Source organism: Amborella trichopoda, chromosome 5 (genome assembly GCF_054954075.1).
Source record: "Amborella trichopoda isolate Santa Cruz 75 chromosome 5, AtrichopodaSantaCruz75HAP2 v2.0, whole genome shotgun sequence".
NCBI lineage: Eukaryota > Viridiplantae > Streptophyta > Magnoliopsida > Amborellales > Amborellaceae > Amborella > Amborella trichopoda.
This window is the reverse complement of record NC_142340.1, coordinates 42,870,268-42,942,356: the sequence shown is the minus strand read 5'-3', so window position 1 is coordinate 42,942,356 and position 72,089 is coordinate 42,870,268. Positions and strand designations below refer to the sequence as shown.

The following is a 72,089-nucleotide window of genomic DNA, read 5'->3' as shown; positions in this document are numbered from 1 at the left end:
TTATTGCCAAGCCCACATTTCTACAATAAGCGGACTGGCAGCAGGCTAACCATGTCCCTATGTTAATGAGTTGGGAGTAATTTTGTGATATGTTACTATTTCTAGGGAAAAAGAAGTGGGTTGTGTGTAAATTCTTCCTTCTTGTGGTTTCAATAGAGTGCCTATGATCTACTTAAAAAAGAGTAAAGTGGCACCTCCAAACCTTAATGGAAAATGTAGTTTAGGCCGTGGGAAATATGTAACGCGTTTGAAAATTTGTTTTCATGAAATTTAAAGCTCGAAATATGGTGCAGATTTTGGCAAAATTAGGAATATTTGAAAATTAGACAGTTTAGATAATGGGTTACACAATGCATTATTTCTAATTGTAAAAAGATTTTTTTTTAAAATCCATAATTATTGATGTAGAGAGGATCATTTTGAAAACTATATTTTATAAAAAAATTTGGAAGTGTTGTCCTACCTTTGTTCGTTTTCCCAAGGCCTAGAACTCTTATAACGTTGTCTCTCTTGAAAGAAATTTTTCTCACATTTAGGTTGAGAAATTTAATGTGGATTAATTGTAAGTTTTTGTCTCTCTTCACTACTTTGGACGTGCATGAGAATAAGCAATGGCAAAAATACAGGCAAATTATTTGAAGGGAAAGCGTTACATGTGACCCCTCCTATATATAAAATATAGGTGAAACATGCTATTAACTGTTAGATCTGAATAAATGACTGTAGCTCAGAGTTTTTTTATTTTTAATCTTTACTCTATAAATCATTTTGCAGTGAAATTTAAGAAATGCATACATTTTGACAGGGGTGAACATGATAAAAAAGATAAAAAAATATTTCTTATTGTAAAAAATTACCAGAATACCCTTGAAAATTTTGGGGGCGTTTTTCTCATTTATTTTCTAGAGAAATGTTCTGTTTTTTCTTAATTTGCCAAAAGTTCCCTAATAAGAAGATGGTTCACCCCAAAATTCACCCAAAAAAAAAAAAAAAACTAAACACCAAAGAGTGTTTTGGCATGACGTTACGATATGAGCAATCCTAGCCATCCATTAAGATTGAATGACTGAGAAGTGGGGAGACATAATTTATATGTGGATGGTGACACATAGAAAGCTTTCCAGTTAATAAAAGAGATGCCAAATCTCATGAATTATGAAAACACATAGCATTGTGCGGTTATTATTGCCCGGTTAACGGATGGACGGTGCTTGAGAGATAACGGACCCACAATGGTATCCATGTCATGTTCTAGTGATGTGCTCTCTCTCCATCACGGTCCATCCACACATTGGACCGTGACCGTCGTGTGGACTATAATTAATCCATGATATGTGAATTCACATTACACCATTCCCCAAAGGGTGAGGTTTATATAAGGTGTCCACCTTATACTATATAAGCAACTGGACCTCTAATTTGCCGGAAGATCTAGTTCCAGTGATAGAAATATCAGAATGGCTTGAAAATCCATTGCAAGAAATGATATACATTGAACAGATCTATAATCACTAAAAAATCTTGAAAATACACAGTCTATGTAACTTGTTATAATTTGCACTATTTTTAGTACTTGAAATTTTTTTTTTTGATATATCTATATACTTCGAAGTCAGGATGATCAATTGGAAGTTTTTTAAACTTCAAAGCACTCCTCTTTATTAAATTTTTAAGGTCCAACTTAATTCTATAGTATAAGGTTACAACCTTATATAGACTTTTTCTAACTCCAAATGCATGTATTTATGCCAAAATATATGTTGCTGCTGCAGTAGCATGCTATCCATTTACTCTATTAAACTTAAACTTATCCTTTGGACCAAAATTTGGGGATGTGACCTTCAAACCTATGGACTAACCACAAAAAGAGAGAAATTCTAATCTCACTCTATATGCTTGAAAATTATGTCGTCCCAAAATTGAACTAGAGCCATCCAATATTTAGAGTGCATAATCTAAGTCTTGAAGAACTCAAAATTCATTTTTCTTTTTTGTGAAAATAATCATCCAGTGATTCTTAGGTGATCCTATAATTGTATGTTAGAAAATGGATTGCATATTATGAGACCATTTACCTATAGTACAAGGAGGTCAGAATCAATTTGTTATGTCGGATATGAAATTAGAAAGCTTCGGATAGGTCATAGATATTAAAAAAAATTCTTTTGGACTTTGAGACCAGTCAATGATACTCCCAAATGTCCAATTTGACATCCAACGGCCAATAGTTATTACGACCTCCTTGTACTAAAAATAAACAATTTTATTATATACTTTCCCTTAGTAAAATCCTCTCAGTTTTAGTTCAATATGCTCCGAATGGAACAATATCGTAAGTTCCTTCTCTTTATAACCAAAGCAATAATCTTAAGAGTATATATTATATAATCACGGTCCAATGAGATCATGCCTTTCTTCTTTGCTTCCTCTTTTCTTGTTTTGGTAAATTAGATGGGGTTATCACTATTGTTGAAAATAAGGACGACCTTTCATTTATGGGGGAGGTTTGTATAAGGTGTCAACCTTATACTATTGAAGTGAGGTGCACCTCAAAACTATGTTGAAAATGCAGTTTTGGTGCTGCAAAGCCTTGCAATGATATGAAAATCTATTGTTGTTCTTAATTATGAATTTAAAGTTTCAAAAATGATGGCAATCAAGCAGATCTATAAAAGCTTGAAAATCTAAAAAATAAAAGGCTTAGATAATGTGTTAAAAGATATCCTATTTTTAGAACTACAAATCTCATTTTTTCATGTCTATGAATCTCGAGATCGAGATGATCGATTAGAGTGTTTCCCAACGTAAAAACAACATTTTCTAATAGAGTTTTTAGGTGCACCTCACTCGTAAAGTATAAGGTTGACACCTTAGATAAACTTTTTCCTTTCCATTAATTGCATGTCAGTGGGATTTTTGGTATAATATCTTTTTTCTGTTGTTCTAGTTTATCTTTAATGTTTGTACTTAATATAAGAGGGCCAAGTTTAAAGCCCTCCGAGCCAAAGGATACCACACATTAATGGATGTAAAGAAGCATGAGTAAGAGGGACATTAGATTGAGTAAGAGGACATTAGATTGTACTGATGCACATTTTCTAAGAGTTTTTCTTTTCCTTTTTAACTATTGCAGCGGCGTGTTGTGATTTGAACCATGGATGTCATGGCTCAAGTTTCAATGTCATAACTGCTATGAGTCTATTTGGATGTTAAATGTATATGAAGTACAATATCATACATCTAAAATTAATATACTTTTGTGTTATTTTATTTTGTCATTTGTTTAGAATGTGCATTGTATACAATATTATTTAGGGTAAGTTTGGATGTAAAAAAAAAAAAAGATATTTACAGCGGAAAAAATTACGAGTTTTTCTACTTTAATTAGAAAATATTTTCGTCTTATTTTATTATATTGATAAACTGTTTAGACGTTTAATTTAATTGATTTGTCAAAAAAAAAAAAACCTCAAAAACGCAAAAGTCTTTCTCACTCTAGACGACCTCCAAATCCAAGTCTCTCTCTTCACCATCTTCGGTCTCGCTTTTCCCACTGTTACACGGATGCCCAATCCCACTCGCATGTGACTTTCGGGAACCAAATCCGCCCTCTCTCTCTCTATCTCTAGACTCTAGGTCCATATCTTCTCTAGAATCTAAACCCAGTTCTTCCTCTGTGAGCCATTCACATCTCCTCGAGACGATTTCATTCTAATCCCCATCTTTCTCTCTGTCTCTTTCTCTTTCTCTTTCTCTCTATCAATTGGTCAACTCACCCATCTCTCTCTCTCATCGAAAGGCCCACAGGAAAAGAGACGACCTTCAGATATCCAGCCCCATCTGTTCCATCCTCTCCATTCTGAATTCTTCAATTGCACACACCTCTCTCTCTTCCCCCCCCCCCCCCCCCCCCCCTCTTGGAATTCACGTCTATCTGGTAATTCACTTCCCTCTCTCTCTCTAACCAAAATGGGGTGTGAAGAACACAGTGAATTACAGGTAACCCATCACCCGCCATGGCTGGAAAAGAAACTGGGGCATCAAAAGAACCCCCACCTTGCCCCACTATAACCCTGCCAGGTCGCTCCAGTGGAGAGTTTTTTCAAAGGTGTCTCAGACCCATGACCTAGGTCACCTCATTTTCCTCCGAGAATGATGCTGAAACCGAGTGCCGCTTTTTCTCTCAGTTACTTGCAGGTGCCATGGCCTCTCCCAATGCCTTCCATGGCCGGAATCCCGCCTTTTCCAGTGGGAATTCTGGTTTTTCTGGCGAGAATTCTGGCCAGGATTCAGCGAATATGAAACAGGGCAGGCCTTTTGAGTCTCGTGGTTTCGCCTTCTTATTTTCCTTTTATCTCATAAAATTTGACTTTGAATTATTTTTGGAAGATAATCTTTGCCGTGGGACGAGATTTTTTTTTCTCTCAATCTAAAACTTTGGTAAATGTCCAAATGGTCAAAGTCATTTTTATAAGATTTTTGGATTCCACTCCAAAAATATTTCAATTTTGAATACATCTAAACTGATTCTTAACTATTAAATTTTTTTTGGTGATTTCGTATTATTTTTAATATCGTTTTTGCCCGCTTTTCAGCAAATCACTTTGTACAAAGTAAAAACAACTTTTCAAAAAGATAAGCCCGTAATTTCATTGCAAATAATCTTTTGTTTGACACGGCAACAACTAATTCATTATGCTAACTTTATCAAAAGAGTAAATTATCATTAATAACGAAGACATTAAAAAATACCATATGAGAATATTTTTAACCGGTCTACTATCCCCTATCATTTATCATGTTTTTAATATAACTGTGTCACGTTACTCCAGGAATTCCAGGCATATATATATATATATATATATATATATATATATTTCTTTCCATACATACCTCGAGTTGTACCAATAATTTAAAATAAGGGAACGGTTTGTATAAAGCCAAAGCTCTAAACAATCAAAGTTTAGCACACCCTCAAATAGTGCTGACAAAGGTAATTTCAATACTGAAGATCTTTGTGATAACCTTAAAATATATTTTTATTCTTAATTATAAAATTTAAAGCTTCAAAAATAGATCTTTAAAAACTTAAAAATCTTAAAAATTGACAATCCAAAAAAATCGTTGCAAGACGTACTAACAACCTTTTTAACGAAATTTTTGAGGTGAACTCTAATTTGATTGTCTAGAGCCTAGGATCTATATAAACTTTTTCCTTAAAATACTGATGCATCATTTTCAAAATAAAAAAGGTAGACCTATTCATCTCTAAAGGTTCATCTTATAGTGCAAATTAATTGATCATGGCTCTTAAATGAAGAGTTTGTCATCTCACTGTTAATAATGGCTTCCTTTCTTATGAATAATCATATTTTTTGGAATTTAAAAGTTTGAAATGAATAGACGCTTACTTTCACATGCTTGGATGCTTGTACCCTTTCTTTGGGTGAAAATGATAATGCAGTCTAAAATCATTGAAATGCAAACCACAATTGAAACGCCCTCTCCTAGTATTTTTTTTGTACGAACAAACAATCGCTTATTTACTATTTAAAAAACATCAGTTAATTCAAAATAAGTTTATTTCTAAAATTACAATTTCGTGGAACTATTTTCTCTGTTTATAGGGAGAGAAATTAGGTTTTTAGTCCCACATTGAAAAATAAGAATAAATGAGTCATCAAGTGCACGTGAAAAGACTCTCTCTACCTATTTTTTCATGGGATTGTATCCAATAAAACCATTTAACTTTGCTACAATGTGGTCACAATTACTTACAACCATCCGACGTAAAATTTGATAGCTTAGATGTGTCATAAAGTTCGAAAAAACTTCTTTTGAAGTTTGAGCTTGGTCAATGGAATAATTGCAGCCACTCAATATCACATCCAATGGTCAAGATTAATATTACCATCTTGTACAAAAGGTAAATATTACCATCTTGTACAAAAGGTAAATGGTCTCCATACCTTTTCTTTTGCATGTTACGTATACCATGCAATTATACTTTTTGTACACACTCATTCTCAAATTGCACGTTACATGCACCATGCAATCATACTTTTTGTACACACCCATTCTCAAATTGCATTCTAAAGTGGCACCCAACGGAACCACTTAATGCTGCCCCAATGGTTCAAAAACATGCTTTTCGGGAACATCCAAACGAACCCTTAAACTCGACTAGTCGCAATTGTGTTCAACGTTAAAACAAAGATATCTCTGAGAACAAAATCACAATTGATCCGTCGGCGGGTAGAACACATGAACACTCTCTCTCTCTTCGATGCTTTCATTTCAAAGGAGATCTCTAAATTCACATGTGAGTCATCCACTTGTTTTTTAACAATGCTATGCAAAAACAATGATTCGTAAGGAAACTCGGGGCTTCACCTCTTCTGGGTTTTTTAAAACTTAATTTTGATGGTAGTTTAATGGATAATCTAGGTATGATGTTTATTTGATGGTAGTTCAATGGATAATCTAGGTATGATGTTTAATTGGAAAGAGAGGGCGAGCGTTTGTATGCTTCCTCTACTAAATGAAACTGGTATGTTTCCCCTATCCAACCATCCATTCTGATTGGACGGTTGATATGGCCTAAATCATAGTGTGATGCCTCTATATTTTTTTATTTTTTGTTTTTTTTTATAAACTATTTTGACACCAAATTTTGGACATTCACTTCTCTCTTAAATTTGTACCTGTAAAAAATATAAAATCAATATTTTAAGTAAAATAAAATAACTAAATTACCCCTAAAATTTTCAAGACGTATTTTGATCATTATATTTTATCGTAAAAAACTTTTAATATTTTTTTTAGGTGTGTTCCATTGAGATGATAACATGTACCAAATTCCATATTGATATAATTTGTAGCAAAAAAACAAAAAATAAAATACTATGAGGCATCGAATCTAGATCAAACTGTTAGTGGCTCACTTGGTCTAAATTGGACGGCTGGAAGGGGAGAAGCATATATCTTCTATGCAGTATGAGAAGTATAGAAACCTATCCCAGATATGATAAGGGTTTTATGATCCCATCAAACGTGGGCGTCTTCACGGCAATATTATTGCAAGGGCGTGTTTGATAACAGGAAGTGTCTTCCTAGAAGTTTAGAACTTCTTAATACGGTTCAAGTTTTGTGTTTGATAAAAACAATTGAACCTCAAACAAAACTTCAAGGAACTGTTCAAATTCCAATCTTGCTTTAAAAAAAAAAGTTCCAACCCAAAAGGTTGGAACTTAAACTTGGAACTTTTTTTTTATGAACCCCCCGGACATATATAAAATGTATATATTTTATTGTATAATATGCAATATAATTTATTGTATTATGTATAATATATTTGATTACATATATAATTTATTTATATAACAGATTTTTATAATATTATATAATAAAGATATATACAATGTATATGATATTATATTATTATTATTCTTATTATTATATTTATTAATATTATATAACAAGTATATATATTAATAGAATAAATATAAAATACAATGTATAATATATTATATTATTTTATATAAATATATATTATATTATTATGTTATATATATAAATATATATATATATATGTGTCTATTAAAAATAAATATAAAAATACAGCATATTATATATTATAGTATGTTATAAATATTATAAAATATAATAGATATTTATAATATTATATAATAAATATATATATTAATAGAATAAATGTAAAATACAATGTACAATATACTATATTATTTTATATAAATATATAATAATAAAATAAATAAAAATTACATAATTATGTTATATATATTATAAATTTATGTAATATAGTATCTTTTATTATATAATATATATTACAAATATAATAAAATAAATATAAAATACACTATATTATATATTATACTATGTTATATATATTATATAAAATATATATTTATATATTATATATTTAAAGTACAATATACTATATTATTTTATATAAATATATAATAATAAAATAAATAAAAAGTACATTATTATGTTATATATATTATAAATTTATGTAATATAATATATTTTATTATATAATATATATTACATATTATATATTATATAATAAAATAAATATAAAATACACTATATTATATATTATACTATGTTATATATATTATATAAAATATATATTTATATATTTATGTAATATAAGATATTTTCATATATATATATATTTAAATTATTATCAATGTAAAATATAAATATAAGATATTTACCATATATCCCAGGAGTTATCAAACACAGAAATTATAAACTTCTTAACTTCTCAAGGAGGTTATCAAACACATAAACCATGAACTTCTTAAGTAACTTTTAATTTACAGTTCTTCTCAAGGAGGTTATCAAACACATAAACCATGAACTTCTTAAGTAACTTTTAATTTACAGTTCTTCAGGAACTTCCAACTTACAGTTCATGAACTTGTTTTCGGTTATTAAACAGGCCCCAAATGAGGTGGAGTTGAGTGCCTTGTTACAAAGCAAGAGGCTTTTTGTTGGTTTTAGGTTGGACGGTAATTTAATGGTGGAGGGTTACATGCAAAATGCTATTAGCTGGTGTCCCAAAATGCTATCGGATGACATGCAAAAGTTAAAATAATCAATTGGAAGGTTTTATATATATAGATAGGATAATTCAGTGGGGAAGACAAACCCTACCTGTATTTTTTTCAGATAGATTAAAGAGTTAGTGTTTTTTAAAGATGTCAATGGGTAATGTCAACAAGGCTGAAAACCACAACATAGTAATGGGGTGCTACAACTACGACCCAACCCCTTTCCTACTCAATTGGAAGGTTTTCCAACATTGAAAAACTATTTTCTACTAAATTTTTTAGGTGTACCATACACAACTTTATTTGAACTTTTTGCTCATCAAAATAGGGTGCATATGGGGTACCCTTTTCTTTTTTCCTATAGCACCTCTTTTGGTAGTATATTGTAACTTATCGTAGAGAGATGCAAATATTATTGTATTATAAGCATAGGCCTGCAACACCTGCAAATAAAAGTAGAGTTGCACTTTGGGCTTATTATCGTGGGGGTGGTAAGAACACTACTTGTGTCTGAGCCCACCTTCCATATGTGTCTGAGAGAGAGAGAGTGTGTGTCAACAGGGAGGAGGATAAGGATGGTCTTTTGGTATCCACTTGTGTGTCTGTTTCAGGCCTCCGCGGAGTCGGTGGGTCGGGAGCGAGGAATAAAACTCGGCATTCACATCTGTCTTCGATTTGGAAGAAGAGGACGACGATGATGACGACACCGACCACTGAGACCCACTACTGCATTGTACCCAGCAGCGACTCGTACAAAGCATCTGAGATAATTTTGAATCTTTTTTCACCAAGTTTTCGCAGCAATGGTAACATCGCCAGTAACATAAATCATAAAGACTAAGAGCATCACTCGATGAAACAAGGACGCTTAACAAGGTCACAGACACTAAAACCTTAGCACCAGCACCACCTCCCATCCCTCTCTCTCTCTTTCTCTCTCTCTCTCTCCTCACTTGCACTTGATGTTCTTATGGGGTTTGAAAGGGCTATTTATAGGCTAAGCCTAAGGTGAAACGGCCATGGCGGTGGCTATCTTTGTTAATCGGTTGGGAGTTACTTTGTGATGTGTTATCTCATATTTAGTGGGAAAAAGAGGTAGGCTTTTTGTAAATTTTTCATCTTTTTTTTTAAAAAAGAAAAGAAAAAAGAAACAAGCTGGGTCTTGGTGGTAGCACCCCCATACCTAGTTAGCACATGTTGGTTTACCTAATCTACATGAAAAAAACGGGTAGGGCCTATCTTCCCCATTGAATTACTCACCAAAAAAAAATTTCTTTTTAACCGAGTGAGGACTAATATAAGGCCTAAGCTTTACTTTAAAAATAGTAAGGCAGCACCTCCAAATTTATTGGAAAATACACTTTAGGCTATGGGAAATCTATAACGTGCTTGAAAGTTTTTTTCATCTATCACTATGTAATTTAAAGCTCAAAAACTGGTGCAAATCTAGTGGATTTATGAAATAGTCTAGATAATAAGTTACAAAATGCAACGTTAGAGATCGTTTTTTTTTTTTTAGATTTGTAATTGTCAACGTCGAAATGATCATTTTGACTTCTGACACCAAAATTATATCTTAGGATAATTATTTAAAGTGTGGCCCTACCTTTTTTTTTTTTTTTTTTCCCTAAGGCCTAAGTATAAAAGTTTTCTTTTTTTTTTCTTAGTATTTGTTTTGTTTTATTTCCCAGTTGTGTTTACAAATTTTAAGGTAGATTAATTGAAGATTTTCTCTCTCCTCATTACTATGGACATGCATGAGAATGAGCAATGACAAAAACACATGCAAATTATTGCCCAGTTAATGCATACATGCCTGCGACGGTTTTTTTTTTTTTTTTACAACGTTTAGTAAAAAAAAATGTTCTCAATCTTAGAAATAAACTCAAGACGCCATGGACGGAGTGAGGGGTTAAAGTCTTGGGGGTCATTTGTACCTGTTGAAAACAACACCCCTCTACTTGATCTTTTTACACTAGTGTGAACATAATGAATCGGTTATTGAAATTTGGACCCTATAGATTTATACCTAAGCGTATTGTCATGTGGGATTTTGTACTAATTCTTTCTTCTTTTTGACCTGGCCTTGTATTTTTTTAAAAAAAAAATATGAAGAAGTTGTAATCCATATGAAAACCTAAGAGCCAAAGATTTAATATTTCATATTCTAAACCTTATTCTGAAACAAAAATTTCAGTACCTAATGTATGAGAGCTCTGAGTTCAAAGCTACGATTGAATATCAGCTATGAATGGATATAAAGAAGCAAAAGCAACATAATGTTTGCTTGTATTGATGAACATAAGCTTTCTTTTGTGTTTAATGTTGCATATAGGCCTGTTTTGATTTGAATCATGGATGTCATAATGGAGATCTCAATCTCATAACCACTATGATTACCTATCATTTATCATCTATCTAAGGTTATTGTATCATATTCTATAAGTAAAGGAATTTTAGGAATATGTATTTGTATGTATCCTCTCAATCTCCAAGTTGCTTAGCGATTACTGACTCATATGTAGATATGCGCCCACTCTATATGAACCACTTGTTAGATGGGTTGTGAACTGAATCTTTTAGGAATGTATAATCTCTAGCATGGGGAATATTATTATGTAAAGAAATAAATATTAAAAATTAAAAACGACATTCTTTGAACAACTTTTTTTTACCATCGGTTTTGTTTCATTAATAAACCATTTTTTTTATCTCTATAAACCATCTTTCAACCCTAAACATTAGCAATTTGGGCAGGGATGTACTTAAGTGAAATGAATATTAAAAAGTGAACTATCTAATGTTAATTAAGGTAATTTTGATCCCCTTGATGATTTTGTAACGGGGTCATGACCCCTTAAATTATATTTTTCCTAATCATTAGCGACCTTGATATTTACTCAATGGTCATTGTTACCTTTCTTGAAATACAAAAGTTTGAAAAGAAGTAGAATGATTTACGTATAGATCCTAAACTATTTTCTAAAATACAAAATATTTCGTTTATAGGTAGAAATTACAAAGAAGGTTAGTCAACCCGTTTTTTTTTTCCAAAATTACCCCTTGGTAGAATGACAGAATCCTCGGTCCAAATTTATTTATTTATTTTTAGTTTTTTTGTTAGCGGGGCAGTGTGCTGTTAACAAAAAAAAACTAAAAAAATGAAAATTAAAATTCGGTCTGAGGTTGTCCTCTGACCAAGAGGCAATTTTGGAAAATAAATAAATGGGCTAACTGATCTTTTTTGTAATTTCCACCTATAAATGAAGCATTTTAGAAAAACTTTTATTGTCCATACGTAAATTACTCAAATATTAACATGTTCGGGTGCTTGAACCCTTTTGTTGGGTAAAAAATGACACCAGGGTCAATAATAATCGAACTGAAAATTGCTCCAGAGGTCCTTCGTTAGTGTTTTTTAGTGGACAGATATTTTTGGTTACTTCAAACTATTATAAATTTTAAAAGCGTAAAAAGTGTGGTTTTATAAAAGGGAAAAGTTTATATACAGCCGAGGCTCTGAACAATCAAATTAGAGCCTACCTCAAAATTCACTAGAAGAGATTGTTTTGATGCCCAAATATCCTCAAATTGATCATCTTGACATCAAGATATATGAACATGAGAAAAAATGGATTTCAAATTTTGGAAATAGTATATTGCGTAATGCATTTTTGGACAGTCAATTTTCAAGTTTTCATAGATCTGTCGATCTACACTGTTTTTTGAAACGTTAAAATTTATAAATAATGATAAAAATATATTTTAAAGCTATCGCAAAGATCTCCAATGTTGAAACTACACTTCTCGACACTATTTGTAGGTAGGCTCTAATTTGATTGTTTAGAGTCTAGGCTGTATACAAACCGCACCCTTTATAAAAAGTGTTTTATGTTACTCTAAAGAGAAAATGGAAAGTTTTTTATAGGGCTAGCAAAGGGCTAGGCACCCAAGCCAGCCCTTGCCCTAGCCTGGCTCTGGTTCCTATAGAGCCAGCCTGAGCCCGTCCTGGGAAAGAAAATAAAGAAAAAAAATATGGATAAAAAAGGGCTAAACTTCGCCTGCCCCTATTGTGGCGTAGTGCCCAGGCCTAGCCCAAGGGACCATGGTGGCCTGTCATTGACCCGGTCCTATGCCTATAGCATAGGCCCTAGTTTTGACAGAATGGCACTTTGTCTCTGTCTCTGTCCCGCTCTATCTCTCTCACACACATTTTTTTCTCAATAAACTACACTCAGAACATGGCTGACATATCCAACCAAGCCAAAACCCTCGGATAAACAATGCTTTCTTTCGAAGGGAGATATCTACATTCACATATGATTATTGACGTGCATTTATCAATCACTCTTTTTTGGCGTAGTTCAGCAGTAGGAATCGAACTTAAGATGTCGTCCAGCTAATCGTCAGCTACTAAACCGCCCAAGCCCAATTCTTACATCCATCACTCACTCATTCACTTCTTTTCCAACAATTTTATGCAAAAACTTTGGCTTAATTAACTTTCCACATGACCAAGCACATATACCATAACTCACTTGACCTAATTTAGTGACCGGGGACTTTCCCATAGTTGTGCATTCCTAATCCTCGAAACGCTTTGTAAAACCTCAAGTGGGGTTATGTCCCCAACAACTGTCACCTTCTTAGTCTCCAAATCTATGGCAAAGGAGGTCACACCTAGACAAATAAAAATATACAGTGCAACTTAGCATCATCAACATCGTCAAAGCCTTTTCTCAACTTAACATATAAATGAGATAATAAAAGAGAATTTAATAGAGAGGAGAGTTAGACAGAAGATAATCGATTATTGTCACAGGTGGTTAAGGTGGCGAGTACCATAACATGAAGTCTAGAGTTTTATTCTCACTAAGTCTCAAGTTAACATAAAATGTTGGTAGAGGTGATTAAGGTAACAAGTGTCAGTCTAGAGTTCCATTGGTAGAGGTGATTAAGGTAACAAGTGTCCGTCTAGAGTTCCATTCTCACCAAATCCCAAATTGACATACTTCACTAGGTCTTGACATGAAAAAAAAAAATCCATTCAATCATAGTGCTTTTAGAACTTAAAATGATCCTTTATTTTAACTTTTTTTCATTTTGAAAGTGTGTAAACATGACTTGATAACCATGCAAATGATCGAAAGTGCATATTAGACCATTGCATGTCGCTTCACGACAACGAGCCCAAAACTAAAAGACACCTTATTTCAAGGGCAGTGTGGACATTTTATATTTTGGAACTGGTAAAATTGAATTTTTTTTTGGAAAATTTGTAGAGCTCTTGAAATTCTACATGTGTGCATCCCCTGATGCAACTAACGTTCATCTTAGAGATGGATGAAAAAAGTTGGTTGTCCCACATTATCTACAAATCCTTGGTCCAAAAAAGATAATTAAATATTTTTATTTTTATTTTTATTTTTTATATCACCATAGTATGGATTGTCCAACTCTAAAATTGTTTGATCCAAAATCAAAGATAGATTTTGGAGGGAGGACTCATTTAAATGGATGAGTCGGCTGACTCATGAAAACCTTCAGCCTATGACTTTTCCGAGATTAGACTTCCCAAATGTGAAAATAAAAAAGGAAAAATTTATAATTATGTTTATAAAGATCCTATAAAACTGAAAATTAGAATACAGGCTTCTAGTTATATAGAAAATTTTGAAATAACAAAAAGGGGAAAAAGACACATATTTCTGGATTAAATCGAAGAAATCTTGAAATAAAAATAGATCACAAACACTTTCAATGAAATGAAATGCATTAAAATAAAACATTCGGAATATCATATTTAATAAAAACAACAAAAAGGGGAATATTTTCATCTGATAAAAAATTTATAGACACCAAGAGGATATAGATAAATTGGAAGAGGAGATAACATTTTTTGGCCAGAAGATCTATTTCCATTCGAATAATAATTTGAAGTCCTAAGAATTGTGCGGATCAAATGAATTTGTAAACATCTTCAGATGGACGGTGAATAATATGTAACTATCTTGAGATGGACGGTGAATAGTTTGTTACAAGATACATTATTTTTAAGGCTTGAAATACACGTTCTTTTACATATGTAATTAGCAATATCAAGATGATTGGGTTCAAGAGTTTCTCAATACTAGAACTGAATTTTCCATTAAGGTTTTAAGGTGTGGCTTCTCCTCTTATCCTACATCCTAAGCCATATATAAGTTTTTCCTTTTAATAAATTGATTTCCTAGTGAACCCCCTCCCCATGTATAACAAAATCCAATGTCAATTAATAGGCCTGCTTCACCAATACAATAAGAGTTTTGTCACAACTTTTGGGTCGAATGTTCTTGTGTGTGCGCGTGTTTGAGAGAGATTCTTGTCTACCTTATGAGGGATTTTGAGTGAGAGAGAGAGAGAGGATTTGTTTAAAAACTATGGTTTTTTTTTCTTTAGGAAAATTATTTCATGCGGGCTGGATCCCATTTCTGCATATGCGGTCTAGAAGTATAAAGCATCCATGCAAATATGTAGTCCATCTAAAAACAATTGAAACTAACAGTCCAAATTTTTTCTTAATAGAATTATTATTTTTAGTTTTTAAAATTTATTTATTTTTTCATATTCATAATTTCCATGTTAGAGATTACGTATCCTTAAAACTTAAATCGAAAAATCCATCTAAAAAATAGATTTATTAAAGGGCCCACATTTCTACATGTGCTCCCAAATCCTTTTTGTTATGGAAAAGTGTACAAAGAGAGTTTAAATCATATCATTCCTTTGTAAAAAAAAAAAAACTTTGTTTAACACACGGTCCAAAGTTTGGAATCTCGCCAAATTAATAACTATGATTTATAAGCCAATAATTGCATTTAACAACTTAAATGGACCGTTTAAAACTATGCTTGGTTGTCTCTGATAGCCTCTTTGCTGTATAATTGATTGTAAGTTTTCTTGATCATCAATAAAAAATTTAACATTGTCCAAAAGAAAAGCGACATTAAACCCCTTATATTCATTATTTTAATAAAACATTCTCAGCTGGGGTTTTCTTAGAAAGACCTTTAAATAGTACCTTAATTAAAGTAAAATTTTAATAATTCTTTTCAGAAACTTAATAAAAAAAATAAGTCTTCAAACATCAAAAAAATCAATAGAAAAAGGCAATTTTCTTCTTTTTGGTATAAATCTATGATCAAAACCATGGATTCAAGCTTGAACCCAGGGTCTCAAGCCCGAGTTACCTGATCCGATGGTTGAGACAGCCCAGCTGATATTTTCCTAAATAACCTTGATTTCTAGGTTGATCAGTGTGTTTTTTATTGTGGACTCTTTAATATAGAAGGTTATCATGTACAACTCTATAAATCTGTACAAATGAAGATTAATTCTCTCTCATACTCTGGTATCAGAGCGTAAAATTTTACCTGTATTTAATCTCTTTTAGAATTTTTTTTTTTTGGCCAGATTTTTTCGTTGACACGACCTGCTTTTCCGGCGAGTTGTAAAAGCTTGGGCTTCATATCTTCAATTTTTCCGGTCAATATTCAGGGTTTTCTTTGCCAAATCCAGAACCTTTCTTTTGGCTATCGACCAACCGAATTCCGATAATTTTTTAACGGCCAGCAACTCTCCGACCGCCGAAACCACCGAAACGAGGCTCTCTTCCCCATTACGCCTCTAAGCCAGCCGTTTCCCTGCTAAAAAGGGAGTTTTCGGGTGCTTGTAACGAGTGAAATCGACCTGTTTTTTGGGTTCCTGTGGAATCGAAGGTCGACTTTCCATCAAAGAAGCCCACTGGTTCAGGCTCTCATTGACCTTGCCTTTGCCTTCTCTTGTTTGAGCAAGCCACACATCTGCCAGGTATTGCAGCCGCTTGTGACCCTCTTCTCTCTCTACTAAAATCGCTGTCTTTTTTTTGGGAGAGCAAAGATCTGTGAAGTCCCTCACGGCGCCTTTTTCAGCTTCTTGTTCCCTTTTCCCTTATAAAACTGTCTCTCATAAGTTCGTTGTGGTCCACTGAGACCACATTATTTCAAGAAGGGAATATTCTTATTCCACTATTTTATGGGCTACTCTTGTGCACTTCGCTAGCTTCAATAATTACAGGGTGTTGAACCTCTTACTTTCTCGGGCATTCTTTTTGGGTTTCTTTTTTTTTTAGCTTGGCTCGATAAGGACTTTTTTTGTTCTTTTTTTACCATGTATTTGTTCCCATGGCTGAAAATTCTAACAATAGTGAGCCAAATCCCAACCTTAGAAAGCAAGGAGTTAATTATATTTTTTGGACAAACTCTACCAAATTATTTATTAGTGGAAAAAAAAAATTGGGATACATAAATGGAACTAAAAATGCCCCGTAAAGTACTAATCCAAAATATGAGGAGTGAGAAACTAACAATGATTTGAAAAAAGGTTGGCTTTTGAATTCTATGAATCGCAAAATTCCTTCAGTCTAAATAATGCCGCAAAAGTTAATCAAATTAAATAAGAAATTATGAATTTGAAGTTGGGTGATCAAACTTTTTAGTGAGCGTATTGGTATTGTCTCTGATATATTTGATCAATTAAATTATTATCTGCCCACCACTGCTGAATTGAAAAACACTTGAAACTAAAAAAGATCAACAAAAGACATTTGCCTTGATATCTGGTCTTGGACTTGAACATGAGGCTTTGAGAAGCCAAATCTTACTGTCTAAATAAATTCCTGAGTTTGATTTTACTTGTTTCATTATTAATGGAGAAGAATCTAAGCGTCATGCTATGATACGAAATGATAAAAATCATCCAGAGAAATCAGATAGGTCGGCTCTTAAAAGTGAAACTAATCATAGCTTTGGAAAAGCTTTTACTTTAAACTTTAAACCAAGGCATGGGCGTGGCAAAAATCGTGGTACTGAATGTAAGAAGAAAGGTCACAATAACTGATAGAACTCTCACTCCTGTTGAAGGAAATGGAAAAACCAAATTTTTTAGTAGCTCATTTTACTCTGATGTTCTTTATTTACCCTCTTTTTCATCTAATCTATTATCTGTCAGTAAAATCACCCAAAGCCACAATTGTGATGTAATATTTTCTCCTTCAGATGTGTTCTTTCAAGACCGGATCACGGGGAGGAAGATTGGTTAAGGGAAGCTACTTCATGGGCTTTACATTTTAGATTCTGCCACAAAAGCCCTTGTAACAGACAATAGAAAATGGCATTTGAGATTCGGACATCCCTCTGAGAAAAATCTTTGTTACATTTTTCCTTCATTGCATTTGGACTCTATGGACTGTGAGATTTGTCGGTACTCGAAATAAACTCGTTTGCCTTTTAGAAGTTCTACTATAACATCTCTTGCTCCATTTAATTTAATTCATACTGATATTTGGGGACTTGCTCCAATTAAATCTACTCTTGGACATCGATATTTTGTGATATTTATTGATGATTTTTTGAGCACGATTTGGCTATATTTACTCCATTCAAAAGATCAAGTTTTCCCCATTTTTCGAGATTTTTCTAAAATGATTGAAACTCAATTTGATGCCAAAATTAAAATTGTTGCAATCTGATAATGGGACAGAGTATGTAAACAACATTTTTTCCACTTATCTTAAAGGAACAAGGAATTATTCATCAAACTTATTGCGTTGGAACTCCCCAACAAAATGAAATTGCCAAACGCAAGAATCGTCATTTACTTGAGGTCACTCGAGCTCTAATGTTTCAGAGCAATATGCTAAAACATTTTTTAGGAGATGCTATTTTAACAGCATGTTACTTAATAAATAGATGGTCAAGCAAACTTTTGAAAAGTAGATCTCTTGTAGAAGTTTTAAAAGGAAAGAAGACTTCTTTGACTCATCTCAAAATATTTGGATGTGTCTGTTTTGTGCACAATCAAAATTTTGATAAATTAAGTGCTAAAGCAAAAAAAAATATGGTCATCGGTTACTGTCCCACTCAAAAGGCATATAAATGCTATGATCCGATCAATCACAAAGTTATCATTTCCTGTGATGTTGTTTTTTGGGAAAATGAACCATATTTTTATGCCCAACATCATTGTTGATAATTTTGATACCGATAAAAATGATGGAGGAGAAGCAGTTGAAGTACCTCATGAAGAAGAACATCAAGGTGAACCTCATCAAATCGACTCTCATGTGGCCCCTCCTTCCATTACTCGGTCTCAACGTATCACTCGTCTCCCAAGTAAGTTTTTCTATTTTTATATCTATAATGCTTCCACCTATCCTATTGAACAATTTGTTGATTACTCTCATATGTCTCAAAATTATTTTTCTTACCTTAGCTATATTTCTTCCAATATAGAACCGGCTAACTTCCAAGAGGCTATTTCCAACTCAGTTTGAAAAAAGGCTATGGAAGAAGAACTCTGGGCCCTTGATAAGAACCATACTTGGGAACTTATCAAGTTACCCAAAGGAAAGAAAGTGGTTGAAAATAAATAAGTTTATAAAATCAAATACAAGAGTGATGGTATGATTGAGAAGTACAAAGCTAAGTTGGTTGCAAAAGGGTTTACACAAACTTATGGTGAAAACTATAAAGAAACTTTAGCACCTATGGCCAAAATGAACTCTGTTAGAGTTCTTCTTTCAATTGCCACAAATCAAATTTAGCCCTTGTTCCAACTCAATGTTAAAAATACTTTTCTTCAAGGTGATTTAGAAAAAGAGGTGCATATGGAAATACCTCATGGACACCTTCGAAAAAATTCAGATCTTGTGTGCAAACTAAAGCAAGCAATATATGGCTTAAAACAATCTCCTATGGGCTGGTATGCCAAGTTAAGCAGTGCCCTATTAAATAATAGTTTTACTAGAAGCGTCGTTGATTCTTCTATATTTATGAAAAGGAATAATGGTTTTACTAGAAGCGATGCTGATTCTTCTATATTTATTAAAAGGAATTCCGCTGGAATTGTTGTTGTATTGGTATATATTGATGACATTATAGTCACTGGGAGCCACATACAAGGGATTGATCAACTAAAGAAATATCTCGGCTGTGTTTTTTATATTAAAGATTTAGGAAAATTAAAGTATTTCCTTAGTACATAAGTTGTTTATTCTAAGAACGGATTGTTTCTTCGGATCTTCTCACATGCAGGGCATTGATAGGATTCTAAGATATTTAAAATCTTCCCCTGATCATGGAATCTGGATGAAAAACAATGGACATGAAAACGTAATTGGTTATTGTGATACAGATTGGGCTGGTAACCCTTCAGATAGAAAATCTACCACAGGTTTTTGTACTTTTGTTAGTAAAAATATTGTTACATGGAAAAGTAAAAATGCAAAATATTGTCGTTAGATCCAGTGCTGAGGCAGAATATAGTGTCATGGCATCCACAATTTGTGAACTAATTTGGTTAAAATTCTTTCCCAATGACTTAGGTTTCAGATCAACCAAGCCATACCATTACTTTGTGATAACCAAGCTGCGATCCATATTGCAACTAATCTCGTTTTTCATAAAAGAACTAAACATATTGAAGTTGATTGTCATTTGGTCAGCGAAAATGTTCAAGCCAAGACGATTTGTACCCCTCGTGTTAACAATAAAAATCAACTTGTAGATATCTTCACTAAAGCACTTGGCAAGGAGAAATTTGTCTGTGCTCTTACCAAGTTGGGCTCATTCAATCTCTTTGCACCAACTTGAGGGGAAGTGTTGAGGTAGCCTCGTGATATCTGTATATCAGCTGCTTTCCTAAATAACCTTGATTTCCTTTAATCAAGCTGATCACTGTTTCCTATTGTGAACTCGTCAATATAGAAGGTTATCATGTACAACTCTATAAATATGTATAAGGGAGCCATAGAAGAGTCATAATAATAAAGATTAATTCTCCGTTCGTGGATATAGGTCCAATTGGTTGAATCACGTAAATTCTGGAGTATTCATTTTCTCTCTCATACTCTTAACACTACTCAAGCAGATCTTGAGTCATACCGATGATTTTTTTTTTTTTTTCCTAACAAATAAAGCAGCAAAGAGGGATATTTGGGGCTGATTCCAAGGTTTTCCTTTGGAATCACTAGGGTTCTTATTTGGGCTAACTTGGGTAACTCCCAATCAGCCCTGCAAGTATTTAGTCAATGTTATCAATGCATGTATTAAAAGGTTTTAGTCAGTGTTATACATATGGGCAATGATCTCATGCAACAGCTGTATTAAAGTATAATGTAACCATACTTCTAGAAAACCATGTTTATGGTATTTGTATGACCCATAATTTCGCACACACACTCTCTTCATCTCAATAATCAATCCCAAAAAAAAAAAAAAAAAATTCAATTTGAACTCTAGATATGGTCAAAATTAGTTCCATCCTCCAACAAATCTAGACCATTCATTTGGTGAATTTCAAGATCTTTGCTGTTCTTTTTTAACATTGTTCATCTAATGATAATAAAGCAATCTAAAAAAAATGGAAACGAAAAAATATTTCTAAGGCATTGATCTAAGCATCTTATTAAAATGGATGGCCTATGTTAATTGGACTAAAAAAATACTTTCTAAGTTCCATTTTCAATTTTTTCTTTTTGTGATTGTTCATTAAAATGAAATGAGTGTATATTTCAAACTTTGGATCAAACAAATGGCCCTAACATGGTTTTTGAAGATTGTTACGTTATACTATGATACAACTGTTGCATGAAATCACTGCCCTATAAATACATAAATAGGGCAAATGTATTAAACCATGCAATATTATTTTTGCCATCTCTCTCACCTTCAATCTTCGATATATGCTTTCCAACTTGTTTGGCGCATCCTTTGCAATGCAAAGACACCCTTAATATCACCATCTGTGTATTCAGTCACAGGACAAACAAATTAGGTTTTAGCAACAAAAAAAAAAATGAAGAAAAAGAATAATTTATGTGGAAATTATAAGAGGCCATTTAGTTTTAATACAAGAACATCATAATCATTGATGTCCATCAAATTTAAAAACAAGTGACTCAAAGTTCAAATAAAAATAAAGATCTCTAATTTTGTCACACACCCCTAGCCGTCCAATTTGACTTCTAATGGAGGGGCTCAAAAGCATATGCCGTATTGGAGAACAAAAGGTTCCTCATAAAAAAGAGGACTAACGTGCCACTAAAGTTGAAGTACCCCAAACATTATGCTCGTTCTGAGGATTATACGAAAAGTTTTAGCATTTAGAGGTTTCACTATTGGGAAAGGTTTCTATATTTCCTCTACAGTACATAAGATCTATGCTTCCCCTATCATCTAACAATCCCATTTTGATCAAGTGAGCCACTCACGGTTTGATCCTAGATCTGACGCCTCAGAGTATTTTATTTTTAATTTCTTTTATGCAAAGTGTGTGAATATGATATTTGGTACGTGTCATCTTCTCATTGGGATGCACCTACAAAAAATATTAAAAATAATTTTCTATAAAACATAACGACCAAAAAAACCCATTAAATCTTTCAGGGGTATTTTGGTTATTTTTGTTGGGATTTTTTTTTTATATTTTTTACAGGTGTGAGTTTAGTAGAGGATTGGATGCCCAAAATTTGGTGTCAAAATATTTTATATATAAAAATTAAAATAAAATAGTGTAGAGACGTGACATTGTGATTGGGAAATCTTAGCCATCCATTCAAAATGGATGGTTGGATAAGAGGAAGTATATAAGTTTTATGTTGTAGGGGAAACATAGAAAGCTTGCCCTTAACTATTTCACCATATTCTCTAGAATCTTGAGGGAAGGAAATCCCATCATTTATATCCTTAGGGTGGCAATAGGCCCGGCTCTAAAATACTAGGGCATGGGACACAAAATATGGCTAAAGGGGCAGGCCACAGTCGGGCCACTAAAGCCTAAGGGCTAAGTGGGGCCAAGGCCAAGATAGGGTCATCCCAATTCGGCACAAGCTGGGCCTTATTTCTTTATTAGGGCAAGGTGGAGCATTTTTAAATAAAAATAGAAGAGGTGCTCCACGTTAGTTTGATGGAGACTTAATGTGGTTCTCTCTATAGAGATGCACTTCACTTTAAAGTCTCATGGTGTATTTTCTAATAGAGTATGGGAGAGTTCTTATATTGTGATGTATCATCCAAACTGACGCCCTTTTGTTGATTTAATGTGGGATGAGTAGGAGATTTTGGATTTAGAGTCCACCCCTTTTGGGTGCTATGACATCCATGGAATTTTTAATATTATTAATGGCTAATAGAAAAGAGGATATCCATGCTATTGTTGGACTTGCCAATAGTAGGGAAAGGAATAAGAAATTATATGTGATAGGAAATTTCCATGGAAGATAAAGTTGATTTGAGAAAATATTATCTAAAATAAAATTAATAAGTCATTTTTGGATAGGATTATCTCATGGGGATATTCTAATAAAGATGGGTTAAGAGAGAAAAGAAGTAGAGAATCATTATGAGATTTACATGCCTCTCCAAAAAAGTCTTTTTACCCATATAGGTGAATTAATAGAACTTGAGCCTTCTATCAAAGGTTCGGGATTTGTATTGTGTATACGATACTTTCAGTAAGTCAGTTTAAGGTTGCAAGAATCGAATTCTTGAATCAGAAGAAACTCTTGCAAAAAAAATGAGAAAAATTGCACCATGAAATTGGATTAATAAAAATTTATATCACCTCGATCCAATCATTATATTTTTGTATTTCCGTTGCATTAGGATTCGCCCGATGAAACCAGCAAGACAAGGGTGTAGAACACAAACCCTTTATTCAAATTTATAAACGCCAACTAATAATTGATTTCATTTATTAATTTCTTTCAAAACATGAATATCCTCACTTGTCCATATTTGGGGGCAACTAGCATCAATTTTCCAATGCATAAACGTTGGTGGAGTTTGTCCAGCACTGGAGCAATTGAACCAATAAATAAATGCAAGGAATGGCACATTTTTATTAAGGGTGTGGTTTGTACAAGGAGGAGGCCGTAGACAAACAAAGTAGGGCCCCTTAAAAAAGTGCAGAAATATGTATTTTCAGTATTAGAAATCTTTATAATAGACTAAAAATTTATTTTTATTTCTAGTTATTACATTTAAAATTCAAAAATTCGTTAGATCAAGTAGATCTATGAATATCTAATTAGAAATTTTAAAATTCAAAATTAGTGTAGATCAAGCGGATATATGGACACTTGAAAATCTTGAAAATTGACAGTCTAGATAATGGACTACAAGATGTACTATTTTCAAGATTTGAAGTCCAATTTCCTTTTACATCCATATATATCAAGGTCGAGATGATCAGATTTGAGAGTTTTTCAGCATCAACACAACTTCTTCCACTGAATTTTTGAGTTTGATAGTTTAGGGCCTCAACCTTATATAAATTTTTTCCTTTTCATAGTTCGCTCCTCGGGAAAAACCCATATTAGATATTATTAGGACCTCAAATTTTGTCAACATCTTCAACCAACCTAAAAGAAATATTTTTTAATAATTAGAAAACCTAAAGCTTCCAATCTTTCAACCATGAATTGCTTATTTTATTTTGAAAACGTAGGGTGACAATTGCTTATTACATTTTGAGAGAGAAAAAGCCATGAATTATGCAGGAAGAGAGAGAGAGGGCAAGGCCATGGATTACACAGAATCACAGAGAGAGAGAGAGAGAGAGAGAGGGCAAGGCCATGGATTACACAGGATCAGAGAGAGAGGGGACCCAAGAACAATGATTTACTATGGGGAATCAAGATCTGAAACTGTTTAAACACTTTAAAAAAATGAACAAATCAAAGCTATTACGAGAAAGAATAGTTTACCTGGGGCATCAACTGAAAAGCCAACCTATCTCTTTCCTCGGAAATTATATCCCTAATCCTCATGACATGACCTCTGTTATTCTGTATCAGACCTCTTCTCTCTTCACCATCACCTTCAATGTTCTCTGATCCCAAACACAAGCACATCGAACTTGCCCCATTTGAGAAACATAAGCAATTCAGTACTCTGCTTATACCCATTGACCTACTGAGAGGAATGAAAGACAAGGAAATTAAGAGCCCAAAGAGAAGCTTAAAGCTTCAAATAGCACCGGTATTTATTATGAGCAATGGTCACAATCATTTCGAGTTATCAAATGTAGAATTAAATGGGTAGGATACTTCACAAAGCTCGAATATATTTTTAGACTTAGCCGTCAATCTTTCGTTCGCATCAATGGCCCGACTTCACTTACTGTCGAGAGTGATTGTGATCTTTTTGATCTGCTCCCAATTAGATAGTTTTTTTTTTATCTTATTTTTTTCTTAATTTAAATAGCTAGGAGCTTTGGATAAGTGTTTGATGTGATGTTTGATTATTTTTTTACATTAATTTAATGTTTTCTTTATTAAACATTTGAGTATTTTAATAACAAAAGTTTTATTATAATTTATACCCTAATAATCTAACGATGCGAATGCCCAAAACATGACACCCTTAAGTTACTGCATGTGATAGCGTAGTAAGTTTAAATTTTAAGAAAACTAACTACAATACCCCTGAGTTATTTTCCAAATGGAAAATTATGGGCCGTTTGGGTATCTGTAAATCTGTTACAGGAAAATAGATTATTATGAAATTCATTATTTTTAGTGTTTGGGTATGTACATGGTAGGCAGAAAATGAAATACATTACCAAAAATTTCATTCAAAACCATAAAATCAATTAGTTGCCCCAAGAGCTGAAAAATGTATTACGGAGTTGACGGATAATGTGGAGCTTGACAGACCCGCTACAAAACATACTATACACCTCATAAATTTGAGGTCAATATATAAGTGTGACTCTCTCTCTCTAAAGTCTTGCGAGGACCATAACTTTTAACTTTACCAAGGTGCTCCTCTTCCTTTTTCTCTTTCTAAAATATTCACCCCTTTTTTTTCTTTTACGTAATGCCCTTCTTTTGTAAGTCTTCAAAATATTGTTGTTATATTAATATGAGCATTATAATTGTTTTTTATTTAGTTTTAATTCATATTTTCCATGGAAAAATATTAAGAGATATAAAACAATCACATTACTATAGGAAAAATTTATGCAATATTTCCAAGCCAAAATGACGGTAATGCATTTCTTAGATTTCCTTCAGACATAGCCAAACAACAATAATAGCTTTTTAATAGAATAATTATAGGGAGAAGAGAAATTAAATTAATCTATGTGGATAGTACTTTCGTATATTAAAAAACAAAGTAGTTTTAAATTGATTATTTATCCTAAAAAAGAAAAAAATATTAAAAACACCACCTTACTATAGATAAAATTAACACAGTATTTCCTACCCAAAAATATCGATAATGTATTTTCCAGATTTCTTCTAAACATAGCCAAACAGTAACAATTGTATTTCTCAAGTTGCATCTAGATATCACCCAAACAGTAACAATCCATTTGTAGCTACTGTATTACGCCAGTGATATATTTTCCGGAAAATATAGTTCTAGGTACCCAAGTGATTAGTGTATTAAACAAAGGGCATGGTCCCACTGGGGCACACAGTACATTTAGTATGTGGTGAAAAATACAAGAAAATTGCATGCTCCCACGGGATTTATTCCCTTGAATAAAATTGCTATCTCCGAGGATATTTTCAATCTAAAATTTTGGGATCCACTTAAAATTTTTGATATTTATTTTAAAAGAAAAAATTGATGTTGAATCCCCAAGCACTACATCTGACCGTCTAACAATGTGTAGCCTTTGTTCAATCTTAGTTGAGGAGGTTACATCCCCAAAAAATAGGTTTTTAAAAATGAGATTGTGCACAATGAGACCATTTACCTTTGATACAAGGGCACAATTTCTTATAAGCATCTAATGATAGCTTAGATGTATAACAAATTTCAAAAAAAATTTATTTTGAACTTTGAACTTGGTCGATAGAATGAATGCAACCACCTAATATCACATCCAATAGTCAAGATTAATTGTGACCACCTTGTACCAAAAATAAATGGTCTTGTTATATATTTTTCCTTAAATACTCATAAATTTTTTTAACAGGAGGGAGCAAATGCAAGAAATGCATGAAATCTTTTGAAAACAAATCTAGCACTGAAGGGCAATATAGTGATTCTTAAGAAGGGCATTTTTATAAATTCTCAAATATCACTAAGAAGCACCGGCATAAATAAATTTCTCCATGATAGCAAATAAAGTTTAGGGTAGCCAAGCCTCCTCCAAAAACAAAAGAGGAGGTTTCTATAAGGCCTAGGCTTTGTTAAAACAAAATAAAGCCTCACTTCAAATCCTCATCCGAAGAGCACTTTCGACAATGAAAATCTCCATGATGACTCTAAAATCAATTTTCAACACCAAAAATGATGAAACTTAAAAAATGTTAAAGATCTTGTAAATCTATGAACATTTATTTTTAGGGAAAATATGGACGGTTTAGATAACAAATTACAATATACATTATTATTAGAGTTTGAAATCCTAAATTTTTTATACAACTATAATGTTCAAGCCACATGATAGATGTAAAGGTTTTTCAATACTTAAATTGTAATATTTGATGAGTTATAAAGTGAGGCTTTACCTATCAAACCATTTTCCAATAAATGATTGCTAGTTTTGCAAAATAAATGCAAGAAATGTCATGATTATCCATTGAAATCCAGGGCATCTTTGTCATTGCCCTCTCTTTTTTTATTCCTCACACATTAAGAGACAAAAGTTTTAGAGAATTATTGGGACTTATGGTTGGTGTTTGAGGGGCACGCACCATGGGTGGACACCACAATGAGACATAATGGGAGTGAAGCATCAACAAGGACGAGAAAAAGAAAGAAAATGGGGTGATGTGACATCAAGTAATAAAAGGGGCCACGTTGCTCATGTGTGGTCACATGCACATAGCTATATGAGAGAAAGGAGTTCTCATACTTTCTAATGGATTTCTTAGAGAGGGGTTCGGTGGCCCATATAAGACAAGACAAGAGTGGTTCTATTTATGTACATATGCCAATAGAGAGAGAGATGAGCTCCTCATCGACCTATGTTTAAAGTCAAAAACACAGAGTGGGTGTGTGTAAGTTTCAGATATAGGAAGTCAATTGTTTAGTGATAGACTATCTTACTTTTCATCAGTGTCAGCCAATTAAAACCTGGTGATCCCGATTCGGACCGTCTTTTTTTTTTTTTTAACGGTAACGTACAACTTATCATTAATTCATATGTAAAATACAATATGTTCAAGCAAAGACAAGATTACATAAATGAAGTAATCAACAGAAAAGATGTATGGACTCCTCCTTTGGCAAGAACATCGACATCTTCATTCACCTCTCTATAACAATATTGGACCGTTGCCATAGAAGTTGACAAAATATCCCAAATTTGATGAAAAATAATCTTTAATCTCGGGCCTTTCTCTTACTCCAAGCAATGACATTTTTTTAGTCTCTTTCGATAATCCTGCCCGCTTCCAAAGTGCATAGCAATTTCAAACATTCTAATAAACCTCGTGTTTCCACCTCGTTTGCTGTTGTGATACCACAATGACCCAAGTGAGAAAATATAATGTGACCCAAATTATTTCTAATGAGTCCACAAGGGGAACGTCAATTTGGATGGGAACCAGTTGGGACCGAATTTATTTTTGGATGGTATAGGTCTTAACCTGACTCCTCCTAAAACCCTACACATTTTTCTCCATCTTTTTAAATCAAATATTTTTTTAGGTCCCCTCTAAATTCCACCCCATAAAACCCTTACTTTAATTTTTATGAGATTGTATACAAAGAGACCGTTTACCTTTGATACAAGGAGCAAACAATTACTTACAATCATCTGATGTGAAATTTGATAGCTTGGGTGTGTCATAAAGTTCGAAAAAAAAAATTTTGAAGTTTGAACTCCGTTAATAGAATAAATGTAGCCATCTAATTTTACATCCAACTGTTAAGATTAATTCTGACCACCATATACCAAAAATCAATGCCGTCATTGTAGACTTTTCCAATTTTTATTTAGTTTCATTTGTTTTTAATATGTTTCTGAAACATCGATTGAGACCGATCCAGACCAAATTCGGATCACCAATCCAATGATCCAACATAGATCTATGGGTAAACGATATGCCCCATTGATCTGGGCCTTAAAACACTAATCCGTGCATTAAAAACTGGATTGGCGAATAGAATTGTTCACTCACCAATTTTGAGCCCGATCAGACGACTTGGCCGACTAGGCAAAAATTAACAAATAAAAAGATGAAAAAAATAAAACAAAAAGATGAGGAACTTGAACCACTCCCCACATGTTCCAAGTTGGTTCAGGTTCTTCAGATTGGCGATTTTTAATGGCTTTCATGTTATTGATTGTTTTCCATAGAGCACTTGAGTTTAGCTTTCTAGCACCTTCCCAACCATCCGATTCAACAACCAAGAGTTGGATGGTGCCAAAGCTGAAGAGTTTGTTATTCCTCCACCTCCACTTAATATAAGCAGATGAACAATAATCTCAGCCATCCATCATGCATATCTGACAGTTGGGAAGTGGTACGATATCTAAAGTGCTAGTGTAGAACACTTCTCTTTTAAATTTATGTGTGAAAAAAAAAGTATATAAGATTGCAATATTAGACTATAGAAGTGAGGTGCACATAAAAACTATAGTAGAAAAGAATGTTTCAAAGTTGGAAAACCTTCCAACTTATTAAATAAAGATCAAAAAGAATTTGCAGTCGTAAAAAGAATCAGTCTCGTAACAAGTTATCTGAACCATCTATTTCTAATATTTTGAAGTATTTATGGATATGTTTAATCTGCATTAATTTTAGAATTTTATATTTCATAATTAGAGTTGAACGTGTATTGTTAAGCCATCCTAGGGTTTTCAATCATAAAACTACATCTTTCCATAAAATTTGGATATGAGCCTTACGTAGTAGTATAAAGTGGACACCTTATACAATCCTCACCCTTTACGTAGTCTCACCTATTACTATAAGTTATTTATGTCCGACAAGAAAACAAAAGAAAAAATCCAAAGTACTATTTTTCTACAAAAATTATGGACAAGGTCAATCGGCTCTTATCTTTGTCTTTTCCAAATTTCCCATTGGTCCGATGTTTCTAATATCAAGCTGATTTTAAATTTTTGTTTATTTAATTTTTCATGAGGTCGGGGCCGGTCCAATGTCCTAAATATCAGACCAACAAGGTCTAAGCATTCTGAGGTTTAGGAACTCATACCAGTAGTTATGCGCCTTATTACCACAGGAGAGCAGTCCGAGGTCTTAAACCTCGGACCGCTCACTGGACTAAGCAACCCAAATGAGCGGTCCAAGGTTAAGGGCATCGAACCGTTCCTGAAGTGAGATTAAATAAATAAAAGAAATTTAGAACTGATCCTATGTTGGAAACATCAAACTTAGGGACAACCTGAAAGAAAAAGAAAAAAGAAAAAAAAAAAAAAAAGAGAGAGAGACACAAGTTGACCGACCTTGCACATATTTTTCGTGGAAAAATAGCGCTTTTATATTTGTCCTTTCGTTTATGTGTCGTACGTAGATAATATATTATTCTATCAATACGACTTCACGTTTGACAAAGAAAACTAAAGTCATGACGATAGCACCCCATACCTTAATCACCACATTGTGGTTTCCAAGAAAACTAAAGTCATGACGATAGCACCCCATACCTTAATCACCACATTGTGGTTTCCATTACCACCACACTAATTATATGTTGAAAAAGCTAACTCCTAATCTATTTCAAAAAACGGGTAGGGCCTCTCTTCCCCACCACCTAAAAAAAGCGACTTCTCGTTTTGTAATGTTTAAAGTTGAAACATGTAATAAACTACCCAAGTTGCAAGTCTAAGAAGTGGTAATTTTTTAGACTACAGCATGTGTAGCATACTCCCATGTGGAGCACACTGTGTATCTATTTCTTATGGTAAATGAGTATTTTTTAAAAGAGAAGTTAGATTTTGAATTTCTAAACACTTTAAAATTCATCGGGCAAAAATTGGATTTCAATGTTTAAGTCTATAATGATTGTCAAAAAAAAAAATCTTAAGCTTACCTTTTTCTTTTCTTTTTTTAACACATATATAAAGCTTATTATTCTTAGGTTGGTGGTCCGGCATTGCCACCCGCGGGCAAAATACTGTGCTAGGGCAATCTAATTTAACCGAAACTCTATGTTTTTTTAAAGAGATCAATTTAACAAATAAACAAATCAACCAATCTAGAGCTCAAAAAATTACCCAAATCAATTTACCCTCCTAGATTTTGTGATGGCTGATCTTTTAAGAGCCTTACACCATTTTTTGAAAAAAAAAATTGTTCAGATGATGAACCAAATATCAGAAGAAAAAAGTATGAGGTACAGAAAAAGATGTAGGTAGGGGTGGGTATTGGGTCGGGTCTGCCCGTGGACCCGACCGAGTCAAGGTCTAGACCCCGATTTTAAACCCAACAGGTCAGGATTGAGTCCATAGACCTTGAACCAACCTGGCTCGGGTCCATGTCCAGCTTCGTCTTAGATAATATGCTCAAGTCCATTACAGCTTATAACTAGTCAAGACAGGTCGATTGAGACCCGACCCGGCCCGGCCCGACGCATTCCCAATATCAACATTTGGGCCAAAACAAATAAATATATTGGTCTAAAGGTAGAAAAAATGTAGGCTTTCTTCTTGCACGGCCACAATAAATATTTTTTATGATTTTGACTAGCATTTTCTATTTATCTTGGCAATAATTAATGGATTGTATACCATAACACCGTTTTTATCATTTTCATTTGATATAAAAATATCAAATTTATATTTAGCCGTCAGATGTGAAATCTAATAATTTAAAATTATGACAAGAAAAAAAATCATTTAAACTTTGAAGTTTGAACCAATTCAATCTCCACTCGTAGCTACCGAATTTCGCATCAAATCAATAAAAATGATTGTTCTCTATTTGTATCCTTCTTCATTAGTTATTAAGTGCCGTTGTCCTGTGTTCAAATTCATACCTAGTTTGGAGGGATTGAGTGAGATGAAATCTCCTCAAAACATCTTTAATGCAGCTTGAGTTGAGTTCCCAAAAAATAACAATCAAGTTAGCTGTAAAAATGATATGGAGCACAAGGTACATCAAAATAGAAATTCAAATTCTAGAGGTTATTATGTATTTGGGCGTTTTCCAAGTTCATAATCATGTTTTTGCTATTCATTTTAGAGTTCAGAGTTTGAAATATGATTTTTGGGGTTGGACAAACATGCCAAGAAGGAAATTAATCATCATCATTATTTGAATCTTATCTTAACTATTTAGGGTCGGCTACATAAATCATATTCCATCATTTTTGCTCCATCTAGAGCCATATCCTGAGTTAAATAATAAGTAACCACATCTCTTTTCATGATTTTCATTCATGGCCTTTTGAGCATTCCCCGTGCACATTCAAAGCCTTCTACTTGAACCAAATCACCGCTCTTATGGTGTTGTATTAAGTCTACATTGCACATGGCCAGCCTACCTACCTAATTCTACTTTCCCTCATCTTGTTGCCTATTGGATCCAACCCCAAGTTCCCTCGAAGGTATTCATTTTGAATTCTATCATTTCTTATAATTTCATTGATCCATCCCAAGATCATCATCTCAACTACACTCATCCTATGGATACATTATTTCATGACCACCCACCATTACATCCCATAAAATATAACTAGTCATACAGTCATCCTATAAAACTTTTCTTTTAGTTTCAGTAGTATGCAATGGTCATATAAAAGTCCAACTGCACATCACTTCGCCTACCTAACTCTAATTTTTACGTATGAAATCCTCCTAAATCTCTCCATTCTCCTAGATTATCAACCCCGCATAGCATCTATAATCTCTTTTAGGTATTTATTAGTCATCAATCTTCACTACTTCGTTGTTTCTATTAAAATTATTACTAAATGTGCATTCCATATGCTCTGCCTTTGTCCAGTTAAATTTAAAACATTTAGATTCTACTGCATCTCTTTAAAATTCTAACTTTACATTGATATCGTCTCTAGTCTTATCAATCAAAACTATGCCATCCACTAACATGCACTAAAGTACGCATCTGTAGGTGTCTAATTAACTCATCTACAACTAGAATAAAGAGAATTGGGCTCAACACTTATACATGATGTAGGCATACTATCATTGAAAACTAACTTATCTCTCTACTAGTTGTCCCAACCCAAGTTAGCCCTCTCGCATACATCTCTCATCATATCAATATATCCTATAGAGACTCATTTCCCAACACCCGCTAAATTACCTCTCTAAGTATATGCATTCTCTAAATCAATAAAGATCATGTGGAGATCTCTTCCATTCCACCTAAACTTCTTAATTAATTGCCTAAGTAGAAAAATAGCCTCAATTGATGGCATAAATCCGAATCGAACTGATTTTCTAGTTCACTCGTTTTATTTATTAGTCGTCGCTTAATCTCTCTCTCTCTCTCTCTCTCTCTCTCTCTCTCTCTCTCTCTCTCTCTCTCTCTCTCACACACATCTTCATAGTGTAGCTCATAAGTTTGGGCCATCGAGAGTTCATACAATGTTATATCTCCTTTGTTCTGGTAGATAGGTATAATGGTATTTTTTTTCCATTTGTCTGACATTTTCTTTATTTTTAATATCTTGTTCAATAGCTTGGTCAGCCAAAATATACCAATCTCTCCCATATACTTTTGAACCTCTATCATGATATCATCTGATCCTAAAGCCTTTCCTACCTTAATCCTTCTCAAAGCTTCTTTTACTTCAAATATCATAATCCTGTGAATCTATCTCCAACCTCCAACTTCATTTATGTCAAAGGTTTCTCCAAATGTCATGTTCCAAATATCCTAATCCTACGAATCTATCTCCGACCTGCGACCTCATTTATGTCGAAGGTTTCTCCTAATGTCATGCTCCCAAAGTGTTCCTCATTTAACAATTTTTTAAAATAAATGTCACCTTTTGTTGACCTCTTCATCCTTCATCAACACCATCTAAATACACTCCTAATGCATTAATATGTTCTCTATCTTCACACTTTCTCTGTTTTATTTTTGCTAGTTTGAATACATCTTTTTCTTGTTTTCTTATCCCCATTTTTTACATAAATCATCATATGCCTTAAGTTTAGCGTCACTATTATCTTAGAGATTTTCTTAGTATTTTTTTATTATTCTAAATTTTGGTTATTTGTATTACATTGCCAAGCATTATAACATGATCGTTTTTTTACTAATAGCCTTTTAAACATCATCACCCCATGGCCAGATTTTCTTAGTATTTTTTTATTATTCTAAATTTTGGTTATTTCTATTACATTGCCAAGCATTATAACATGATCATTTTTTTACTAATAGCCTTTAAACATCATCACCCCATGGCCAGATTTCCATATTAGAATTTCTTTTTCTCTAGATTCTCCTAAAAGTTCTTTTACCACTTTCTTAATACTATCAAGATCCACATAATATTAATTTCATGCTCAGAATTGTTTTCTTGTTTTTACCATTGTATTTTTAAATAAGTCTATTATCTCTTTTTTAAAATTTCACCACCTAGTTCTTGGACACCTATTAATTTCACTCTCTCATTCATGTCTTAATGCAGACATCCATCATCATGAGCATATGTTGAGTAGTCAAACTCTCTCTCAAGATAACCATATATGTCTTTTTATGATAATCGAATTACCTTCTTAACTAGAAATTAATATTATGAGAAGCCCCATGTTCTAAAATACTATGATAGTTTTGTTTATCACTTCGAGGCACTAAAAGTAGGGGGCTCTCTTCAACACTGAAGGCACTAAAACGTCGCTTTTGGCTTTTTCTCGAAATGCTTATTTTCAATACAAGAAATTATTCAATTTCAGGTATGGGTACCTATGTGAAACAAGCAAACTCATACAACAAACAATACACATTTATCAAATAACACTAGGTGATAGGCTATTCAATTCTATAGCTTCTAACCCTTTTAGCAGATCAGTTATTACCCAACTTTTATAACTAGCTTACTTGACTCCACCCATAAATAATTATGGATGAACGACGCTGGGTACGAGTACCCAAATACCATACATGTACATATCTAAGTACATTATTGAATTCCTTCTGTTAAAAAGACCTAAAAATTATTTATAGGATGAAGTTTCTCTAAGGCCTAGGTTTTATGAAAATAAAATAAAACCTCATCTCAAATCTTCATCCAACAGAAATATCTATAATGACTCTAAAATCAATTTTTAATACCAATAATAAATTTTGAGACTTAAATATGTACCAACTTTGAGAACCTATAAACACTCATTTTTAGGGTGAAATAGACAGCAGATAATTTATTCAAATATACACTATTTTTAGAGTTCACATCCTTTTTTTTTCACAACCATAATGTTCAAGCCGAGATGATCGATTTAAAAGGTTTTCCAATACTCAAATTTCAATTTTCTGAGTTATGAGGAAAAGCTTTACTTATTTTGATAGAGCTACAGCTCTATCAAACCATTTTCCTTATTTGGATCTGTAGAATAAACTGCATCTTTCCTTGTTTTCCTTTTTCGGTTGCTTCATCATATCCATATACGAACTAGGAACATATTGTGACAATTGTGAAAGCCTTACAAATTGAGCCCAAAAACCTCCAAGCAGATGCCTTTAAGATTACTCGTGTTGTCCAAACCTAAATGTAGAATTCCTGAAAATTGCTACGACATATAGGTGCATGGAGAACTTGAAAAAGAGGGAAAGAGACATGACCAATTCACCTTGTTTCTCAAGTCAGCTTTGTTGTGAGAGAGAGAGAGAGAGAGAGAGAGAGAGAGAGAGGAGAGAGAACATAGGAACCCACCATAATAGGCATTTAATGATAGAGAGTGAATAAACACATAGAAACCCATCATAATAGGCATTTAATTAACATAAGCCTGTTTCAATCAGCATCATGATGAAACCAACGGATAATGGCACTAAGATTGAGCAGACAAAAATTAAACATCTGAAAAAGCCAAGAACCAAAGAGCAACCAGTCTTTTAACAGAAGCCTGCATCCATATCTCAAAAAACCACGAAAACCACAAGCCTCTGAACCTGCAAATCCAGCAGCACAACAAAGGATAATGAGAGGAGTGACGCCATGCATAAATGGCTCTCTCTCTCTCTCTCTCTCTCTCTCTCTCTCAAGAAAAAAAGGCTTCTCTCCAAGAAGTCAAGCACTGAAAAGAAAGGAAAAAAAAAAAATGAGAGGTGGCATCTTACCGCAGTTCAAGTGAAGGAACTGCCACCAGTCCAGCTGCCACGAAACAACCACTCACAGCAGAAGAAGGGCATAATATAACTGCATTTTTCAAGCAAAAAGCATAGGTGAGTGCCTCCTACCACTTTCTCTAGCAAGGTATGAACCTGTTGCACAGCAGACAATTTTAATCAATGTTTCACAAGGCACCCTGACCATAGGCATCTCACCTAAGGCTAGGGGAACCTTTAGGTGCCTGCTTGGGTGGGCAAGGCACTGCTTAGGAGGTTACCTAACTTCTTGGCACGCCTTAAGGGCCCATGCGGTCACCTTGACACCACTACCAGGGTGGAAAATGGCCCTCAGGCAGGGGCATTTTGGGTCATTTCTCCTCCCCTTGATAAACAAGATTTGAGATTCTTTTTTTCGTTATCTGTTTTTTTCAAGTATAAGAAATTTTTGGGCACTTTCGAATTCTAGCGAATTGAGAACAATGACGAGAGATTATTTGTGATACTTGAAGTAATGTCAAAAGAGGCGTTTCAGCAACCAAAGCTCAACTGACTCTTATTGGGGTTTGGAAATTTTCTAAATTTTGAATCTTGAGTTTGGTGACAGTTTTCAATATTGCGTTTTGAATTGTTTCTTTATAAAAATAAAAAAATAAAAAAAATATTGGTTCTTGCATTTGTTGTATTGCCATGTTTGGGTTTGGATGTTTTGGCCTCTATTGACATATTTTTTTAAAAGGTTTTGTTTAGGTTCTGTAATTTTTTGTGGTTTATTTTCCTTTAGAATTTTTGATGACATGTCTCAATATTTGGTTTAGCTTTAGTGGCTTTTTCCAATATTTGGTTTTGTAAATTTTTTCTAGTATGGGTTTGGATTTCTAATGACAATATTTTCTAAGATTGGTTTTTTATTTGTAACTTTTCTCAATATTTGGATTTCAGTTGGTTCACTTTATTCAATATTGGAGTTTGATTTGTTGCGTCTCATAATATAAGTACTCAAGATTGGGTTTTGATTTTGGTGGATTTTTTGGGTTTGGGCGTTAATTACTTCAGTCATTTTGTCGAGTAGGTGTATAATGTCTTGGACATGGTTGACAGAGAGAAGGAACCGCCCATGGGTCATATTTACAAGGGGCACTGGAGGCTGCCAACAATTTCAAACAACTCTGGCTATGATGAAAGAAAATAGTTTCCTTTGATGAATATTGCGGATGGCAAGTGAAATATCCAGCCATATAAACCACGTGCATGCAGCAGGTTATTTCATCATGCTCTTTACATGGGTCGGACCTAAATGGAGATACCCGGGAAAGATATCGCAATAAGCCAGATTAAAATCAATCAATGCAATCTCTCTACCTGCTTTTTATTGGAAATTTGTTATGTGAAGTTGACGTACAATACTAATAGTATATATATATACATTAATACTAGTTTACTACCATATGTATACTTATAGTTTATTTTCCTTCTATGTAATGTAGCTCTATGCTGGGCCACACATGGAGGAAAAGCCAAACACTCGAAGAAGATGGCCCTTTACACATAGAATCCGACTTGTAGCTCATCTAGTTGCTAGTGCAACTTTAGCTCATTTGAGAGGGTAATTTCTTAATAAACTCATTGTCCTACTACTCACTACGACCCATCAATGATTATATGTCCTATCAGGCAGCCCTACCTAGTCTTATGATTTAGATAAATCATGCATTCAAGCATCATCCAATGACTCCATACAAGAAGAGAAAGCAACTCGAGCAAATGAGACTGAAAGGAGGGGTATGATATCGACCCCACTGCTTTGAGAGATAAGAATGATTCCACTAGGTGATTGGTCAATATTATAGATGATGAAGTGTTCCCTGGAGAGAGTTTGACCCGCAGTCAAGTTCATGAGGTTGCTGTAAGCTAATTGAGCAATGTGTGGACTCTTCAATCTGGACATTCAAGGAAGAGCATGATATAAGGAGTAGGAATAGGACGCTGAGTCAGATGGGACCAAAGAAGCTAGATACATCAAGAGGAGGATGACTTTGATGATGATGGCTTTGCACACCAGATTCAAATGCAACTCATAGTGATGCTGGAGATAGTCGCGGCCCGGGTGATGATGATGATAACAACGAATCTCAATTTGCAAATTGAGATTTGTTATATTGTTTTGTTGTCTCCAGTCTTTTGACTTTTGGGACTTTCTGTTGGTCATAATGAAGATGGTATGACATGCATGTAACTGTTTAATCTAAAAGGCCCATCATCCAATGGAAGTTACTCCTTAGTCCATATGCACAATGATATACAACTGAGGTGCTTGTAGGTTTCTTTCCTTTACAACTTTCAAGTTTGGACGGGTTTCACTATTGAGTTTCAATAATCCAAATTTCAAACGGATGTATGCATGCACAAACATGCACAACACAGCAATAAACCAACCATGCAAAAAGTAAATTTGTTCACGATAAAATAAGTAGAACCGGGGATATGGTGTCCAACCCAAACCCCCAACCAACCCCCCTCCCCCCTCGAAAAAAAAAAAAAAATTCATTGTTTTGGGGATCCTCAATCTTGAATCCCCTGCCCCAGGACCCCTAGCTGCCTAGGCGACATTCACGCTTTCCCAAATATTCCTTTTGATTATGAGCATGCTTCCCTACATAGACAATAAATGAATAAGAAACAGACTTAAACCCATCAGAAATGAGAGGGAGGGACGGAGAATGAGGGGTTTTCTTTTATTAATAGAAGTATCAGTCATTTCAATCCATTTCCTATCAGGACAAGCTACATGACCACCTTCCGTAATTCTGAGGCCTCCCTCCTTTCTTTCTCCTTGCTATTGGAAACACGACTCCATTACAGCGGAGGCCTCCGAAGATTTGACCTAACCTGGAACACTGATATGCAAGTTGAAGGCAACTCCAGTAAAATCATTATGTGCGCCACTAGGGCTGCTGCTCCTTGGCCCTGGAGGCTAGACCCCAACTTCGACGAAATTTCTCAGATTTCAAGCACATTGAGGGTCAACTGGAGCCACGTTTTTAGGGAAGCCAATGACACCAGATTCTCTAGCTAGGGAAGGAGTGAGCCTAAACTCTACTATGAGATCAGTGGGCATTTTTTAAGCCTGCACTCCCGTCCTTTATCCTCTTGCGAATCTGATGTAGAACATTTTTGGACCCTTAGGGGTTTTTTGTATAGGGCACCCATCTCCTGCGTTGTCGTAACTGTACTCTCTTCTTGATATCAATACAATTATCAACTTATTCAAAAAAAAAAAAAACTTCCACCCTTTGTTCTTCTAATCTATGTCAATCACTTCTTGAGATATATCTACTTTTCTGGGGATAAATTTCAAATATTATAAATGCATATAATCCGAAGGCAATGCATAGCAAAAAGCATAATGACCAAGTACTAATAATCATAACAAGAATAGATAATCAAAATTTCGCTGCTATCAAAAAATATTAGCATGAATACCCAACCAAAGGTTCCATACCACCAAAGATCAAAACACGAATACGCACCTAGCATATCTTGAGATATCAAACTGCCCAAAGTGCTCCAGAACAAAAGCTGGACATCACAGAGGGCCAGTAAGGCAGGCCTGCAGTGCTGAACACTAACATCAGGAGATCGTTAGATAGTGCTCCAGAAATCCCCATATCAAGAAAGCAACAAACTAAGGATGTAAAATGGATACTGACATTTAGCTGCTTATTCAAATACACCCAATTTATCACTTGTAATTCATTGTCCAAAATTCATTGCAGAATATCTGCAAAAAAATCCACAGGGTTTGTCTCAAAATCAAGTTAAAGAAGAAAATATTGCTTACCAAAAATCTGTTTCATAATGCAAAACAAGTTAAAATGTTTTGAGCTCTTAGAAGAGCACTTGCCTGCGAGGCTTGTTTTGCCGTTGCCCAAATTCATCACTAACAAGCTCTGATGAGACAAATAAATCAAAGCATTGATTAAATATGTTTCAAGAAAAATTAGAAATAATAATACTGGAGTTTACAAGTAACCAGAACATAATGCAATGATGGCTTACCAGGCCTTTGTGGCGATTTGCTTGAACCAGAGTCTCTACTGCAGCAAAAATTCCAAAAATCAGATTTCTCATCCTGTTCCTTTAAGATGGAATAATAACAATAAAGCATCAACAATCTTAATCATCATCATCATCAAAGCTTTTTCCAAACTATTTGGGGTCGGCCACATGAATCGCGGTCCATCATTCTGCTCAATCAAGAGCCGTACCCTCAGTGAGGCTTGTATTAGGTCTGCACTGTACATGGCCAGCCCACCTGAGTCTACTTTCTCTCATCTTATCGCCTATAGGAACCACACCTAAGTTCTGCCGAATGTATTCATATCGAATTCTGTCCCTTCTTGTCTTACCACTCAAGGATAAAAAAGAAAACATCCACAAAGCCTACATTGACAGTTTGATACAATAGTGCATCTGTTCTAAAACTTGATGAGGGTATCATGGCCTTCTATGGATTCAAGTGAGGCCTTCCATGGATTCAAGTGAGAAATGGTCATTACGAAGTATGATACCTTAGGAGTCATATTTTACAAGATTCATCAATTTAATCATGAGTCCTAAAAATGGCATGCCACTGTACTAGGAAGTTCTTATCAAAATTTCATGTACTAGTGAGGTAAAAGGCTTGCGATAAATGTTTGCAAGCACTGAGTTACACAGTTGCCCCAAAGAACTACACCTGCTTTTGATTTATAAACCATAAAGAGGTAAGCATTATGAAAATTAGCAGCAGTCTCAAACACAATAGTTACCTGAAGAAAGTAGAAAAAACCAAAATTAATTTAGTCATGTGTTACCATATGTTAGGGGTGTAAACAGGTCGGATCCGAGACAAGCCCGACCTGACAAGTTCAAGGTTCGACCTGGACCAGGTTGGGAACAGATCGGGTCCAGGTCAATCAGACCCGTCGGGTCAGCTCTACGTCAAAGACTCAAAATACAAAAAGTTAGAAATTATATTATATATTTTATAATACAAAATGTATGTTTATATAAAGAAAACAATTGGTTGGATTGGGTAGTGCCCAACCCGAAACGAGTAGGGCATGGCTGGACCCAGACCCAACCTGACTCTTGGGTCCGTACTTCTAGACCCAAACCGGACCCGACTATCAGAATCCAAAATAGGAACTAAACCTGGACCCGAGTAGAATTAACCCATTAAGCCTAAAGGTCGACCGGACCCAATTGACAGCCTCACTATCAGTTATGACAACATCAGAACCAACACAATGAAGAACACACGATCAAGTAGAAGAACATCATGTACTTAGAATCTGGGAAAGCAAAGAAAGAGAAATGTTGAAAATCATGCCAATTTTTTACAAATTAAGGAGTCATAATGTTCACCTGGAAACACCCAAGGATGTCTGTCCAGATGGACGAGCATAATAACCACCATCAACTGCCATATAAGGTGAACAGTAAGCTGCCCCCAGAGCCCCGGCTGCCCCAGCCAAGACCGGTACCCTGGCAAGTAAAACAAGACATATATCACTATTGGAACCCAAGGCAATAAAAACACAATGTAAAGATATCACTATTGAAAATTAAGGCAATAAAAACACAATGCAAAGTTATCACTATTGGAAATTAAGGCAATAAAAAAACAATGTAAACAGAAATGAACAAACACTCATAAGCTCCATAGAATCATATGAGACAAGTCTGTGTGAAAAAGAAACTTCATTAAATACTTCCAGACATTCCCTCATATTGGACTGAAATGTCGATGGAACAAAGGACTTGAAATTTATACTTCATGGAATAAATCAGGTATGGTGCTCATGAAAGTTCGTATTCATGAATGTTCTTCAATGATGTTGATTCATTAGATGGGTTAGTATGTTGGCATCATAAACCACATTAACTCCATACATGACTCGCGAGGAGTGTTGAGTGTTAGGGCTCAGGTGAGACAAAGGCGAATACGTAAGAACTTCATGGGAGAAGGAAGATGAGGTCCAAAGAGGCAGGAAAATAGAACTTCCGCCTGTTGAATGGAAGAGGGATAAGGTAATTGGCTGCAGAACCATATCCCAAGTTCGAAGACAACCACTCATCTGGCAGAAGATGAAAAACAGAATTGAGATGAAAAATGGGGGAGGGTGGAAAATTTGTAGTGTCTATGGATCAAGAAGCCACTATGAGAATGAACGGTCAACTATCAATTATGTAGGGCCGATTTAATTGCAGAAGTATACTGCCATGGGAGATATGCGCCTCCAAGGGTATGAATAGTTGATGAGGCAAAGCAGGATTTTACCTATGGAGAATCCAGTATTTCAGAAGGAAAGAAACCTAGAGATATGGGAAGCCCTTGGTTTACGTGGAAGGAACCCCAGCTGGCTTATTTGAAGAAGATGTTACACTTACAGATGAAATTGTTGTCAGTATGGGAATGGTCATATCATCAAAGAAGAGCAGTGAAAAATACAGGGAAGAGAGATGAAGAAACAAAGAAGGGCAATGCTTGTGAATGAAGAGACAACTCCTCTGATTAGGGGCAATAGGACAAAAGTGGTGTATCATTGGTGGGGAGACAGATTTCGGAGAGGTAGCTTGATGGGATTTGGAATATTGAAGGCAAGACAACAATGTTATATTAGATGGCTCAAAGATTTCACTGCGATCAATGGAGAACAGGGGGGAATTTGGTAAAATGACGACTAGTAATCAAAATTTTTTCTGCCAACTTTATTCATGATCCGAAGAGGTGATCTCAAAGGTAGACAATTTAGCCAATGTGACTAAACAGAAAGGGTTCAAAGGTAGACAATTCAGCCAATGTGACTTCAACACAAAGGGCATGGAACTACAGACTCTCATATCACTGTGGTCGTCTTTCCCTGCGAAGGAAACATTATATTCTTCATGAATTTCATTGAAACAGAAAGTGAACAATTCGAGAGGAAATTGAATCATGAATTCCTGAACGCATTGATTTCTTCAATATCAAGCGAAGTACAGCATCCATCAATAAATGCCAACCAGCTCCGTTTTGCTGCAAAGTACAGTATCGATCTGAAATCCAGTGGCCTTGCAAACTGCAGCTCCCACACCATGAAGAGAAGATTCTCATTGGCTTCCATAGGCAGTAGCAATACTGCCTGCCATCTTCAGCTCATCATCGTGTATACCAACACCAGAACAGTGAAAGTCACATTTATGTAAACAATGAAGTCCAAAGGCATATCAGTTGCCCATTTAAAGTTTTCCCTAAAATCAAATCTATAATTTCTATTGTTCACTCATTATGAACCTAGAAGAATCTAACATATCACATCAAAGGTCATGAACTACACAGGTAACAAGATGGAGTGAAACTAAAAAGAGCACATTTTCATCATTTTCTTAAACATCTACAAATGAAACACATATCATATCTCCAATTAAGATAACAAGCAAACAAAATCACAAATGAAACTCAAAAAAGAATAAAAAAAAACATACCAGGTCATCTCAGAATTTCCGAATCCAAGTTGTGGTTGAGCCACGTACCCAGGAAGTGCCATACCAACCGCAGGAACCCCAAGACCACCATGATGCTGACTTCCGAATTGCATAACTACAAAAATTACAATTCCATCAACAAAATTGATCATGCTTAGTAATTAAGGCACATAGATACACTTACATTAATAAACAATTATCCATTCAGTACGTAAATGAGGAAAGTAAAATCTCTTTACGAACTAATCATATTGATGCAATAAACACCCAAAGTAAAGCAACATACAATGATTCAAATGAAGGAAAATTTAAAAGGAAAAGGAAAAATCTCTTTTTTCCACTGATAGAGTTCTTTTATTGAGATAGCTCAAGCCCTTCCCTAGAAAGCTCCGCATGACCCTTTATATGAACTAGCACACTTGCATAAAGTTCCACCAATATTACATCCACCGGAAGCGTTTTGTAATGCATATTTCAACTTATTAATTTCATGGTCCCGAAAACTGAAAATGAAACCCCATGCTCATTTCGTGTCGTGAGTTCACACATTAAGGCAACAATAAGGTTCACATACCCAAGTCCACGTGACCAATCTGGTACAATGTGACAAATAGAAACCTTATAGGCCAAGGTGTCATGAAAGAAAGATGAATCTGACTAGTTACCAATGAAACAGTCATGTAAATTGATAACAGCGTGTGATCTGATGTGCCATATTGAGATTGCTCATCAAATATAAAACAAAATCAAGACTGACAAATAAGTATTTACCTGGCAACAGTGCTGGAGTGGGAGGGAAGCTTTGATCACTATGAGCAACAGCCATTGCACCCGTAGCCCCAATAACCTGTGCACCACCATACAAGAAGGAGCCTCTTCCACTTCCTTGAACCCCAGCTTTGCCCTTCCCAACTAGAGCAGTCTTAGACTGGGACGAACCAGGGGGAGAATCAGTCTCTCCAACTTCGGACACATTGAGCACAGAAGGTGCTTGAGGTGAAGAACTAGCAGACGGATTTCCACTACCAGGTCGAGAACCCAGTTGTTGTGATGAAGTCTTTGAACCCAATTGTGCTGGAGTTTGTACCAACTTCTGGGGCCCTGAAGCTAGAGTTTGCGAAGTGGTTTTATTGATGTGGCTCACAGGCGGTGTGACATGATAGCTTTGTATCCCTGAAACTGATAAACCCTTCCCTGGAAATCTGGAATGAGAAGTATGGGTTGCGCTCACAGGTGAAGAAGACCCAGAAGACTGGATTGGTGATGAATTGGCCAGATGCTTTCCAGTGAGCATCCGCAAAGAATGATCTGCATATATTCTGTTCTGCCCAATAGGTTCAATGACAGACTTTCCTCGTGTAACAAGCTCATCAGGAGAAACCGAAGTGGGCAAGTTCCTTTGCGTGCTAGAACCAGTTTGGAGAACCCTCTTTTGGATAATAGAATTGTCTTGATTAGAAGATCCAGAGGGATAAAATGGGGGAGAAGCAGAGCTTAGGCTCGAAGCGAAGACATGCTTCCTAGGACCCAAGGCCTCAGTCTGCTCCTTTGAAGCATGAAAGAAAGGTTTTGTTCCACTGCTGCTAGCCATGGCATCGTGAGATTTTAGAGGTCTGAAACAACAAATTAAAAATTACAAATGCATAGTCTTGTGGGTTGCCTAAGAGGTTCTTTTTGTATTATTAGTTATATATCTATTACAAAGTTAACTGTTCTCCCAAAAAAAAAAAAGGATCACAAATTACCATCAAAAACTGAAGGGAAATGAAAACTAATCCCACAGAGCACTATTCTAAAGAAGCCTAAAAATAGTGATCCAAAGGGCATCCGTGGTCCCAATAATGAACAGTTGGAGATCAACTGTCCTCGCATGAATATCCAATTGAGCCCTATTACAGTAGATCTCAATAGGATGGACAATGAATGCCATTTGAAGTAAGGAACACCATAATCCTACCAGATCATCATACAGAGATTAGAAAAATAAATTCGAAACAAAAGTAACAACTGAGGGTAAGTAAAATTAGTTCATTCAGGACTTACGGCTTATTATGCATTCTAAAGTGGTAACCATTGTTCCTCATTGCTTGTTCATATCTCCTTGGCCCTCTGCCCCTTACACCCCTTACTGCATGTGATGAATTGTTACTATCATCATAGGCTCTTGGCCTGTTCCCCTGTGCATATCCACGTTCCCCGCCCCTGTTTTTACCCCGACCTCTGAAACGCCCTTTTGACCTTCTCCTATCCTGTTTGACAATAAATTATTGTCGCATTATAGACAGTATAGAAACAATCAGAGTATACAATTGAAGCAGCCAAGCCACCTCAAAAAATGACTGAGGTGGTCAAATCAACCAATTTATCAACAAAGTCATTATTATAGAAAGATCATCCAACTTACGTACACCCCAACTATTTACATCACTACCACTGCTAGTTCTCGGTTCCAAACTCAAAACATATGTTTTCTTCATTAAAATCTATTGTTCCAAGGTATGAAATTATGGAACAAGTGCGGGGGGACGAAGTACTAAAATGAAATAATTTTATTAAAATAACCAATTTATTGATGAGTTGGATGATCTAGCCACCTTTATGATTTCTTGAGGAAGTTTGACCATGTTAATAATGTTTTCCTCAAAAAGAATCTGATGTGAAAGAGTTGAGAGACGTAGATAGATGATAGAAAATAAACCCTCTAAATAATAGCGAAGAGGCTTCTCCAATAAACTTTAATACCCAGTTCTCAACTTACTGGACTTTCGCAAACTCATAAATTTAGTAAGGGCTAAGCTTAAACCCCCCCCCCCCAAAAAAAAAAAAAAAAAGAAAAGAAAAAAACCCACACAAAAATGAAAATAAAAAAATAAACCTCATTTTGAGGTGGCTCTTGTAGATTCAGCTCTTCAAACCTATCATGCACCCATGCCCTGTCATCTTTCGATTCCCATAATTTGCGTCCACCAGGAGTCCGCCTGCATGTACACAAACCGCATTACGACTAAGCAATTAAGTATCATACCTACTTATTTGTCACCACTTTACCACGAGAGGAAGGGATAATTCTTTTTTTTCTTTTTTGTTTTTTTGGTAGAGGGGGGGGTCTGTTGGGGTTGGTTGGTGTTGGTTTTACAATGATAGAATTCAATGATCAATGAAGCTATAAGAAACAACAAATCATGAAATGCGTGACTAAATAAATTAAGAAGTAAACTACCAAGTACAAAGAAAATCTCCATTATAGGCCAAAATGTCACTATAGATTATTAACATTCATTGCATACAAGCCTTGCACAATATATCCCTATTCATCGCATACTAGCCTTTAACAACATATCCCCTAAATGATAATAAATGTAAAACCATGTAAATTTACTAAACACCATGATAGTAGCATTAGATTTATCACAATTACATCCAAACGAAAATATCACCTGTAGGATTTCAAACAAGAAGTTCTAAGCATCAAAAGTTTTTGATGAACAGTTGGCCTAATCTGAATGAAAGTGACCATGAAACTCACCAAAAAAAAGACAGTGCTGCATTAAGAACTTAAGTAGATTGATAACAGCATTAATAAAAAAATTAAAACATTTCGAAAATGTATAAATTGTAAGGATCTGAAAAGAAAAATTCCACACTTGTGAGATCAATCAGAAATGAATATCAAACCCAAAACCTAATGGCATTGACAAAAAGCACCATGCCACTAGGCTTAAGCATCCAGCCACCAGAAAATGTCAAAAAATAAAATAAAATAAAGTTCCCACACATAAGGAGGGACCCAAGCCTCAGGTGAAATTTCAAAAAGGAATTAGATTTGTTCACAGTATATATTGATTCATTATCGCAAAGATACTATCATACTAATCAGTACTACTGCTTCCTAAAGATCAAGTGGTGCCAAGGCTGTTGAGGCTCCAAACATTTTATTTTATTTTTTTTGCATTTGTGTCATCGACAAATTTGTGTCTGCGTGTGTGTTTTTGGGTTAAGGAAGGCATTTATCCTAAGTCTCGGAGGGATTTGATGGGAGGAACCACTTGCTGGAGCAACCTTTATGCTAAAGCCATGTTGTCAGATATACAGACTCCTGGAGCTAGGGATGCACCAGGCGACCCTAAGCTGGTGCACTGATTCCCATGGGGGCAAAAACTATAAAACATTTATGAAATTTTCATAAATTTTATAATATAATAATAGCACAAGTATGTAATGTCTGCATATTATACGAGGCATTTCAATTCAGCAGTCAGCACCTGTCTCTAATACATACAATGTCTTAGTGTCATCAGGCAAGACCAGTGCTCAAACCAGCAAAAGGGGCAAGCCTAATCAAAACCAGTCTGAATATCCTCTTAGAGGTCTCTCGAATTTTTCTAAGTGCTTTCAGAGATTTTTAGGTAGAAAAATTAGGCTTTCCAGTTTCAACCACAGCAATAGATAGCAGGAAGGACTAGAATAAACCATTAAAATAGATTGAGGTAAATCAAAAAGCGACAAAAAAGGGAACCCACCAACAAGTTCATTACAATGACTTCAGGATCACCATCATGGGCAACAATCAAGGAGATAGGATCATAGGATGATTTAATCCAAAAACACCAGCAGCAAAATGAAAAAAAAAAATTCTTTTTTTTTAAGGAGAAGTTCAATAGTAGGAATTGAACTTGAGAACTAGGGTGCTAAAGTCAACTGCTAAGTACTCAAGCCCAAGCCCAAGCCCAATTCCTGAAGAAATTTTTTCTTAAGAGAAGTAAATATATGCCATAATTGCAAGATCTTTTTTACGTACTCAAAATATTTGGGGGAGCAAGATTCCCAGTATGCAGAAGCCATGGCCCTTCTAATGGGTCTCAAAAACTATAACCCTGTGTGGGGCCCAATTTTGGTAGTGGAAGGAGACTCTAAAAACGTCATTTCTTGGGCCGCAAGAACTACTACACCTCCTTGGTACCTTTCCATGATCTTTGATGAAATTTATTTCATATGCAGGGATATGAACGTCTTATGGAGGCATACGTGGCGGACGTCAAACGAATGTGCTGACCTTCTCGCTAAAGATGAAGCAAGGGCCCGTCCCGAAGACCCCGATAGGCCCATCTCCTTTTTTGCTCTGGACCACAGAGGGATTCTAGGGCTGTAATTAGTCCGATCTACTCTTTTATGTAACCGAGCCCTCTTATAAGCCCCATTTTTTGTAAATCTCAAGTACATATTCTGTAATCAGGAAGGTCCAAGGTCAATTTTGTATAAGACCGCTGGACCAATTTTTTAGACCGAGAGACCTGTCTCGTGGATATTCTCGGTCCCATCCACACCCCCCCCCCCCCCCCCCCCCCCCCCCCTCCCCCTCTCCTTGTACTCTTTCTCCTTACAGCAATACAAAACAGAGAAGCTAACAAAAATAGAGAAAAAATATGGATAAATTGGCCTGAAAGTATTTCAAATAAAGACAAAGCAAGATGATGGTTTCTTTGTAAAAATTTAACGTCACAATTTTGGCATAAATCTCGGGACTTTGGGTACAAATTTTGGTAATAAAAAGATTGAATCTAAGCTCAGCACAAAACATAGAAGAAGGACAAAAAATCCACTACTGGCCAAAAAATTAGAAAACGGAGAGGGAGTTGCCCAGTTCACTTCACCTAAAAACGTTTGGTACAAGAGAACCGACAAAACCAGCCGATCAAACCTCTTCAACTGACCCTTTAACGATTTTGTCCAGTTATATATCAATTGTGGTTTAGAGATCTAAAAGGCCCAGTCAAGGGTCCAGTTGCCGGTTTTGCAGACCTAACTAGTAGTCCAGTCCCGTCCTGCTAACACTACATTGTCTCAATCGTTGCTCAAATAACATAGATGTTTACTATTACGTGTTTACAACTTTACATCTTTTAAATTAGTACAACAACCAATATGATCCAATCCATGCATCAAACAGAATAACAAACAAATAAATATACCAAGCAAGTAAGCAACCCCTAAATATTAGGTATTGAAATTTACTTCAGAAGTTCAATTTTTTCACCCAAAATTTTCTTGATCAATCCGCAACCAATTCAAATTCTCCAGCAAATCAGTGGAAGTTCCCAAATCCAAAACAGGAAAAAACTTCACCTTGATTTATCTAATTCAATATGTTTAGAACCCTTGAAAGTTGCTATTGAGACCCCCAAATGCTTCCAAAAAAAAGGTTATAAGAGGTTTTTGGAGGATTATATACTGCCCACTAGCAGGGTCACATAAGGCTGCCACCTCACATTCGCCCAGGGGAATATATCAGGGCATCCTGCCTAAAGCAGGCCAAAGCAACAGCATATCAATTGTAAAAGGATTTAGAGCAGGTGTTCACGCTGAGAACCGCCACTTTCATGCTCTTGAAACTTTGGCTCTGTCTCCTTCTCTCTCAACATTTTTATATGTAGAGAGAAAATCTTGGCTTTAGTCTCTTTCTCTCTATGTTTTAACTTTCACTTTTCTCGTTTGCAAATTTTGGGGAGAATTTCACCATATTCAGATGAAAGATGAGCCTTTTATCTATTTCTCCATTTTTATTATAGTGAAACTTTGGCTGTCACTTTTCCTAAGCATACACCGAGGAGAGAGAGAGAGAGAGAGAGAGAGAGAGAGAAAGAGAGAGAGAGATATGATTCACAAAGGGAGGGAGACAAAGTGTGCGTGAAAGGGAAGAGAGAGACCGAGAGTGAGTTCAATAAAGAGAAAACCAAAGGGTTCTAATAAGTCAAGTAGTGTTATCAAATGCGGCCATGGGTTATCAAAAGATCGATAAATTTTCAATTTTTTCCGATTTCTTCCGAAATCAAAGGCGATGCCTTGTGGTAGTTTTCGGAGCTTCTAGCGGTCGATAGCGAGGACTTTTGTCGATCAAATAAATGAGGTTTGGGCCGACATAGTTTTCATTTTGATATTTTTAGAGCAGTATACCATTATGATATATGAGGGTTTTGGGTTTTTTTGCTATAATGTGTGAATCGTTTGATTTTTTTTTTTAACTATTTTTTCCTGTTATGATATATTTACATGTTTGTTGTTGAGAGATTGATTTTTTTGTGCTTAATTGATTATTAACTCGTTTGGACGATGAAATTGGTCCTATATCAAATTCTTTTATGAATGGTTCTTATTTTGTACAATGTGTGATGTTTTGGTATCCTATTAGTTTTGTTTTACATATAGTAGATGGAACATTTGCCGATTTGGACTTATATTTTATGAATAGTCATAAACTTTGGATGAAATTGATATTTTGCGAATATTTTATACCCAATCTATATCTTATGGATATAAATTAATAAATAATTACTATATTATAACTTTTTACCTTAATTAATAGTCCCTAAAGGCAGGCGCCAAGCCGTCTTGGCAGTCAAGCCCCCAAAACGCCAAGACGCCCGCCTGTGCATTTTTTTTAACATTGCTCCGAATAATATTCTCCCTCTCTCCATGCTCTCTCTCTCTCTCTCTCTCTCTCTCTCTCTCTTTACCCAACATTTTCCCCACTCCTAATATTAGCAAATCTTCTATTTTCCAATCTCATGTTAATCTCTTCCTAAGAAAATCTCTAAGCCAACTAAATCGCTTAAAACTAGGATTCCCTTATCTACATCCTAAATAAAATATATCCTAACTATTTCTTACAGAAAACTTCCTATTTTGCCCCTTAAATCTCTATATGAAAAGACAAAAATAACTCTATGCATAAAATCTAAAAATAGCAAAATAACAAAACAAAAAACCCACTACATCATTCTCCCGGGGTCGGAAGAAACTCGACCTCGAGCTTGATGAACTCAAATCTTTTAGAGGCCTTCTCAAAAGTTGATGATGCAGTCCCAGCATTCTTCTAAGTACTTTTTCTTCTTCAAAAAACGATTGATCCAACACATTTTGTAGTGGAACTCTAAGATATCAAACTCTAGAATAGTAAACTGAATCATGATTTATCCTTCAGGCTCATAGGGTTGGCTTTCACATACTGCATCACACAAGTCTTCTTCTTCATAATTTATTTTCGAAATTTCTTGCACCTTTGGGTTATTAACATCGTCTTCTGCATAGAGATCTACCTCTTCACGTTCTTGTTCCTCTTGTTGTAATCTACTAAGCCGATCTTGTAGATATTGTAGTATTACTCTGCCAAGATCTTCCATGTGTCTCAAATATTTTATCCAGTAGCTCAAATATTTGATCAAATCAATCAAATCGCTCCATGTGGTGCATGGTTCTCTGATCTCAAGGCTTTGATACCAGCTTGATGAAGAGGAAAAAATAAACCAGAAAATCTAAAAGGTAAAATAAAGGCTGAGAGAATATATACCCTATATGGGTCTACAAGGGAGTCCACACTAAAGACCTCTTCACAAGATCAAATAAACACTATGTCTTTATTCAATTCACTATCTCACATAATAGGGATGTCTTTCCCTTTTAAAGACAAACTAAAAAAAGAAAATAAAATAAAACTCCAAAAATATTCTCTCCACCCACGTTCTCTCTCTCTACCCCACATTTTCCCTTCTCCTAATCTTAGTAAATCTTTCCTTCCCCTATCTCACATTAATCTGTTCCTAAGAAATCCCTAAGTCAACTAAATCCCTTAAAACTAGAATTACCTAATCAATGTCCTTTAACAAAATATGTCCTAACTCCATAGAAACTTCCTATTTTGCGCCTTAAATCTCTAAAAGGAAGAAAAGAAATAAATAACCCTACACATAAAATCTAAAAATAGAAAAACAAAAAAATAAAATATACAAAACCCCATTGCATCACTAAGGCCTATTCCAGATAGGATTATTGTTATAACAATAAATAATTATATGATATTAATAATACAATAGGACTATGAATTCTATAATATGTAATATATTATATATTAGGAATATACATATTATTTATCGTATACCCTGATCGAATCATGGCATGTGAACCTAGACTTGGGCCCAACCTGGGAAAATGTGGAGTCCCTACATTTGGACCCACACCTGACAGCTAGTCCAAAAACGAACCAAACATGAACCCATTTCAGTTAGACCTAACAGGTCACTTGGTCAACCCTATAAGCAACCCAATCTCACAAGGTGATTCTTTTAAATAAGTGTGCCATCAACATTATAATCCTCAATGGGAACCATTTTACCTTTTCGGTGTCTTAGGTCGTAAACTTTAAGTGTAATATATGAGGGGAGAGAAGGCAATGTTACATGGTCACTGCCAACACACATGTCAATGTCTATTATGTACCTCAGGTGCCGAATGCTTTGTCCCATAAACCAAGTATGGCCCCGATACATTTGTACAAATATTTGCATAGAATTTTGACATATGTTTTATTATATGTCAGGTAAATTTTTGGAAATACAAATATAAGATTACGAAAAATAAAAAGTAAGACAAAAAACATAAATTTTGTCTCACATATGAAAAAATTGCATTTCTACTTGAGTCTTCTACAATGTAACGCTTTTTTTAACTTATTCATTAGCAAAATGCAGATGCATCATATAGCTTCTCGACCAGGTCACTGCTTTTAGGCAAGTTAAGGTACAATTCTCTTTTTTGCAATATAAGAAAGTTTTGAAGGACCATTTTCAAGTCCAAGACAAAAATTAACTTTCTTTTGAATAAAAAAATGTGTAGAGGGAAGTTTATCGTTTAGCTTCCCAAGGTAGAATAGTCTGTGGGCACCAATAGTAAATTTTGTTTTCTTGTACCACTATATGTTGAAAGCGCATTGGCAAAATGGCTTGACATTTTCATTGGGACGTTGTTGGTTCAAATCCTACCAAAAGCACTTCTTTTCTTATAATACAACTATTGCACCTTTTGATAATAGACATATATGACCAGATGTGTTGGGCACATTTGTTGAATCACTGAGTCACACGACACATACAGACCACATGTCTACGTGTGTCGAAGCTTATCGACAAGCTTCTGAGTGTCAATATGTTTCAAACGTGTAACACCAAAGATATCCTATAGTACCAAGGTAACACTAGAGAAGTGATGGACCACCACCAACTTGCTCACTGCACTTCGCCAAAAGAATTTGGGAGAACTTCCTATTGTCTCCTAGGGATTGCCTAGGTTTGAAACTGATGCCAAATTGTCTGGCTCATTGACATTGATCAAACGAGAGGTAGGATCCTTCAAAGGTGTGGACCTGTGGGTAACTTGAAATGTTTCGGGACAAGCAACGAGGGTGATGAAATCTAGGCAATCAATTCTAGTGTGGATAGGTATGGCAGAACATGTAGAAAGTTCTAACATATGGGCTTTCAATTTAGGAGTTTATAGGGGTAGAGGTGGAGGATCTTATTAGAGCACACGAGCGAATGGCGAGAGAAAAGTTCCTAAGTCAAGGGTAGGGACCCATAGAGGGCTGCCTGAACGAGATCACAAGCTCATTTGGATGTCAATCATGTGGAAATCTAAGTTGAAACAGAGTTTGGGGGATCCAAGTGGGAAAAGGGTTTCCATCTCTTAAAAACAGACACGGTTTCCTTGATATAGCGGTGTTGCATTGTTCTTAGTAACTATAAAATTGTGCTAGTTGAGTCAATTTCCCTACCTCAACCCTAATTGAGTATGCTAACTCCATCCATTCTTAATTTTGTATACAATTTAATTATCAAAAAAAAGAAAAAAATGAATACTCCTTAAAAACCCACAAAAATCTGGCATCATGGAAACTAAGCTATCAAGCATACTCTTCATTGGTGGCTAAAATCCAAATTCCAACAATGGAACAAAGGCCATTATCAATATCACACCTTTTTGCCCACATTTTATTGTTTACCAATGGAGTGCAACAATGATATTGCTAGCAAAACAGTTAAAATAAAGCATGGCCGAACTCACCCTACCTCTCCAAAAACCCAAAAATATTTTAGATAACATACAATTTCACAGTCAATGGAGAAGACCACTTGGTCTCGAAATAATAACAGAAACGAAAACAACCATACATGCAGATTTTCCAACACAAAAAGATCATATACACATACAACGAAATTTTTTATTGATAAAATCATATTTCAAATTAATTTCACTCCATATCTTAAAACTCCAAGAACCAAACACCAGCAATTTTCAAAGTAGACCATAACACCAATAAATAAACAGTAAACCTTAATAGTTAATATAATCAATGAATGCTTCACCACCGTGAAAAGGGGAAAGAAATATTAGACCTTGAATGAAGAGAATGACTTACCTATGGCGAGCTCCCCCATGATCACGAAACCTATCATCATGCATATAGAAAGCCCCAGCAGTTGGAACTGCAAAAGGCTCAGTCTCTTTCTTCTCCTCCTCTGGCTGAAGTCTCTGTGTCTCTTCTTCCCCAGATCGCCGGATTCCAGCAACCTCCCCAGAATCCGGTAACTGAACCAGAACCTCCCCTTCTCTCTCCTCAAAATCCTCCTCTTCCACTTCTCTCTCCTCAAAATCCTCCCCCTCATCTTCTTCTTCTTCTTCCTCCTCTTCCAATTCGTCCTCGTAGGCTGGTGCCCCACCCTGCCCGTCAGATTCACCCCCAGATTCAATTCCAGCCCTCCGATCAACAATCTCAAGATTCCTCCCTTCTTCTTCGTCGTCACTGGCCTCTCTTCGCCTCATAGTTAGAGAAAGAGAGACGTCCGGATCGCTCTCATACTCTGTATCTTCAAACTTCTCAGTCATGTTCTCCACCATTTTTGTGGTGGAATCCGGTTCCTCTGTTTCAGAGGGCATACTTCCTATGTAGAAGTGAACAAATTCCTAGAAAAAAAAAGCCCAACCTTTTCGCAAGTTTCAGAAGAGGAGAGCAGAGAATTAGGGTTGGGGTTAGGGTTTTAGCAGAGGCCACGATTGTGGAGTTAACGAAGCGAGGGGATTAAGGTTAGGGCTACCAGAATTTTTTCTTTTGTGGAGTGAGCTCATGGATTTGCAGAGAGAATTACAGAGAGTTTTGGATCTAGGGTTTGCTAAATTTGTAGAGGGAGGGAGAGAGAGATGAATGAGAAGGTATCGTGCAGTTATCCAACTACGTTCTCTACCTCTGCTAACCATATGAAAGGAAATCCAAAAGCTTCTCAGTTACGGACTCCTCGCTCTTGTTTCTCTCTCTAGACAGCATCTCTCATGCTCTCTCTCTCTCTCTAGACTTCTCCTTGAAGCTTGACTCCTCTCCCTCTTACGTCTGGCTAATAGCCTTTTATCCACATTTTATCCTTTTTTTTTTCCTTAAGCTCATGAGATTGCCCTTGGATTCTTCCGAAATATCGTCAGTAGGATTAGGTTTTTCAAATATGAAAGTTGTCCTAATTCATAAGCATTGCATATCAAAATCTCATCGCTAAATTTATTTTTATTATTTTTATTTTTAGAAATTATGGGTGTTTTTATTTTTATTTTATTAGAATCAATTTTAAAAAATAAAAATTTTTTAGTTTTCTTCAAGAAAGTTCAATATTTTAAAAATATGTGTAAATCTAGAGGTTTGCGTCCTAAAATCATTATATTTAGATTTGTGCTAGGGGGGTAACATTTTGCATGTGGGAAGTTGTCTTTTAGTTATAGGAAGAGGCTAATTTTGTAGCTTATCCTTTAATATTTTTTAGAGAGGTTTTTTATTATAGAGGGTTATATTTTGGGGTTAGGTTGAAACTAGGGAAGATGAATTACTAAAATGTAACTGATGAAGCCGGAAGTTGTAGTTATTTTTTAAAAAGTTTGATGGAAGAATATGGAGATAGATTTATTTTGATTAATTATCGTTTTGTTTTTAGTAATAAGATATATCATGGGTTATCTTTTGAATGGTTATGTGAGATAGTTATTTAAATGTATAAAAGCAGGAAGTACGCACAATGTAAAGGAGATAGAATTTTGTTAATAAAAATAAAATGATGTTTGAAATCGTGTAGAGTGAGAGAGAGAGAGCTCAGTGTTTTTCTTTTAATTTGTTTACGGACCCATGTCGGAATATTTGTATCCGCGCGTTTTGTTCTTTATTTCTTTCACAATTTTTATTTTTTCGGAAACACGGTTATTTTTGCCTGTGTTGTTTGCTGATAATTTTATGCCGCATCAACAAGTTAGGCTTTCCTAGCCAAAAGGCTCACTCTTAAATTATAAATAAGGAAAAATATATAATAAGGCTATTTACCTTTATTATAAGAAGTTCACAATTAATCTTGACCGTTTGATGTGAAATTACATGGGTGCATTTATTCCATTTACCAAGCCTAAAATTCAAAACAAAATTTTTTGAACTTTGTGTTATACCCAAACTATCAGATTTCATAGTATAAAGTTCTAAATAATTTTGACATTTTTGTATTAAAAGTAAGTAATCTCATTATATACAATTCTTATAAATAAATAAATAGCTTGATAAACAATAATTTTTCAAGCCACCATATAATCTTAGGGCAAGTTTGCATGATCACTAAACACAAATTCTATTAATTTTAACTAGTGCAAGTGTATTTATTATAGTATGATCGTCTTCGAAATACACGAGAACGTCACATGTGGTAGAGGTGGCAACAAGTCCGCCAGGTCCCAAAAAAAATGATATGGGATCCGAGCCCTAGATTTGAAAATATAGTGTGGGATATGGACCCGGACCCGGACCCAGATCCAGACCCAGACCCAATCGGATACGATCCAAAAATTAAAATATATATTATTTACTTATGGAAAAAGTTTATATGGAGATGAGGCTCTAAACAATCAAATTCAAGCCTACCTCAAAAATTTCACTAGAAGATATTGTTTTGATGCCCAAATATCTTCAAATTCATCATCTCGATATCAAGATGTATGGACATAATAAAAAAATGGATTTCAAGTTGTAGAAATAGTATATTTTGTAACGCACTTTTAGACCGTCAAATTTCAAGATTTTTAAGTTTTCATAGATCTCTCGGTCTACATTATTTTTGAAGCTTTAAACTTTATAAATAAAGATGAAAACATATTTAAAGGCTATCAAGAAGATTTTCGGCATTGAAACCATATTTCTTGACACTATTTGAAGGTAGGCTCTAATTTGATTGTTTAGAGCCTAGGCTCCATACAAACCGCATTCTTTAATAATATTTAAATATTATTTAATTATATTTAAATACATTTCATATATTGGGACCCAAAAAATATTACCGGATTCATACCCAACTAGCCGGATCCAATTTTTTGACCCATACCCAAACACAAATCTGGTTTATACCTCGGGTCTTAGGTCGGGATCGGGTCCATTGCCACCCCTAGCAAATAGGGACAAACAGGGAAGAGTGGAAAGAAAGAACTTGTTTTTGCTGCTTGTTAGATGAAGAGTGTGTTATATTCATGTGGTGGCATGTTGTACATGAATTCCCACATGCAAAATAATTACTTGTGACGATCTTTTTCCATAAAATTTGAAATCTACTTAAGGACCACTAGGAAATTATTTTTTTTAAAAAAAAAATTGGGGTTTTAAGTTCTTCAACACAGAGATCTTGCCCTCCAAAAATTAGATATCCCCATTTATCTATTGGGACATTATATCCTCTCTTTGACTCCTTTTTGTTGAGGACATTTACCCCTAGCACTATTCACTCCCCTCTTCCTCCACCCTTTCCAAATAAAATAATTGAAAGAGAAATTTGACTCTCTCTCTCTAGAGCAAGAAGCACATAAATTATTCAATTCATTGATAAACAACGAAAACTTAATCCCAACGAAAACAATAAATGTTGACTTCTCTCTTTATGTGTATTATTGCCCAATTGATTCAATATGACCAAGTTAATAGAAATTAGGGAAATTATTATAAACCCACCACTTATTGTATTCTATTGATAGACCCTCCCCCAAAAAAGCGCCCCCCCCCCCCCCCCCCCCCCCCCCCGCCTCCCCCCCTAGTTTTTTATTGGCACCAAATTCCCTAAAGATTGTTTTGTTTAGCATAAGTCATTCTCCCCAACCAAAAAGTGAAATTTTTAGCTCACTTGGCATAAAAATGCCCTTATTAGCGAAACGAGGCATTACACTAGAAGTCGGTCTTGAACATGAGTTTCTGACAAGCTTCTAATTTATAATTGAAGCTGGTCAGATACTCCATGAGTCAGATTCATTCACTGTAGTTTTCTATTAGAAATTGCTTCGACACATGAAGTGTTGAACCAGCTTCTGGTTTATTAATGAAGTTGGTCTTGTACTACATGTAGCAAACCAACTTCAGTTTTCCATTAGAAGTCGGTTCGATGCATGGAGTGTTGAACTAGCTTCAAGTTTTTATTCATGAAGTTGATCTTGCACTATAGGTAGTAGACTGACTTCAATTTTACATTAGAAGCCGGACTAACACATGCTGTGTCAGACCAATTTTTTTTTACCGTTAAGGCCAATCTGGTACATGGATTGCCAGATCGACCTCCAGGTCTTGTCTGGTACTCCAAGTGCGGCCTCGCCCTTACAATAGCCTTTTTTAAAAATGAGACTACAAGGCATTTTTTACCACAACGGGATTTTTATCCTAAAATACCCTATTTTCTTTCTTGGGGAAGCTACAAAAATGAAAAAGTAAATGGGTTATTACTGTGATTAAGAAAGTGTTCAGGGTCCTATGGCCAATAAGTTTGGTCAAAGTTTTCTTAAAAAATATTCACAAATTTCGTTTAGGGACTCTTTAATGTATTTTATTCTCCTTTATACTTTTTTTTAAATCACGTTTTATTCCCGTCTATACTATTTTGAGTCATTGTTGAACGCACTCGACCCAATCGAGATAGACGAGTTTAATGCAAAATAACAAAAAAAACAAATTAAGATAAAGAAACCTTGAAGTTCATGATTTGTCTAGGGCTTAGAACATATGAGAGGAGGGTTTTTTTGTGCTTACATTGTCAACTGAACTTCCAAAATCCGTAATTCAATTATAGATAAATGGAATAGGTCCTTCTTTTTGGGTAATAAATAATGGTGTGGTATATAAGGGGCGCACCTTCAAATTGGTTAAAAGATGTTGTTTTAATATTGGAAATATTTGTGATGACTTGAAATTTTTGTTTTCATCTCTAATTATAATATTTGAAGCTTAAAAAATAATGTAGATTGAGCAAATCTATAAACAATTGAAAATTTTGAAAATTAACGGTCCAAAAATGCATTAGACTTGAAATCTATTTTTTCTTATGTCTATACATCTTGAGGTCGATATGCATCGAAATAATTTCTTTTATATAAATAATAATATACTCGATAATTTTTGGGCAACTTCCTGCTGTCAAACACGCCCTTAGTAAAGTTTTGAGGTGCGTCTAAATTTGATTGTTGAGGGCCTCGTCCTTATGTGAACTCTTTCCAAATGGACTAGGCTCTAGACTCGCTTTCTTGACAAGAGCGCGTTAAACTAACGCCGAGGCCTTTTTACCATATCACCTAAATCTCTGTTTGGACAGACCATCTATTTACAAATAAATATGTTAGCCTGCTAGGCATTTAGGAGTGTAAAAGGCAACAGCTTAATTGTCTCTCCTTTGAAGGTTGAGGGCCTTGCTATCCTCCATTTAGTAAGACAACACTGTCAAAAATATTGTTTTTCGCTTTATTTTCAAATAACTATGTTATTTAATGGATTTTTTTTTTTTTTACCAATATTATGTAATTCACCTAAGTCCAATCAGACTTGAGCGAATTACTTGGACTCACCTTATGGGCGAGGCCAAGTAGGGTATACATTCTACATAATATTATATTCAGTTTAATTCAAATAACATTTGATGCCTTTTTTGTCAGTATTTACAACTTATGGGCCCTCTAATTAGGGTTTGAACCCCCTTAAACACACCCTACCTTTTGTTTATCTTTTCTTTTTAAAGGGATTCGTAAAAATTGTCCATAGGGCAATTCGATAACTGTCACACCCCAAGAATTTACAATACTGTTATTCCTGAGATGTGACAGACAAAACATATATACATCTATTGATAGGACAAATTTACAGTGGCGAGGTCTTACAAAGTAAATAAAGAAAGCTAGTACAACAACAGTATCTTCCAAGGTTGATCTTGACTATCACTCAAAATGAATCCGCAGTTATCCTGAAAAAAATGTTTACCATAGTTTGATGAGTTTGGCTACTCAGTAAGTGATCATAATAATCCTAAAAATAATCATGATTGAAAGATATCAATATTTTCCAAAATGAGATCTATTAACAGAAATGCATCAACAGTTTCACCTTCAATAAATGCATAATTAAGTCTAATCCGAGTAATTGAAATGCTTATAACACTTTTAACGGCAGTACATAATTCAAAGGATTTCACAAAATACCCTACTGGCGTCCCAAGTAGGTCACCTATATACCCCATCAGCATCCTGATGGGTCCACTTAATCCCTATTGGCGTCCCAGATAGGTCCACTTAATCCCTGCAGGTCCACTTATACCTCACCGGCGTACCGGATGAGTCCACTTAATCCCTACCGGCGTCCCAGATAGGTCCACTTATACCTCACCGGCGAACCGGATGAGTCCACTTGCATACTTAAATTATTTCTAAATCTCTTTAAACATTCGAAAGCAGCAATATCATGTACTCAACATATCACTGAAATCATTAATATGAATTTCACTTAAACCATTAATAACAGTCACTCTCTATAACATTTCAAAAATAACCAATCAAATATTTTGGGCTCAAATTTAGAAAGGTAGCAGTTTGTAAAGGCATTCTAGCATAATTGCCAATTTAATATGTATAGATAAACTCTTATAAAAATTCAAGAATACGGAATTATCACAATTTATGGAATATCAATTCACAAATAAACATTTCACAACAACACTATAATCAATTACAAAAATGTCAATTTTTAAATAATAAGGCAGTCATTTGCACATGAATTTTACTATGTCTAAATATTCAAAACAGTAGAAAGAAATATCACAATTTTACTAAAAGCAGAAATATCACATTTATTTCTAACAATAGACAAGAAAAATAAATAAATTTATTTTTCTAATTTACAGCATTCAAAATTTCTAACATAGATAAAATATCACAATTTTTATTAAAAAGATTATTTTTCAAGATAATGAGGTCACGTGCGCATAAAATTTATCGCGCCTAAAATTCATGATAATAAGCAGAAATAATTATTTAATTTTATTTTTAAAAAGAATGGATTATTTTTCGAGACAATGAGGTCACTTACACATAAAACTGATAAAATAAAGATCCTAGACGGAAATATCACTATTTATTAAAAATAGACTATTTTTCAGAAAGACGATGTCACTTACACATAAATGTTTGGGAGGGAGCTTCCGATAAAAAAATTCGGTTCGAGAGAGAAGTTCACTGTGTTTCGACCAGAGAGAGAGAGATCTCAAAATTTTTTTTTAGGGTGGGAGTGCTCACATCCCCTATTTAAATTCTTATAACGTATTATTATATTATTTTATTACTCTCTACCTCATACCTGAGGTGTCGCGTTAAAAGTCTGCTTTTAACGTACAAAAACTACGTCCGCTAAAGGACGTTGCCAGCTGCAAGCAGGAAGCAAAAGCAAGCAAGCAAAACAGGCAAGCAAAAGTTAAACGAAGTAAAAGTTTTTGAAAATAGTGATGGTCCCCAAGGACCATCATACTCAAACAGACCATCACCTATTTAAAAGCATCTTTTCACCTCTTTTTTTTTTTTTTGAAATTTTAGGATTGTTACATTCTTCCCTCCTTAAAGAAATTTAGTCCTCTAAATTTGTGTACCTGATTATTGAAAAAGATAGGGGTATTTTTCTTTGATTTCGTCTTCTCGTTCCCAAGTCGACTCTTCTCTTGAATGGTACTGCCATAATACACGGACTAAAGGAATCTCCTTGTTACGCAACACTTGCACCCTTCTATCCAGTATCAAAATTGGCTGCTCAATGAAGGATAGGTCCTTCCTGATCGGTAAAGGTTCATATTTTAAGATATGGGACGGGTCGGGCTGACATTTTCGTAGTGAAGATACATGAAAGACATTATGGACATTTGCCAATTCGGGTGGTAAGGCAAGTCTATAAGCGACACATCCGATTCTTTCTAGGATTTCAAATGGTCCGATGTAACGTGGGCTCAACTTTCCTTTCTTGCCGAATCTCATAATGCCCTTTATTGGTGAGATTTTTAGGAAAACTCGATCACCTTCCTCAAATTCAAGATCTCTCCTTCGGTAATCTGCATAACTCTTTTACCGACACTGAGCTGTCCTGAGCCTTTCACGAATTAATGTTATTTTATCTGTGGTTATCTGGATAATTTCTGGCCCCAAAAGCTTTCTTTCACCAACCTCGTCCCAACATATGGGTGACCTGCATTTTCTTCCTTACAGGGCTTCATATGGTGCCATTTGAATACTGGCTTGGAAGCTATTATTATAAGCAAACTCAATCAGGGGTAAATGGTCATCCCAGCTTCCTGTAAGGTCAATAACACAGGCCCTCAGCATATCTTCCAAGGTTTGGATGGTCCTCTCCGATTGTCCATCAGTTTGGGGGTGAAAGGCAGTACTAAAAGCGAGTCTCGTCCCCATGGCTGACTGTAGTCTAGCTCAAAATTTAGAAGTAAACCGAGTATCCCTGTCCGATACAATACTGACAGGAACTCCATGCAACCGCACTATTTCCTTAATGTGCAGCTGAGCCAGTCGATCCAAAGTGTACGTCATGCGAATCGGTAGAAAGTGGGCAGCTTTGGTTAACCGGTCCACAATGACCCAAATGCTATCATATCCTGAATTTGTTCTAGGTAAGCCAGAGACAAAATCCATAGAGATGTGCTCCCATTTCCATTCTGGCACTGGTAAAGGCTGCAACAACCCAGCGGGCCTTTGATGTTCAGCTTTTACTTGCTGGCATGTTAGGCATGTAGACACAAATAGTGCTACCTCTTTTTTCATATTATTCCACCAAAAGGTTTTCTTCAGGTCCTGATACATTTTAATACTTTCGGGATGTATCGTATAACGAGAATGATGTGCTTCTTCTAAGATAGCTTTCTTTACACTCTCATCATTCGGGACACAAACCCGACCTTTGAATCTTAGCAAATCCTCACTACATATAGAGAATTCATCTCTCTTTCCTTGCTTCACCTCTTCTATAATTGTTATAAGCTGAGGGTCTTTCTTTTGTACCAATCGAATCTATTAGATTAATTGGGGTTCCGCCTTAATGTTGGCAATCATACTTACCACACCATTAATGGACGGAGTTAGATGTCAATCCACTATTTCTTCTAACAATCGCATTTCTTGGATCATTAGATGAGCTAAGACTCCCGTAGATTTTCTACTTAGAGCGTCGGCCACAACGTTAGCTTTTCCTGAATGATAATGGATTGTATAATCATAATCTTTTAAGAAATCCATCCATCTTATCTGCCGCATATTTAAATCCTTTTGAGAGAAAAGGTATTTCAAACTCTTATGATCCGTGTATATTACGAATTGCTCACCATATAAATAATGCCTCCATATTTTCAAAGCGAATACTATTGCAGCTAGCTCCAAATCATGAATTGGATATTTTTTTCTCATATTCTTTCAACTGTCTGGATGCATATGCCACTACTTTCCCATATTGCATTAATATACAGCCCAAACCTTTATGTGAAGCATCACTATAAATCACAAATCCCCCACTCCCCTCAGGAATAGTTAAAATAGGTGTTGAAGTTAATCGAACTTTTAGTTCTTGAAAACTCTCCTCACATTCACTTGTCCACTCAAATTTGACATTTTTCTGTGTCAATCGAGTCAATGGGATTGCGATTCCAGAAAATCCTTTTACAAATTTTCTGTAATATCCTGCCAATCCCAAAAAGCTTCGAACTTCAGTCACATTACTTGGTTGTTTCCAATTAACAACGGCTTCAACCTTTGAAGGATCAACTGATAGACCTTCTTTTGATATGACATGTCCTAAAAATGTCACTTGTTCAAGCCAAAATTCACATTTACTAAGTTTGGCATACAATTTATTTTCTCTTAATATTTGCAATACCATTCTTACATGCTGCTCATGTTCCTTTTGATTCTTGGAATAAATTAAAATATCATCAATGAATACCACAATAAATTTATTCAAAAAAGGCCTAAAGATTCGATTCATCAAATCCATAAATGCAGCCGGTGCATTAGTTAATCCAAAAGGCATAACTAAAAATTCATAATGGTCATACCTTGTTCTGAAAGCTGTCTTGAGTATATCTTCACCTTTAATCTTAAGCTGATGGTATCCAGATCTAAGATCAATTTTTTAAAATACTTGTGATCCTTGTAATTGATCAAATAAATCATCAATTCTAGGTAATGGATACTTATTTTTCACTGTCACTTGGTTTAACTGTCTATAATCAATACACAATCTCATAGTCTCATCTCTCTTTTTGACAAACAGTACTGGAGCACCCTAAGGTGACACACTGAGCCTGATAAAACCTTTATCTAATAATTCTTCCAATTGTTGTTTCAGTTCTTTAAGTTATGCAAGAGCCATTCTGTAAGGTGCCTTAGAAATTGGTGCTACCCCTGGCAATAATTCAATGGAGAATTCAATTTCCCTGTCAGGCGGTAATCCTGGCAATTCTTCAGGAAAAACGTCGAGAAATTCTTGGATAACCAGAGTGGTATTCAAATTTATTTCTTCCTTCCTATCTTCTTTGATATAGGCAAGAAAGCCTTGACACCCTTTTCGAAGGAGGCGATTAGCTCGAATACAAGAGATTAAATATGATGGGGAGTTTTCTTTGACACCATTGAAGTAAAATACTGGTTGATTCGGAATACTAAAGGTAACAATTTTCTTATAACAATCAATACTTGCATGGTATGCAGAAAGTCAATCCATGCTTAAGATTACATCAAAATCTTAAATTTCCAGGAGTATTAAATCAACCAACAGTTCCTTTTCTTCTATCTTTATTGCACATGATTTGTACACTATATTGGTGTTAATTGAATCTCCCATCGGTGTGGCTACCTCTAGAATGTATTCTAATTGTTCTGGTTCTACCTTTAAGTGGCATGCAAAGTGTTGTGACACAAATGAATGAGTAGATCCATGATCAATCAAAACATGAGCTACTTTTTGGAAGATAGTAAGAGTACCTTGGATCACTGATTTTGAGGCCTGAGCGTCTTGCTCGGTAATCGCAAATACTCTTCCCTTCATCTGAGGCTTTGGAGCTATCTCTCCTTGCTTTGGAAGCTGTTGTGTCTGTAAGCTAGGACATTGTTTAATCTGGTGTCCCAATTTTCCACATTTAAAACAGGCTCCGGTATTCCAATAACAAGGGCTTGATCCATGATTTTTCCCGCATTTTCTACATGTTTCTATTGGGCTTTGAAATGGCGAGGGCCTTGGCTTCTTGTTTGGCCTTTCAAACTGTTGTCGATTAAATGATGTAGGTCTAACATGACTGTTCTGATTTTTTGTCTTTTGGTAATCTTCAAAATCTTTTTCGACAATTTGGGCACGATCCACTATTTCAACATAAGTTCTTAATTTCAAGACTGATATTCTGCTTCTAATAGCTGGCCTGAGACCCCTTTCAAATTTGTTCACCTTTCTTGCCTCATTGTTAATCATATGTGGTGCAAACCTGGCCAATTCAGTAAACTTGGCCTCGTACTGTGCTACTGTCCTATTTCCTTGGATTAATTCTAGAAATTCCATTTCTTTTTTGTCTCGAATAAAATCTGGGAAATACTTTTCATTAAATGCTTCTAGAAATACTTCCCAAGTCAAGGTTTTATTTTCTTTGACCAATACTCCTTTTGCCATTCGCCACCAGTGTTGTGCCTCACCTTCTAACATAAAAACTGCCAAGGCCACCTTCCTATCATCAGGACATTCCATAACCTCAAATATTTTTTCCAATTGCATAATCTATCCCTCGGCTTCCAGTGGGTTTACAGCACCCTTAAAAGAAGATGGGTTTAATTTCTTAAATTGTTTGATATTACTCCCACCATTTCCTGTAATTACTGCCTAGGTGGATTGTTGTTTTCCATCTGATGTTGCATTAGAGCAACCATATTTTCCAAGGCTTTGTGAATTCCTTCCATATTGGCTTCAGCCATTCTGGATCTTGACTTTATCCTGGTCTGTACACACAATAAATGTGATTTTAAGTACATTCTTTTTAAATTTCCTAAGATTCTTAAACCTATTGCTCTGATACCATAAATGTCACACCCCAAGAATTTACAATACTGTTATTCCTGAGATGTGACAGGCAAAACATATATACATCTATTGATATGACAAATTTACAGTGGCGAGGTCTTACAAAGTAAATAAAGAAAGCTAGTACAACAACAGTATCTTCCAAGGTTGATCTTGACTATCACTCAAAATGAATCCGTAGTTATCCTGAAAAAAATGTTTACCATAGTTTGATGAGTTTGGCTACTCAGTAAGTGATCATCATAATCCTAAAAATAATCATGATTGAAAGATATCAATATTTTCCAAAATGAGATCTATTAACAGAAATGCATCAACAGTTTCACGTTCAATAAATGCATAATTAAGTCTAATCCGAGTAATTGAAATGCTTATAACACTTTTAACGGCAGTACATAATTCAAAGGATTTCACAAAATACCCTACTGGAGTCCCAAGTAGGTCACCTATATACCCCATCAGCGTCCTGATGGGTCCACTTAATCCCTATTGGCGTCCCAGATAGGTCCACTTAATTCCTGCAGGTCCACTTATACCTCACCGACGTACCGGATGAGTCCACTTAATCCCTACCGGCGTCCCAGATAGGTCCACTTATACCTCACCGGCGAACCGGATGAGTCCACTTGCATACTTAAATTATTTCTAAATCTCTTTAAACATTCGAAAGCAGCAATATCATGTACTCAACATATCACCGAAATCATTAATATGAATTTCACTTAAACCATTAATAACAGTCACTCTCTATAACATTTCAAAAATAACCAATCAAATATTTTGGGCTCAAATTTAGAAAGGTTGCAGTTTGTAAAGGCATTCTAGCATAATTGCCAATTTAATATATATAGATAAACTCTTATAAAAATTCAAGAATACAGAATTATCACAATTTATGGAATATCAATTCACAAATAAACATTTCACAACAACACTATAATCAATTGCAAAAATGTCAATTTTTAAATAATAAGGCAGTCATTTGCACATGAGTTTTACTATGTCTAAATATTCAAAACAGTAGAAAGAAATATCACAATTTTACTAAAAGCAGAAATATCACATTTATTTCTAACAATAGACAAGAAAAATAAATAAATTTATTTTTCTAATTTACAGCATTCAAAATTTTTAACATAGATAAAATATCACAATTTTTATTAAAAAGATTATTTTTCAAGATAATGAGGTCACGTGCGCATAAAATTTATCGCGCCTAAAATTCATGATAATAAGCAGAAATAATTATTTAATTTTATTTTTAAAAAGAATGGATTATTTTTCGAGACAATGAGGTCACTTACACATAAAACTGATAAAATAAAGATCCTAGACGGAAATATCACTATTTATTAAAAATAGACTATTTTTCAGAAAGACGATGTCACTTACACATAAATGTTTGGGAGGGAGCTTCTGATAAAAAAATTCGGTTCGAGAGAGAAGTTCACTGTGTTTCGACCAGAGAGAGAGAGATCTCAAAATTTTGTTTTAGGGTGGGAGTGCTCACATCCCCTATTTAAATTCTTATAACGTATTATTATATTATTTTATTACGCTCTACCTCATACCTGAGGTGTCGCGTTAAAAGTCTGCTTTTAACGTACGAAAACCACGTCCGCTAAACGACGTTGCCAGCTGCAAGCAGGAAGCAAAAGCAAGCAAGCAAAACAGGCAAGCAAAAGTTAAACGAAGTAAAAGTTTTTGAAAATAGTGATGGTCCCCAAGGACCATCATACTCAAACAGACCATCACCTATTTAAAAGCATCTTTTCTCCTCCCTTTTTTTTTTTTTTTTTTTTTTTTTTTTTTTTTTTTTTTGAAATTTTAGGATTCTTACAATAACCAAACCTCTTGTAAAGAGCCAACAACATCTCATCAATGTACTAATTGAATGTTATTGTAAATGAAAAGTATGTTACATATATATAACATAGCTTTCTATTTTCTTTTTATTCTTTTTTGATGTGATCTGACTCGATGAATTATTTAGAGTCGCCCACGTAACTTGCTCGGTCAATGGGTGGGTACCCTGGCCGACTGTAAGGTGGTGACTATAAATCATAAAGAGAAAAGGGACTCTGGGTTTCTGGTATAGAACTTTGGGTGAGAATTAAGACAAAAGTTCATTCAATCTTCCCCTTTGTGAAATTTCTCTAAAATTTGTTATAGTTTTTTTGGAGGGCGACAAATGGGTCCTTGATAGTCGTTACTGGTGAAAATTATACTCTCTAAAGCTTGACAATATTTATGTTGCATTGTATGGTGGTAGATACAACCCATTAGAGTGAACCACATATATTATGCGTTGTTTGTAGTACGAAGTATTTAAATGTAACTTTGGGCTTCCTTTTTCTCTTCTTATATTTATTTTATAAAATTTATTGCACGATATAATAGTTTTAGGTGTTTGGGTTTATTGCAAGTAATTTGTCAGTGACTAAGTTGGCTTTGAGTCTTAAAGCTCATTTTTGTGAGGGGAGTTCACTACAACTCGTATTCCATAGCGTTTAAGATTTGATTTGACAACAAATAGCTTTAAAAAATGGATAAAAAATGACCTATTGGCCTTAAGAATGCATGAACTAAGTCCATGAATTCTAGGTGGTGACAACGGGTCGAGTCTCTGAAAAAAAAAAAAAAAAAAAAATATTATGAGACCCATACCCAAAGTTATTGGACCTGAACCCAAAAATATAATGTGGTACGCTGATCCGGACTTGAACCTAACTGGACCCAATTGAACCCAATCAAAAAATTAAAATATCAATGTATTTAAATATAGGGATTGTATACAATGAGACTATTTACCTTTGGTATAGGGAGGTCAAAATTACTTATAACCAGTCGATGTGAAATCTGATAGCTTAGATGTGATACAAAGTTCGAGAAAATTTCTTTTGAACTTTGAACTTGATCAATGAAATAAATGCAGCCACCCAATTTCACATCCAATGGTTAAGATTAATTCTGGCCACCGTGTACCAAAGGTAAATGGTCTTATTATATGCTTTCCCTTAAATATATTCTAATGTATTTTAATAAATTGAAAAATGTGGGACCTTAATGTCAGATGCATCATTGGGGATAGTTGTTTGGTGGATTCTGGGAAGACCCGTGGCTTTTGAACAATCTATCTGGGAATCTTATGGAGATCAAAAACATAGAAATCTGTGTGTTCTTGCAAAGCCAAAAGGGGCAGACCATTTGCAAGTCTCTTCTCAATAATGGAGCCTTCCCACTCCTACATCTAACCCTCTCATTCGAGTTTGGAATGAGATTGCGACCTTCACACTCCCTCTACACCCCCAAAGAGACTTCTTGGTTTGGATCCATTCGGTTAACAGTCTCTTCTCAATTAAATATGCATGGGATCATATTCGACAACGGGGCACTCCACAACTGACTTTCAGGGCTATATGGCTTTCGCATATGGCCATCCCTTAGCAAAATGGTTTTCTTGGTCAGCTCTCCATCAGCAACTTCCCACTTCCTCATTATTACAGCGGAGATGAATTATCATGGCACAAGTATGCCAGTCTAACAATGATAATATTTGCCACCTATTAGTTCACAGTTCTTTCTCGCAAGGTATTTAGAGATCCCTTGCATGGAGATGTGGCAAACGTTTTCATGCAAACGTTTTCATGACTCAATCCAACCCATAACATTTATATTGAGGGCTTGGATTTCCTACAGGTTCAAATAAGTGGAACTCCTTAACATGCGGCATTCCTTTTTATTCACCACTATTTGGATGCTTTGGGAGGAGCACAATCAGCGGGTTTTTCAAGGGGGGATTTCTAATAGAGAAAAACTTGTCAGGAGGATTACTCTGCATGTTATAAAGATGGCGCATGTTAAGGCTTGGACCTTTCACATATCTGAAAAGGCCATGATAGATAATATTCGTATCAAATGGCAACAAAAGATAATGAAACCCTCTATTCTGATGGCATGATCCTTACCTCATCCAGGCCAGTTCAAACTCAATGTTGATGGAGCTTCTCTCCAAAACCCAAGATGCGGAGGAGGGGGTCGGGTCATAAGAGGAGAAGATGCATTATTTATTGCTGCATTTGCACAACCCCTTGAGTCGCATCAAATAATTATGCTCGAGTTTCATGCTTTGCAAGCTAGAGTGGATCTCACCATTGACTGAGATTACTTTCCTCTACAAATTGAAAGTGACTCATCTCTACTCGTCAATTCCATTCGAGATAGATGCAAAGCCCTATGACTTTACATTGTTGCTGCCAACTGCAGGCAAATATTTATTGGACGTGTGTGGCACATCACACATATCTACCATGAGGCCAATATAGTGGTCGACACTCACTAAAAAGGCCACGGTTTTTTTTTATGCTACCATTTGGCGCACTAGACCGCTTAATTGTATTTCCCTCTCTTTACTTCATGATGCTACGCAAATGCCCTATTCTAGGGTTGTGAGTTTATAAGTTGTACGCTTTTTCTATTACAATTTAATGAAAAACGAGTAGGGGGGCATCTCCCCCACCAACTTACCCAAAAAACAAATACAAAATGTGGGACCCGACCTACTAGGTCCAATTTTTGGACCCATACTCGGATCAGAGTTGGGTCTAGCCATCAAGTCCATATCAAGTTTGGATCCATTGCCACCCCTAAATTGAAGTCAGCATTCCTGAAATAGCAAGTTGTTTCATGATTACTATGCTTTTAAGGCATGTTGAATATGCAAACACAAAAGAGAAACCCGATAAATGTAAAGTTTATTTGGATAAATTGCACCAATTGAGAGGACAACAATAAACAATTACAAGTACAAGGAGTAACCATAACAAATACAACTTATTTATTAGCTTCAAACACTGAAAAGCAAAGCATGACCAAGAAGGAAAGAGATTTAGTGGTCACACGGGATCAAACTGTGCATTTGATCTCACACTCATAGCCGAAACTCTGCGTTGGGGCATCAACTTAAGAAAAAAACTCTTAAATCATAATAATTCATCCTTAAGACCAATGCAATATAAAAGATTTAAATCTAAAAGGTGCTTCAAATCAAAAGAATCTCGAATCATTCATTAATACATCAAAACTTTAGGGTCATAAGTGCACATGATCATATTTTAAAATTGAGGATAAAGTAAAAAAAGTTGTTTTGAAAATTTTCAAGTTATAACATATATATTATATGAGAAAATGATGTGGGCGTTCATTGTGTCAGACCTTTTTCCATAACCAGCCCTATTCGCATATAATAACTCCAAAAATAGCTATAATCAAAACTAACCCCTTATAGTTCCCTAACTACCCCTATTCAAAGCAACTGTTGTGTATAAGTTTCACATAGTCCTCATAATAAAAAATGGGATTGTATACAATGAGACCATTTACCTTTGGAATAGGGAGGTCACAATTACTTATAACCATCCAATGTGAAATTTGAGAGCTTGGTGTGTTACAAAATTCGAACAAAAATATTTTGAACTTTAAGTTTAGTCGATGAATACATGCAGCC

The 72,089-nt window shown here is 35.0% G+C and overlaps 2 protein-coding genes and 1 long non-coding RNA gene across 6 annotated transcripts; 1 reads left to right on the top strand and 2 right to left on the bottom strand.

Annotated features, from left to right (window-relative positions):
• Window positions 1–12,869: 12,869 nt before the first annotated feature.
• Window positions 12,870–24,790, bottom strand: LOC105420650 (Heavy metal transport/detoxification superfamily protein). Its single transcript, XM_011625061.3, has 3 exons — window positions 24,367–24,790; window positions 21,327–21,402; window positions 12,870–13,262 (listed from the first exon to the last, which is right to left on the bottom strand). Exons 1-3 carry the CDS (start codon window positions 24,565–24,567, stop codon window positions 13,126–13,128), a joined length of 414 nt encoding a protein of 137 aa, XP_011623363.1. The 5' UTR covers window positions 24,568–24,790; the 3' UTR covers window positions 12,870–13,125.
• Window positions 16,342–17,829, top strand: LOC148782125 (uncharacterized). The gene is made up of 2 exons (XR_016056378.1): window positions 16,342–16,430; window positions 17,657–17,829. It is a non-coding gene; the product is annotated as an uncharacterized LOC148782125 (long non-coding RNA).
• Window positions 24,791–35,426: 10,636 nt separating the features above from the next.
• On the bottom strand, window positions 35,427–55,553 carry LOC18434227 (CASC3/Barentsz eIF4AIII binding protein). 4 transcript variants are annotated; one of them, XM_088868067.1, is made up of 12 exons: window positions 54,590–55,553; window positions 46,220–46,322; window positions 45,388–45,593; window positions 44,116–44,957; window positions 43,345–43,459; window positions 41,242–41,361; window positions 39,892–39,929; window positions 39,737–39,782; window positions 39,543–39,613; window positions 39,363–39,457; window positions 35,845–35,923; window positions 35,427–35,676 (listed from the first exon to the last, which is right to left on the bottom strand). In XM_088868067.1, exons 1-9 carry the CDS (start codon window positions 55,105–55,107, stop codon window positions 39,586–39,588), a joined length of 2,016 nt encoding a protein of 671 aa, XP_088724193.1. In that variant the 5' UTR covers window positions 55,108–55,553; the 3' UTR covers window positions 35,427–35,676; window positions 35,845–35,923; window positions 39,363–39,457; window positions 39,543–39,585. The 4 variants fall into 4 exon arrangements, with proteins under 4 accessions (XP_088724193.1, XP_088724194.1, XP_088724195.1 ...); XM_088868068.1 differs by having other exon boundaries at window positions 39,363–39,450; XM_088868069.1 differs by having other exon boundaries at window positions 39,892–39,926.
• Window positions 55,554–72,089: the final 16,536 nt, after the last annotated feature.

Bases quoted from the DNA above. Each gene is read 5' to 3' on its own strand.
- LOC105420650 (XM_011625061.3), bottom strand. From the start codon at position 24,567: ATGGGTATAAGCAGAGTACTGAATTGCTTATGTTTCTCAAATGGGGCA. The intron at 21,403-24,366 runs GTAAACTATTCT...CTGAATACACAG, and splicing joins CTTTTCAGTTGATGCCCCAG to ATGGTGATATTAAGGGTGTC. The intron at 13,263-21,326 runs GTGAGAGAGATG...TTATTTGTCTAG, and splicing joins GCATATATCGAAGATTGAAG to GTGTGACCTCCTTTGCCATA.
- LOC18434227 (XM_088868067.1), bottom strand. From the start codon at position 55,107: ATGCCCTCTGAAACAGAGGAACCGGATTCCACCACAAAAATGGTGGAG. The intron at 46,323-54,589 runs GTAAGTCATTCT...GTGTACATGCAG, and splicing joins CATGGGGGAGCTCGCCATAG to GCGGACTCCTGGTGGACGCA. The intron at 41,362-43,344 runs GTATGTTTTTTT...TTTACTTGCCAG, and splicing joins GGAAATTCTGAGATGACCTG to GGTACCGGTCTTGGCTGGGG.